The sequence below is a fragment of the Schistocerca piceifrons genome, chromosome 1, assembly GCF_021461385.2.
Source record: "Schistocerca piceifrons isolate TAMUIC-IGC-003096 chromosome 1, iqSchPice1.1, whole genome shotgun sequence".
NCBI classification, from domain to species: domain Eukaryota; kingdom Metazoa; phylum Arthropoda; class Insecta; order Orthoptera; family Acrididae; genus Schistocerca; species Schistocerca piceifrons.
The window spans coordinates 857,002,602-857,074,690 of NC_060138.1; the positions used below are offsets into that span (position 1 = coordinate 857,002,602).

Sequence of the window (72,089 nt, forward strand, 5' to 3'; positions counted from 1 at the left end):
ACGACTTGTATATTTTCACAAGCATAGGCAGATACCTGAAAGCGAAAAATTATTTGGGTTTTATGTAACAGATCAGAGCTGACACCAGCACTGTAAATGAAAAAGATCATAAGTTAAATGCAGTTGTTTATGACATTATTAGCTACGTAAGAAGCAAAACATAATGGATCAGGTAAATATGTTCTGTTTATTTCTTTATAAAATTTTTTGACATGTTTGTATGTTTGAATTTCCACTAGCAAATAAATACTTAGAAATGTTGTTTAACTTCTCAGTAGTTTGTCACACAAAATTGATCAAAAACTTACATTATGAAGTTTGCTTTAGCCGTTAATATACTTTATAGCTGCTAGTTCCTCAATTCCGATATTCCGATATTATTGTAGCATGGAAGGAACTGATATGTTGAATAGATATATAATGAACATATCATCAATGTTTACTAACGTGAATGAAATTGATGTCAATCTGTTTTTGTAAAGATGTAAGTAGACTAATCATGGGCTACACTTGAACCAAATAGGCAAGTTCATCCTGTGCTAAAACATTGCAACAACAACAGCAAACACATGGAAACATGGTGAAGAAATAAAAACCCTAATAACTTGCTGAGGATGCTGCTCCATACCTAGCTCTCAGGGAAACAAACATGAGTACAATGGATACATGTACATTCGTCTCAGACTAACACTGTTAGACCCAAAGAAAACAGCTTCTTTCTTGGATGCATGGTAAAGCCTTCTTCAACATCTCACAATAGAGAAATAATTTCATCAAAAATATCATCTACAAAAACATTAATCTCTACAATGTGACATCCAAAGAACCTCAAGAGCAAAGTATTTCTGCTGCTGAGTGTGCAAGTGAAAAACCTGCACCATGAATTTCAATGCAGAATTTTTTTGGATACAGGGAACTTCAATATTAATTGCATAACTGATAACTATAAGACTAGCCTATAACATTTAATGAATTCTTGCAACACTAGAGTTATAGAAAATCGCATAGCCGGCCAGAGTGGCTGAGCGGTTCTAGGTGCTACAGTCTGGAACCGTGCGACAGCTACAGTCACAGGTTCGAATCCTGCCTCGGGCATGAATGTCTGTGATGTCCTTACATTAGTTAGGTTTAAGTAGTTCTAAGTTCTAGGGGACTGATGACCTCAGAAGTTAAGTCCTATAGTGCTCAGAGCCATTTTTTGAAAATCGCAAAAGTTGTGTAGGCATTATTTTCATTCACAAGAATGGAATCAACCGTGTAAGTATAACCCAGGCGTTAAATGCCGGGGACTGATGACCTCAGAAGTTAAGTCCCATAGTGCTCAGAGCCATTAAATGCCCTGATCATGATTCCTAACTGCTTAAGGTCAACAACAATTGGTGTAACAAGGGTTCCCTAATCTATCAGCCCTTCAGATATGTAAACACTAAAACTCTTCCTGATTTAATTACCATTTGTGACACATTTCTTGCAGTCCAGTGTATAGGATAATTAATGTAAATGATAAATTTAATATTTTCCGGAATGACTTGTCGAAACAAAACTGTCAAGAGGAACAATGAGGTTTCTTCCAGTAAACCATGGATTATGGAAAGAATTAAAATTCCTTCCAGGTCTAATAGAGAATTACATCGCTCATTAAAAGCGTAAATAAAACCTTTGAAAAATCTTATTAGAAAGTGTGCTGTAGAGTTTTAAAAAGGATAATAAACAAACCAAGAAGCTTATGTATTTAATCTGAAACTGATAATTCTAAGTTCAAAATAAAATCAATTTGGATCATCGCAAATAAAGAGTGTGGCAAGAGAAGTAGGAATGATAATACCATAGAGATAAGCTGTGATGATAAGATGGCAGTACAACTTCTGTAAAAACGTCTAACACATTTAACAGTCACTTTGCAACTCCAGTCGACCATATAGGTTGTAAGGGCTTGTTAAACACAGCCATGAATTTATTACAATGAGCTGCCCACAACATGCATGATCCAGTTTCTATAGTTCCAGTTGCTGTTGAAAAGTTAAGAATATAATCAAGGCCTTAAAAAACGAAAATACCGCACATATTGACAACATTTCAATAACTTATAAAGCACTGTAGTATTATAAAGTCATGTGTCACATTTTCGATGAATCTTTGCAGGGACATGCTGTCCCATAGAGATTGACATTTGCTATTGTGAAAGCGCTTTTTAAGAAAGGTGACAGTTTAATTTATCCAACTACTGGCCAGTACCTCAGCTATGTTGTTTCTCGAATATGTCAGAGAAACTGGTGTCTAAAAGAACTGTAGACCACCTCACAATTCAAAGTTTCCTCAACCAAAACCATATTGGTTAAAAAAGATAAAAAATAAAATCAACAGAGGAGGAAATGAAATTCTTCAGTCCTTGAGTCAGTAAATAACAAAATACCACCTACTAGAATTTTCTATGACTTCTTAAAGGTCTTTGACTGTGTAAATCACTACAGTCTCTTAAGAAAACCCATTTTTTTATCTGAATTGGAGCACTAATGGGTGGATTGAATCATATTTACACAATGGAAACAGGTAGCACTAGTGGGTGGATTGAATCATATATATACACAATGGAAAGCAGAAGGTAATGCTTAATGGCACTGATGGCTGACTGGAGCACATTAAAGTGAGAATGCCACAAGGGTCCATTTTGGGGCCTTTACTGTTTCTTATATTCATCAATGATCTCCCAGTTTGTATGAAAACTGAGAGCAAATGTACTCTTCTTGCTGATGACATATTGAAATGCGAACATTTAATAAACTAAAAAATAAATGTAACACTTTGCTTGTAAACAAATTACCCTGGTTTGAGTATATTGGATTAACATTAAGTATCGAAAAAACTCAAATGTTCAATTTCCTGCATTTCAACAAACAAATGTACTAATCCACTTCAGCTGTGATAACCAAAATATATTACTTGCGAATCTTCTAAGAACCTGGGCATTCTAACAGATGGCAAGTTAAATTGGTCTGTGCATATTCTAGACCTAAAACAAAAGACTGATGCCCGGTCCGTAATTACCCTGCTGGTGATATAAATTCTATTAAAGCTGCTTATTTTGGCTACTTTTCACCCTATCATGCCATATGGCATAGTTTTTGGAGGCAATCAAACTTAAATCAAAAAAATTTTTACAGAACAATAGAGACCAGTTATAATCATGCCTGGCGTTCATCTGAGATATTCTTGCAGAAACATATTCTGTAAGTCTCAGTTATTAATCAGCACACACTTACTTTCTTCGATGATTTTTGCCTTGAATAACTATTCTCTTTTTTTCTCTTACAGTGCATACCATGATCACAACGAAAGGTCAAAAAAATAATTTTTATATGGACCTGAAACCGCTAAGTTTTGTACAGAGAGGTGTTCACTAATCTGCGACAAACATTTTCAATTCTCTTCCCTCAGATATCAAGAGCCCAAACTAATGATCCATCTACATTCAAATCTAAATAAAGAAAATACCTTGTGGATAAATCATTACACTCTCCTGATAACTACACACAGATTAATTGATAATTGTTCTTCTAAGTTTGTTTTGTCGATTATATTTACGTTTTGAGACTTTATTTTTATAATGTGTCAATCATTCTTCGACTTCAATTTTTAAGATGGTCCATGAGTAAATATTCTTTTTTCATTATCGTAAGCTACTCCCAGTAATTTATATCATGTTTATTTGAACTGTATGTTATTGATTTTATTCCAGCTTTTAAATTTACTCAGAAATTTGCTACATTTTTGTTATTGTACATTTCTTTATTGTATCACTTTATTGATGTATACCTGATTCATTCCACATTCTTGCAGTTAATCACAGTATGGAGTCACGAAATTTTTAATAAGTATATAAAACAAATAACCTCACTTTCGTCATTCACTACTGGGGTAAGCGAATTGACATGAAGTGACTTAGCATAATAATCAGTGTGAATTGGTCTTAATGAGATGTCTCGAATACAAAAAGTCCTCCAAGCCATCAGTAATGTGAAACCAAACTCGTGGTTTCTCACATGACATCCTGAAAGCCATGGATCAAGTCAGAGTTTCTTGACTTCCAAAAGTATTTACCTCAAAATCACACATATGTTTATCATCAAAAGTACTGTCATGTTGCGTATCACGAGAGCTTTGTGACTGGATTGAGAATTTCTTGACAAGACCTCTTAGAAAATTTCTAGAACCAACTTTAAGTGATGAATCTAGGGGAAAGCCACATCCCCCTACATATCGCTCCCATGGGGATTGTGAAGACAAGGTAAGTCTAATAACAGCACACAAGGAGACTTTTAAGCAATTATTCTTCTCACGCTCCATACGTGAATGGAACGATGAAACGCCATAATAACTGTACCCTCTAACTTGGACTTCACAGTGGTTCGCAGAGTATAGTTCAAGATGAAACCCCACACCAACGCCGATGTCAAAACTTTTTTCCCCGAAAAACCTTGACTTTAAATTCCCATTGTGTTGCGTCGATGGCGTGTGCGAATACCGCCATTAAAAGCTATTTCACAATAGATGACAACGGAACAGAACAGAACGAAACGAAACGGAAAGTCAGGCGGCATCGTCATCATATAGTGGTATGTTCGCACTAGGTGGGACAGCAACTGGACGTCAATTCAATTAGCCCAGTACCGAAGAGCGAAAGTAAGGTTATCAGACACCACCGGTGAGATAAAAAAAGTCAGAAGTAAGAAACTAGCAATGATAAATTTTATCAACGGCCATAAAAAACTTCATAACGAATTTCCTTGATCAACTTTTTGTAACTGTTGAAAACAGAACGAACAGTTCAAAACAGCGATGTTTGTATACTGACGAATATATATAAACGTAATCAAGTCGAATAACACTTGTGAGGGAATATAAACAGGCCGTTTACCTCATCCATGGTGGTTTTTCACTAAATAGTAAATAACGTCAGAAGCAACAGTATTTTTCTGCTCCAGTAGAGCTGACTTTTTCGATATCAAATTGCTTCATTAATTTATGTTCTTATTTGTATAAAATTTAATTGTCAGCTCTTTTCACTAATTGTATAAACCTACAGTCTTCCGTTTTCATATATCAGGCCTCTCGTGTGTAAGAGCTCGCAATGTAAAGAAGTCCAGGTCGTCATAAAACAAGTGCAATGTGTCTCGGAAACATACATAAAGACTAAGATGACGGAAAAGTGCCAAATACAGCACTGTAAAACTTGTAAGCGAAAAGAAAATACGTCAACTTACGATGTTAGCGGCGACGATGCAATTTCCCTTAGCAACGTCAACGTCAAATTTTTCATACTGAGAAACTTTGAGGTTGACGTGGCGCCCCTTCCTGCCTCGTTTCGTTCCTTTGACAGGCAGTGTAAATGTGGCCCTTTGAGATGTATTGTGGAAGGTATTGACATTCTGTTCCGCTCCGTTCTGTTCCGTCGAGTGTGAATCGAATCTTAATGGCGAAGTTGTAGAGTTTATCTTTGCTAAATGAAAGACTACTGTCTGTCATCTAATAATCTTTGGAGGCGGCAACTTTTCCCGCGTAAATTGGTCATTGTTTGTGATATTGCTGTGTGTGGTGTAGTTTGTTTTGACGAAGTAGTGGGAAGTATTGTTTTTGTTTTACCATGGTAAGTCACCACATCCTGAACTATGCAATTTTTTATTACATTATGTCCGTTACATACGTGCTGTGATAAAAATTAATTTCTCTGCGTGACGACTAAAGTGAACACTCGTGGAAATCGCAGGAGTTTCGCATTGGATTTATTGCGTATCAATACTGATATTACTGCCGACGTATTAGTTGTTAGTAGTTTTTTAACCTGTGATTCGTCAGGAACAACATTCGTTAGCATTGAATTCATTGATCGTTATGTATCAGTTGTATAGTTCTTAAAACGACTCGTGGTATTGAAATTTTTTTTTGAAGTAATAGAGGTTTAGGACAGTAACTTGTGCCATTTGATGCGAAACTGGATTAGTGGTAGAGTTACGCAGTTGCTACATGAAATTACATTTTCAGTTTGTTAGTTAATTGCCAGCCAAATATGTCATTGAAGACAAGTGAGGAGCAAACATTGGTGATGAATTGCATTGGAAGGGCATTTGTTCCACGGTACCCTCATATACGAGTTTTTCCAGCCCACTCTGGCAGCTCACGTGTTCTTTGAGTAGTAAACTTAGCGCATTACATGCGAGTTCGCAGTGAAGTGGAAATTTCTGTGTGTAATCGCGGCAGAGAATTTGCAAAAATCATTTATTGTGGAATGTTGTTACTATTACCTTTATTTAATATGAAAAGGCATCTAAAGTTGTAGTTAGTCAGTAGCTGAGTCACTTACTTTATATATAAGTATGGGTTGTTCATAAATTATTATGTTTCTTTCCCCAGAGTAATCCACCATCGGTTGTTCCACCATCACCTGGTGGCTCAGAAGATGGCTCAGACATTGAAGGCCCATTTCGGATGCGCCCTTCTCGAGATGACGATATCCAGTCTCCCTTCACCCCACATGACGCAAGTCGAGGGTAAGATCCACTTTATGCCATGTAAAATAAATTATTTGATGCCAAAAGTTGCTAACCACACTCACTTGTCAGAATCCAGTGTACCCCTCTGTGTATGAACTAACTTCTGTCATGTCACTCAACTTTGCCGTGAGCGTTTTTAACTTGATTGCTGACTGGTTAACTACAGATAAATGGTTCCTAGGAGAAGATAAAAATGAACCAATGTTGTTGGAGACTTCTTTGAGGAATTAGCAAATATTATCTTGAGCAAAGAACCATGTAGATTCAGTACCGCTGTGTCACTGTTTTTCGTACACCCCAAGAAGTTAGTGAGCATGCCACTGAAAGTCTTCATATTCCACAAGTGTTTATCGAATGTCATTAACTGATACTTTAATTGTGGGGGATCGTGGGATATGGTTCAGATGTAGTGAGAACTTTGCCCTCCTGCACTGTTGCTCATCAGTGGAGGGAGATGAGTGCTTTGTCTACTTGCATTGATAGTATGAACTGTATTACTTGTTAGTGAAATTTGTTTTGGTTGTACACAGATCAGGGCAATATGGAAATGTCCAATTTCAACCGTCTGCTTTGTCACGTGACGTCATGAAGATGTCGGACATACCTATTTCCACCATATGGAATATTGTGACCTTAATGCCCTTAAGGGGCTCCGGAACGCCCTATACTTGCAATGTTAAAATAACTCTTATAAATTACATCTTTCCTCACAAAGTATTTGAGGTAGGAAGTTGAACTTTTTACAGATTATTTATTGGAATATGGGCTACAACTTAACACAGGGATTTTACAAAATTTTAGTTCAGTTATTAAAGATGATTTTTTTTTTTCAGTTGTAATGAAAATTCACAACATTTTTTTGCAATTTTTTATTTATATATTCAAAAATATACAGTTTTTTGGAAAAAGGCTGTGTTAAATTATGCAGAAGGTACAGTGTAACATTTACTGAAAGTTTGAAACAAATATGTTTGGAAGATCCTTAGAAAACATGTAATTTGTATGAGAAAATAAAAGTTTTGGGAATCGAGCGACAAAGATTGGATTAACTTTTTAGTGCATTCCAGGTCCATAGGATGGATTATCTTCATCCTCTGCAAACTCCTCCTCCAACTTCCTCTTGTTCCTCCTCCTGTTTACTCTTGCTTGTATTTCTAGACTCTTTACAGCCCTGTCTGCAGCCCGAAGGCGTTCCTTGTCTAAAGCAAGCATCGCTCGTACCATGTTAGAACCTATCTTCATTCCCATATTTCTAAATACCTTGCACCTTACAATGTTGCCATCATTGAAAGTCGCAACAGCATCATACACACCAAAGTGAAGTGTTTCTATTCCAACAAAAACAGTCTTGGTGATTCTCGACCATATAACACTATTTACACTTTCATTGGGGTTTTGAGTTTTTCCGTGAATACACTTTTTCAACAGTTCAGGTGCTGCTAAGTCTCTGAAAATAGGTTTTATCACCTCCATTATTGCATGAGGCAGACTATGCTTATGAGTGTACACTTCACCAGTTAGCAATCCTTTGTTATATTTACACCATCTGTCTTCTTCTTTGGGACACAAGCTATGTTGGGGATTTTCATCGGTTGAAGAAGTATGAAAAAAAAGAGCCCAAACAGTCTTCTTCATTTCGTCGACACTTTGTGTATTTTGCCTAATAGCCATTCCAAAATAGTTCTGTATTTTGTCAATTACACTGTCAGTTAACCTTCCCTTCCCATCCAACCCTTTACCATCACTGAGTTTTTGTTTTTTGTACGAAGCTTTCAGTCGCCGAAGTCTTGTTCCCATTCGCTTCTGTACGTGTCCAATACACTCAAATTTCTGCACTACAACATCACCACCATAGGGCTTCAGTCCTTGAACATGTTTGAAATTTTTAGAATCACCGTCACCAAGGTAATTAACATATCGCACTTTATCACACGCCTCAGAACGCTGGAATATACTGGCAACACCAGCCACTTCCATTCCTCCACTACTGCCACTATAGTTAGCTTTGCAATTATTTTCATGTGTACCTTTATATTTTTGTGTACATCTACAATACTTTGATATTACTGCTACATCCAAAACTTTCCCTGTATACATACTGGTGGCAGATACTACACCATGAAGAGATGTGTGTCCCCGTTTATGCCAGGTACCATCGAACGCTGCAGTCAAATCTCTGTTACCATTATTTTCCATTACTGCCTCTTCCACAGCGTTCTTCATAGATTCTATAAGACATCTTCTACTTTAGACCCTATTAATTAATTATAGGTTGTAAACTTGGTTGGGGGATTTGGAAGATTCATGATGCCACAGAAAATTGCACCTGCAGTAGCACCCTTACCAACTGAACGCAAGGGATAAACAAATCTAATGTTGTGTTCGTAGATTTTGCTACCATTTTCTTCAGTTGCAGTTACTGCAACACTGTTCCAAAAGGTGGTCATGTATGAACACTTATCACATTTCAGTTGTATTTCACTAGCAAGTCCTACGTGCTTTATTATGGAGAGTTCCAGACCAACTTCACTACAATGAATACATCTTACACTGTTTGAAAAAATTCCTTTGAGAACCGACATATCAAATATTTCATTCACATCCGATTCGCCCATAAAACATTCATAGTTTTCACTCATTGAACCACGCTTTTCTTTCCCACTTTGACTGCTATGGGCAGGTGTACTTGAGAGGTTAGGTTCACTCACTTGGTTATCGTCTTTATTGTTTACGGTAATAACACATACCTTTGCCTTTCCAACATTTCTCCTTTTCTTAAAAGCCTTCAGAGGATTTCTAATAACTTTACTTTTACTCATTATTATACTTCAACAAAACAGAGACTCAAGAAACGGAATTAATTACGAATATTTTCGAGATAATGACAGAGTAAATAAACATGAAACAATCGACAATCACACCAGCGATATATATTGAACCATCACAGGTTAGCCACAACACATACTTTATCTCACATCACTAAAATGTACCTGATGATCACGGACGTTAATAATAACACCATTTGACAGCAGTTTAACAGCGCTACAGTGGGTCACACCCATGTAGAACACATTTAAAAAAAAATTTAAAAATAGTTGTAGTCTTCGGAATTGAATAAATTATATATCTATTAAAAGGTAATAGTCTGCAGATTCAGAAAATGCAAAAAAGTAAAAATTGAACTTTTCATGATTTTGAGCCTTTCCGGAGCCGCTTAAAAGCTCCTGCAAACAAAGCTGTCTATGACTCTAAATATTTCAGTCCAGCAATAAAATGAAACTTTATGGGAAAACCACATGAAGTAGAGGGTATGGTGGGGGCACGCTAAATACACAACAGTAAGATGACTGCCGTATGGTACACACAAAACCAAAAAATAACTCTCATGAAATCCTTGAGAATAAAATGAAAATACACACACACAAAAGCACACATAATTGGAATTGATTGATTTGATCTAAATAGCTCAACCGAAGGCAGCGATACCAAAACCCCCTTGCCTCCAAAAAAAAAAAAATAAGTCTTGCAAAGTTTACACCAAACAAAGCCATTTGTTGCAGTAACCTACAACTAGTGGTGCTATAGCTTAGGGATTATTAATGAATAATATTATATCGTCAGTGATAAAATTGTGTATTTTAATTGGCATGTTTTGGAGCTACAGCACCCTGTATAGCCATAAAGTCCTCGAAAATGGAGTTGTAGCTCCAAATTGTGTTGTCAGCAATTGAAAAATTAAAATGTTTGATTGATGGTGAAATATTATTAATTAATGTTCTTGTGAACACATGCAAACAAAATCTTAACAATACATCATACTTTCACATACTTCAAAATGGTACAGTGTTGGAGATCTCTAACAGCAGGTAATTTCAGTTAAATGTGATGCATGATGCTGCGCTCACACTTTTAAATGTAATCAATTGCCTGTTTGGTGTAGCCTAATTGAGGAAAGCAGAGAACTAGTCTTATACACTGCAGTGCTAGAGGAACTGGTATAGGCATGCATATTCAAATAAAGAGGTATGTAACAGGCAGAATACGGTGCTGCGGTTGGCAACACCTGTATAAGACAACAAGTGTATGGTGCAGTTGTTAGATTGGTTACTGCTGCTAAAACGGCAGGTTATCGAGATTTAAGTGAGTTTCAGTGTGGTGTTATATTCGGTGCGTGAGTGATGGGACACAGCATCTCCGAGGTAACGATGAAGTGGAATTTCCTCACACGACCATTTCACAAGTGTGCTGTGAATATCAGGAATCCTGTAAAACATCAAATGTTTGACGTCGCTGTGGCCAGGAAAAGATCCTGCAAAGACGGGACCAGTGACAACCGAAGAGAATCATTCAGCGTAACATGTGCAACCCTTCTGCAAATTGCTGCAGATTTCAGTTGTGGGCCATCAACTAGTGTCAGCATGCGAGCCATTCAACAAAACATCATCGATATGAGCTTTTGGAGCCAAAGGCCCACTTGTGTACCCTTGATGACTGTTTGACACAAGCTTTACGCCTCCCCTAGGCCCGTCAACGCAGACATTGGACTGTTGGTGACTGGAAACTCATCCAAGTCTCGTTTCAAATTGTATCGAGCAGATGGATGTGTACGGGTTGTTGCTATGGAGTGGCTTCGGGAACACTCTTCCGAGTTTAAACACTTCTGCTGGCCACCAAACTGCCCAGACATGAACATTATTGAGTATATTTGGGATGCCTTGCAACATGCTTTTCAGAAGAGTTCTCCATCCCCACGTACTTTTATGGACAGGGCTGCAGGATTTATGGTGTCAATTCCCTCCAGCACTGTTTCAGACTTTGCTCGAGTCTGTGCCACATCATGTTGTTGTGTGATCGCGGGGGCCCTACATGATATTAGGCAGATGTACCATTTTCTTTGGCTCTTCAGTGTAGCTATGCGTTATTTCTACTTTTTTGTAGCAAAATAATAAGGAAATTGGATGTTAATCGAGGCGAGGAAACTTAGCTGTTTTAAAGAAAGAAGAGTTGTAACAATAAAATACACTACTTCAGTATTACAACAATTATAATGCAGATGTTGAGAGAGAGTTAATTTGTGAAATGCATGGTTTTGAGCCCATACAATTGTATTGGTTAGTAGTGGTAGTGACAGGTTTCTATAGCAATATGCATGCATGGTTTTGCCACCTTGTTGATTTTGTGTATGAGGACTGTGGCATATGGACAAGTATCAGATCCATAAGCACTATTTTTTAAATTTCTTATTCACTTTATGTCTTGACACTGAAGCCAATCATCTTCTTTTGCTTTCCACGGTATGTGTCTTGTCAGCAAGAGAATGGTTGGGTGTCTTATCAACAAGAGAATAGTTGGGAGTATTATCAAGAACAGTTGTTGTTGGTGTAGCTACATAACAAGCAAACAGTTGTCGTAGACTGATCGTACAGGGGAGTCCCTTGGCTAAGAGAACTAGGACCATCATTTCCACCGAATAACATTTGATGAACTTTCTTTCTGGTGTCATTCGGCATTACGCTACAGTAGTTTCTTTATAGTTGAGGGAGGACTAAAAGCCATGAAGGAATTAGAGGCTGAGGCTCGTGAGATAAAGTATGAACCCTGCAGCTATAATGACTGAAAAGCAAAATTTCATTTTGCTCTGAGAGATAACACTCGACAACAAATTGCCTGAAACTACAGCATAGTACAAACAGGAAGTGTCATGGTGAGAAATGATGGGTGGTTGCTGGGACTGCAGGTTTCCTAAGAATGGTTGAATGTGCTCTGTGCCTTCCTTCACCCCCCACTAATTCCTTCACAGCTTTCAGGGTCTCTTGCATGTTATATTGTTGCTCCCTCAACAATAAAGAAACTACGTATTGCCAATGTAGGAAAAGACAAATTGCTACTTACTGTAAAGAAGATACACCAAGTTGCAGGCAGGCACAATTAAATATGTACCTGTCTGCAACTTGGCATTTCTTCTTTACAATAAGCAACAATTTGTCTTTTCCTACACTGATGATATTCCTACCTGGAATTTCCATTGTTTGAGACTGTGTATTGATTACTTACAAGTAATCCAAACAAATTGTTAAGTGATATGTTGTAAAGCAGTAGATATGATGGTTCTTCTGCAAAGCTGGACCAAACAGCAACCTTGGTTGATTAACAAGCCTCATACAACTATTCACATAATGCTAACAGAGTGTTGCAAATTGTACATAGCATGATGTATTTCATTATTTTTTAAGAATGAACCGTAACTGTTCATTGGTACAAATCGTCTTTTGCAAGCATATTGTCCATCCCCTTAGCCGAGTGATTAGCACATCTGACTGCCATGCAGTCAGTTACAAGCTGGACTGGAGATTTCTCCTCTTGGGGACTGTGTATTGGGTTGTTCTCATTGTCATTTCATCATCATTGGCATGCAAGTCGCCTAATGTGGTGTCAACAGAAGAGACTTGCAACTAGGTGGCTGAACTTCCACAGGTGTAGGCTCCCGGCCATCAATGCCACCACAAGCATCTTAACATATTGCTGGCATTTGATTCATGGGTATAAAGCATAATTCTCTGCCTAATGTTTGTCTTCCACTCCTGGAGATTTCATAAGAGGCATTAATACTGAAATCTTAGGTAGATAATTATGCCTTGGATCATGTCCTTACACCCATAAATCTATTATTATCAATATTGCAAACATGGGCATGAAAGCCTGCATTGCATGATCATAGTAATGCAGTTGGTTTTTCAAAAAAAGTTCTTAGAATATATGTCCAAGAGAATTTACTGCCTGCTATTTCACAAATGATCCTTACAGTTCTGAAACAGATGAGATGTGATTCTACACTTAAGTTGCATGTTCGTAACAGAGAAGGTAGTCTCAGGCAAACTTTTTTCCACCAGGAGCAGGGTGAGAAGTATTGTGCAGGAAGGATACTATGACACATGAGAAGCCACAGTGATGACATAAAAAATGCAGAAGCCAACCAGCTCTGTGTGGACAGTGGTGGCCGAATGCAGCCAGTGATGCAATTCTTGAGAAGAATGTCTATGGGGAGATTGGAAAGACATTGTTTGGAAGTAAAGAGGAAAAAATATTTGATTGACCAAACCAGCTAACTGATTGTATCATACTTTCACTCAATCACACAGTAACAATGCTTTCATCAGTATATCACACCCTCACAATGACACGTGTTATGGTCTTTGTTTTTGTCTCATTGGTACATAATGCACAAGCCACTGTGTTCTCTGTTCTGATAATGAGAACTTTTATAAATGTCTTGGTGTTAAGAAAACCATTATATTGCTCTAGTGGGATGCTGTGAGAGTGAGAATATTTGTGGTGTATTATACTAACAAAGTGTTTTCATTTTGAATTTATCACTTTTTCTCATTAGGGGCAAGTGAAGCCAGTCTCTGCGGCATACTACTGAGTGAGGTGGCATAGTAGTAAGACGCTGGGCCTGTATTTCTGAAGGGGCACATGCCAAACAGTTCTTTTGAAGGACTGTGAGCAATTTCTTTCCATATGCTTGTACAAACCTAGCATCCACCTTGTCTGCAATAATTTCGTTGTCAATGGGGCATTTAATTTCCCTTTCATCCTAGACAGTACAATGCGTTGGTGGGTGAATATGCAAGCAGTAGGAACCAATAGTTCAGAAATAATGTGATTATTGTTGTATTCATGTCATTTGTATGGGTGTGGGTGGATGTTTTCTTTTTTTTTTTAAATCCCCTTTTTAGAAATATCCACCCATATCAAAATCATCTGTAGTTTAATAATTCTCCAATGATATTTATCTGTTAAATGTATTTGCATGGGATGGGACAGAATATTTGTCTACTCTTTTATATTTCATTGCTTTTCAGGTCAGGGGCAAGTGATGAAGAAAGTGATGGAGAGGAGCTCTTTGGAGACAATATGGAGAAGTAAGTTTTTAGACTTTTTTAAATTATACTTCAGTTTTGAGAAAATACCTCTTTTGCTGATCTTCTTGCAACATTTTTAAGTAGAAGCTTTGTTTTGGGACAAGCGACATTGAAATGGTTTTGCTTGCAGTGATTATCGTGCAATACCAAAGCTGGATCGATACGCGGATGAAGGCCTGGATGATTTTGACTACGATCCAATATCAATGGCAGATCGTTTGGCGGCTGAAATTACAATGAAAAGACGTGAAAGAGAAGCAGATGCTCGCCGAGATGACTTTCATCTTATTTATGGTATGTCGGTGCCTCTTTGTTGTGAAAGTTTGTCAAGTGGCCTGGCACGCAAATGTGTTATTCTGTTTGTTATCTCTACTTTAGTGTGCTCTACACTTACCTGTTACTTAACCTGCCTACAATACTAATAATCTAATGTAATCCTGAGTCCTACATAACGTTCCCTACAATATTACAGTGATGCTTGACTTGGAATAAAGAACTTTGGGGCCAGTTCTCACGTAGAACATATTTTGACAGCTACTTGTCAGGAGTAGAGATTAAAACTGATATTCCTTACTGTGTTTCATACAGAATCAGATATGTTACCCCTCATAGACCATACCGTAGATTTTTTTTACTTTGGAAACATTGAACTTATAGTACCACTTGAATGCTTACAACAGTTGTGTCATCAAATGCGTGAACAGAAATCACCCAGTGAAATCCAATATGCGCTAGAACAACAATTATATTTATTCTCATGATGTCACACCCTAACTTCCACCTTTCAGCCTAACGTATATGTCGAGCTGTGCTGCACATTATTGTGTCACACCAACCTAAATTCCAGAAAATGTAGGAACCATATAAATACTGTCGGTGTTTTACTTATGTTTGTGCTCATGTGACATTTCATATTATCTTACGGGTGCCAAAGCTGGTATCCATTATCAGTCTATTAAGCCAACCTGTAAATTATACATTTGAATTAATGATAAATCAGCCTGCCACATGTTTAAGGGACTAAAGGTAAAGGATACATTAGAAATAAATCTGTAGGAAACACTGCTCAGACTGTGAAGGGTATATACAGGGTGTTTCAAAAATGACCGGTATATTTGAAACGGCAATAAAAACTAAACGAGCAGCAATAGAAATACACCGTTTGTTGCAATAAGCTTGGGACAACAGTACATTTTCAGGCGGACAAACTTTCGAAATTACAGTAGTTACAATTTTCAACAACAGGTGGCGCTGCAAGTGATGTGAAAGATATAGAAGACAATGCAGTCTGTGGGTGCGCCATTCTGTACGTTGTCTTTCTGCTGTAAGCGTGTGCTGTTCACAACGTGCAAGTGTGCTGTAGACAACATGGTTTATTCCTTAGAACAGAGGATTTTTCTGGTGTTGGAATTCCACCGCTTAGAACACAGTGTTGTTGCAACAAGACGAAGTTTTCAACGGAGGTTTAATGTAACCAAAGGACCGAAAAGCGATACAATAAAGGATCTGTTTGAAAAATTTCAACGGACTGGGAACGTGACGGATGAACGTGCTGGAAAGGTAAGGCGACTGCGTACGGCAACGACAGAGGGCAACGCGCAGCTAGTGCAGCAGGTGATCCAACAGCGGCCTCGGGTTTCCGTTCGCCGTGTTGCAGCTGTGGTCCAAATGACGCCAACGTCCACGTATCGTCTCATGCGCCAGAGTTTACACCTCTATCCATACAAAATTCAAACGCGGCAACCCCTCAGCGCCGCTACCATTGCTGCACGAGAGACATTCGCTAACGATATAGTGCACAGGATTGATGACGGCAATATGCATGTGGGCAGCATTTGGTTTACTGACGAAGCTTATTTTTACCTGGACGGCTTCGTCAATAAACAGAACTGGCGCATATGGGGTACCGAAAAGCCCCATGTTGCAGTCCCATCGTCCCTGCATCCTCAAAAAGTACTGGTCTGGGCCACCATTTCTTCCAAAGGAATCATTGGCCCATTTTTCAGATCTGAAACGATTACTGCATCATGCTATCTGGACATTCTTCGTGAATTTGTGGCGGTACAAACTGCCTTAGACGACACTGCGAACACCTCGTGGTTTATGCAAGATGGTGCCCGGCCACATCGCACGGCCGACGTCTTTAATTTCCTGAATGAATATTTCGATGATCGTGTGATTGCTTTGGGCTATCCGAAACATACAGGAGGCGGCGTGGATTGGCCTCCCTATTCGCCAGACATGAACCCCTGTGACTTCTTTCTGTGGGGACACTTGAAAGACCAGGTGTACCGCCAGAATCCAGAAACAATTGAACAGCTGAAGCAGTACATCTCATCTGCATGTGAAGCCATTCCGCCAGACATGTTGTCAAAGGTTTCGGGTAATTTCATTCAGAGACTACGCCATATTATTGCTATGCATGGTGGATATGTGGAAAATATCGTACTATAGAGTTTCCCAGACCGCAGTGCCATCTGTTGTTGAAAATTGTAACTACTGTAATTTCGAAAGTTTGTCTGCCTGAAAATGTACTGTTGTCCCAAGCATATTGCAACAAACGGTGTATTTCTATCGCTGCTCGTTTAGTTTTTATTGCCATTTCAAATATACCGGTCATTTTTGAAACACCCTGTAGTAGTGAGAGATGTCTTGTTGGAAGTGTATTATATTGCCATTTATTATAATTCCGTGAGATGTTAAGATGTACACTGTGGATTAATTGCCATAAGGTTCAAGAACAATGAATTTATAGTTGTGGTACAAAGCACAACTATTGTAACTGCAAACCTGGTTGTTATTTTCCTGTTTGTGATTGAAAGAAAAGATTATGATGGTTTTCAATTGTGAGATATTGTAAGTCACCAACTGGAAAATCTCAGGTGTGTTAGAATGCTGGAATTACCAGTTTGTAAGGATATTGTTTCAAAAATTTTTCAGGATTTTTGGAAATAAATATTCTGGTGCCTGTGGATGCAGCATTGATGTTAGTGTGAAAACTAGTCTTCATCTGATAGAACAAAAACTCAGGCAATTACTGTTAACAGTATTTCGCTGTTTGTATTTGATAATGTGTTACACTCTTTGGAAAGCATTAATTATATAACAATAACAATGTGCAGCTCTAACAGAACTGAAGTAAAACCTGTTCCGATTGTTGTAAGATATGTCAGTGTAGAGGAAGAAATCAAAGTTAAACTTTTAAATTTCGATGAAGTGCCTGGTGAAATTGCTCAGTGGAAAAATAACACACTTGAAGAAAGGTTGGTTTGTTATGCTACTAATAATACTAATTTTAATGGTGTGAAGGGTAAGGGGAATGAAAACAAGTTTAGAAAAGTTATTTGGAGGATTCTGTGAATTTGTGGTAACAGATAACAAACAAGTATTAGCTTAGTAACACAAGGTTCTTTAGTTAGTTACCTGCAATAGAATCATTTCCATTTTTGATTGCCTAAAATCTTGTGAAAAATACCAAAATTATAATTTGATTTTTGAAATTCTATGAATTTGGATACCGTGGTCTACAATTAGTTACTAAGGTAGTTCTGAAACTGGAAGCTAATTGTATCGCACCAACAGCAGCATTTCAGACATATTCTGAATTAGTTTATTGGTTTTAAGGGGTAAAAACCACAACCTTGTAGCACCTTCTGCCAAAGAATTAGTATTTATCCTAAAAGAAAGTAATTATTTCTGGGAACGGAAATCAGGCTATAACAGTACTGCAGCAGTAAAACAAATGAGAGAAAATAAATACATAAAACTTAAGTTGCAAGGGAAATCTGCTATTTACAGCAACAAAATGCTCTGCAAACAAAGCTCTGTCAGCAACAAAATTTGTCAAAGGCTTTAGGACAACGTCTATGTAACACATCATAACAACAAACTTGCTTTAAATTAGTGTGACGTCACAACTATTTACATTATGTACGTATGAGCAGTTGGTAGCAGGCTCCTGTGCATGCACAATTGAGTCGCGTATGAGCAGTACCTTCTCCCGCTTCTGGTCACTGAAGTGTGGCTGTTAGTTGAGGTGGCAGTAGCATCAAGCAGCCAAATGCTGCCTGGAAAATTTTTTATGGCATACCCAAGCTGCAAGATTCGTGCATGCGCAGAGCAGTCTGGGTTGTAGTGGGAGGGGTTACTCTCTACATGACCCATGTTTACATATAGTGATTTTGCTGTTTCCTCTTCATTTACAGCTTTCGTGGCAAATAAAAACAAAATGAATTTCTGTGGCTGGGAGTAATCAAGTGAATTAAAGTACATCCACCTAGTTACAGAAGGCTAAAATATGTTATTAATTTCAGTTTTGTGACCTTATTTTATTTCCACATTTTTGGCAGTCAGGCAGTAATTGCCTTTCAGAACAATCAAGTTTTTATTTGGTTTGCTAAAGAAATTTGGCTTTTATTAATTTTTTCTGCTGAGGCAGTCAATTTACTTGAAAACAAGTGTTTCGTCCATTATAATTATCCGGGCTGTTATGCCGTGCTCGGTTAATGAATTCTGTGTCGATTCCCAACGTTTCGTCTGAGACGTGGTCGGTTAATGAATTCTGTGTCGATTCCCAACGTTTCGTCTGAGACGAAACGTTGGGAATCGACACAGAATTCATCAACCGACCATGGCATAACAGCCCGAATAATTATAATGGACATCATATTTCCGGCCGTGAAAGTCTACATTTTAGTAACAAGTGTTTCATTCCACACTATTGACTCTTTTCAACTGTTCACTGAATTTCAAGTTAATGTTTTCCTGGCACATATGGCAGTATGCCGTAATAAAGAACCATACATGAGATAATACATTACTGTACTCCAAGGAAGTTCTGAAAAGCTTAGTATCAGGTTGCAGCCTACTTCATTGTGAATCTGGACATACGAGTGTACACTTTAAGCCAAATTATGCATTGCAGTATGGTTTATGAAATTCTGTTACTCTTTGAGTATCATCTGATGTCCTATTTCCTTTATGACATAATGTAAGATCTTTTAATGCTTTATACATATGACTGTATGATTTTCTACGACGTCATAGCTGCGCACTTGCAGTGTCTTCTAGTGCTCACTAGCAACTGCTGAAACGAACCTATTTCTAACACATTGTGGGAAAATATTGCTAACGATGACTTGAAAAGCATAACTTTCAAAGTAAATTCCCTTTTACACAAGATGAATTATATTACTTATGAGAATGTGCGATGATTTCCATAAACCACAGAGCGTTTGACTCTCATTTGAAAGCTAACTCTTTGAGGACCAGCCACTAAGAAGAATTTCAAGCCCAGAAGACCGGAAATTTATGTCATTCCTTAAAATTTTATTGGCACATTTGTGTTACGCATTTTAAAGTGTAACACACACAAAAGACCAATATTATATGTGAAAGCTAGTTTTTCTTGTAGCTACACTATGTGTATTAATTTAAACCAGTAACTTCTTCTATTTGCGTGTTTGCACTGCTTGACAGTGATACTGCTACTGGCTGACATCATCACTTGTCGTATGCTCTGAATATCTGCTGTTATTGGCTGGTGAGATCATGTCACGTGAGCCGTGATTGACTTTCAAAAATGTAACGCAAATCTCGATTTCAATGCTTTGGAAACTAATCTGCTGTGTTTGGTGGAATTCAAATTTGTACTTCCGTAATACGAAAATATCCAGTGTGCATGATGGTGCGCATCAAAGATCTTTTGTATATTTCTGTTTTCTAAAGCACCATGAAGTTCTACGTCGGCGTATAAAACCTTAACCATTCGAAGGATTGATTCTGAGAGCAAGTATGCTGCATTTAACAAGGAAAAAGTGTATTTTTAACCTGGAAAAATCCAGGAAACTTTTTTCTTGTCTGTGTATACACCCTGAGAAATTCTTCTCAAGCGTAAGCAATTATAACCCTAGTATCCAATAATTAGACTTGTGGAGAACTAGTTTTAAAGAAGTTCGTAAATTTCAGTAGATTAATTTATGAACTGAAATCGCATAGTATGACTTAGAAGAGAGTGAAAAAGTTGTTAATGAAATTATAGAAGATCCCATAAATACTGATGAACTATTTGATGAATGTTCATTGTTGAACAAAGTAATTTAGAACAAAGGGATAGGTTGTGGTTAAAGTTCTGAAAAAGAACCAGGTACTATTGATGAGAGGTGGAGAGCAGTTTTCAGGTGTTTCAAAAGACCGAATTTTCATATTGCAGTATTTCAAAAATGGTTCAATATGCAGTGTATATGTCTGAGACATCAGCTCCAGTTGAAGGATTCCATGAATTATGGGGAACATTTGGTCTGCGGAGAGGAGTGGACTTACCGTAGTGGTAAACATCTGGTAAAAGTTAAAATTAATCAGGAGCTTCCCGGTTGTTTAATGAAAACAAACCATTTCTGACAAAGTCTTATCTAGGGAAAAATAGACCTGAAGAAATAAAGTATAATGTTTCAGTAAACTCTAAAGACTTTCAAGAAATTTGAAAAATATACTCTGCATTGGACCCAAAAAAATATGGTAAGCCTATTATTTTCATTTATACTTTAAACAGACGTTTCATTAGTACTTGCGCTCATGAACATTCGTTGCACAATTTTGTGCTACAGTCTGGTTCATAATAGATGAATTTGGTGGTGGTGGTGGTGGTGGTGGTGTGTGTGTGTGTGTGTGTGTGTGTGTGTGTGTGTGTGTGTGGGCTGGTGATGAGCTATAACTGGTATAGGTCAGTGTCAATTTTTAGTTTGCTGATTTCTCTGTATGCCAACACCATTTGATATTTCTGAACATCTATTTTTTTTACATTGTGTTCATTATTCAACGATTTGGATAACATACATGAGTGGCTTCAACCGTGTATCATAAATAATGACAACACTTTATCGCTGTTGTTTTATAAAGTCCAAAGTAACTTTTAAACCCTTAACATAAGACCCTGAGTTATCTTGTTTGTATTATTTTGGCAGAAACTTAAAATCCCAAGTACACTCAGGCTGCTTAAGAACAGACCTTAAACCTTCTTATATCTGCTTCTGCACTAATAGTTAAATGTTAAGCCAATACAGAATATATTATACTAGATTTGTAGCCTGGATGTCATGTTTTGGTTGAGATAGTTGTTACGAGATATTGTCTTCACTGTGTGCAGCTTTGGATACTTGACAACAAAACAAGCACTTTCAGACTCTCCTGTATTGTTTAGCCAATGCTTTCAAAAAAAGGTGGCTATATAGAGACTGAAAGTGACGACAGTTTGTCAGTTGATTGACAAGTGCTTGTAAGTGGTATAAGATAAATATATCCACTTTGAAACTTCGTGGCAGATTAAAACTGTGTACCCGACCGAGACTCGAACTCGGGACCTTTGCCTTTCGTGGGCAAGTGCTCTACCACCTGAGCTACCGAAGCACGACTCATGTCCGGTCCTCACAGCTTTACTTCTGCCAGTATCTCGTCTCCTACCTTCCAAACTTTACAGAAGCTCTCCTGCGAACCTTGCAGAACTAGCACTCCTGAAAGAAAGGATATTGCAGAGACATGGCTTAGCCACAGCCTGGGGGATGTTTCCAGAATGAGATTTTCACTCTGCAGCGGAGCACTTGCCCGTGAAAGGCAAAGGTCCCGAGTTCGAGTCTCGGTCGGGCACACAGTTTTAATCTGCCAGGAAGTTTCATATCAGCGCACACTCCGCTGCAGAGTGAAAATCTCATTCTTTGTTCCAGGCAGTTCCTCCAAGATTTTGGGATTTTGTTATTGGTGATCTTCAAAATTTTGTAATTAATTATTTTGAGCTTTAAAAGCTTTTTTTTGTATCTGTGTGTCATTCATTCATTCTAAGATGTTTTTCATTAATAAACAAAATCTTACCTTCTGGAACTTTATTTGAAAAATTTATGACATAAACTAGTAACCTGAATAATCAGTATAAATTGGTAACAAGTGAGCACTTGATTTAATGTAAGTAGTGATCTTACAAAATTGTATATCTGTTTATAGTGTAAAAATGATGCTAATAACATTAATTCTGAACATTTGTTTGAAAAACTCTTAATATGAAAAAGATTTCGTTTTTGTAAAGAAAGTTGAAGCACATAATTGTTTTTGGTTACTTTAAAACTCTCAGCAAGAGTAATTCAATATATCCCATTTATGCCTTTTCAGATCCAAGTGATGATGAAGATGCGCCTACAAAGAGGAAAAGGAGATTGGCAGAGAAGTCTGCTGCTGGGGAGCTTGGAGAAGATGAAGTAAGAATCAGCATCTTAAGCAACCCAATGTTGGGTACTTTCTTGCCTCGGATGGAACTTTAAATTTTTGTTATAAAACTTATAATTCCTTTCAGATGATTGAATCCTTGGAAAACCTTGAGGATACTAAAGGACATCCAATTAGAGAATGGGTCTGTATGTTAGGTCCACGAACTGAAATAATGAACCGTTTCAGGCATTTCTTGCGGACATATACTAACAAAAAAGGTCAAGCAGTGTATAAAGACCGAATTCGTCGCATGTGTGAATACAATCAGTCCAGCTTTGTTGTTGACTTCCCACATCTAGCATTCAAAGAACAAGTGCTGGCGTTTTTCCTTCCTGATGCTCCGATAGAAATGCTGAAAATATTTGATGAAGTAGCTACAGAGTTGGTGTTTAACATATTTCCAAGTTACGGGAGAGTTACAAGTGAAATTCATGTCAGAATTGCGGAACTTCCACTTAAAGAAGAGATACGTTCATTGAGGTAAATATTAAATCACAATTAAATTATACTTAGTTGTGAACTGTTATTGTTTTTACAAATAGGCCAATTTTTGTCACAGGAAAGTACATCTAAATCAGCTGGTCCGTACTAGAGGTGTGGTTTCAACAACTACTGGTGTTCTGCCACAGTTATCACTTGTCAAATATGACTGTAACAAGTGTGGCTGTGTGTTGGGTCCATTTGTACAGAATCAAAGCGAAGATCTTAAACCTGGATCATGTCCGGAATGTCAAAGCAGAGGGCCTTTCATGGTGAGCATTGATTTTAATTATTAACCATACTACAAGAAATTTGGATGCATTTTTATAATATTGGGTTATTTGAAATAACTATTGAGCAGATTTGACTTGAAGATAAAGCATTCTCACTAATTCAGTTTTGACCAAAATTTTGTATTTCTTCAAATGTAATTGAACTGTTTATCATAACAGTAATATGATATCTATCGAATTGGGTGATTGCAATATATTTAGTTTGGTCAGAAATGTGGCCGTTTGTATATTGCTACCCTTTCTATACAGCGCCTTACTTCATTCACAGCATCTTACTTTATTTAATTAATCTTCCTATTATGTTTACTGGAAATGTGACTGTCCTCTTATAACATTGTCGTTTGTGTCTTCTGTATAAGGTGTTGCATTGATAACAACTCGAAACACAGCCCAACGTATCAAAAGTGACCATCTACATCGATACTTCGCAAGGCACTGTATGGTGTGTAGCGGAGGGTACCCAATACCACTGTTAGTCGTTTACTTTCGTGCTTCACTTGCAAATAGAGCAAGGGAAAAACGACTGTCTATATGCCTCTTACGGGCCCTAATTTCTCATATCTTATCTTCGGCGTCCTTATGCGCAATGTATGTTGGCGGCAGTAGGATCGTTTGACAGTCAGCTTCAAATGCCAGTTCTCTGAAATTTCTTAATAGTGTTTCTCGAAAAGAATGTCGTCTCCCCTCCAGGAATTCCCATTTGAGTTCCCGAAACATCTCTGTAACACTTGTGTTGTTCAAACCTACCTATAACAAATCTAGCGGCTCACCTCTGAATAGCTTCAATGTCTTACTTCAATTTGACCTGGTATGAATCACAAACGCTCAAGTACTACTCATGAATAGGTCACACCAGCATCCTATATGCTGTCTCCTTTACAGGTTAACCACTCTTTCCTAAAATTCTCCCAATAAACTGTAGTCAACCATTCGCATTCCCTACCACAGTTCTCACATGCTTGTTACATTTCATATTGCTTTGCAATGTTACACCTTTATTTAAACGTCTTGACTGTGTCAAGCTGGTCACTAGTAGTACTGTGTCCTAACATTACAGGTTCGTTCTTCCTATTCATCCACATTAACTTAACATTTTTGCTCATTTAGAGCTATCTGCCATTCATGAAACCAACCCGAAATTTTGTCTAAGTCTGCTTCTTGCTTGTTGCTCAAAATTGGCACCTTACCATACACCACATCATCAGCAAACAACCACAGATTGGTGCCCAGTCTGTCCGCAAAATCATTAATGTGTATAGAGAATAGCAGCAGCCCTATTACACTGGGGCACTCCTGAGGATACCGTTGTCTGATGAACACTCGCTGTCCAGGGCAGTATATTGGGTTCTGTAACTTAAGAAGTCTTCAAGCCACTTGCTTGTCTTTGAACTTACTCCGTATGGTCATACCTTTGTTAACAGCCTGTGATGAGGCACCATGTCAAATGCTTTCCAGAAATCTAGGAATATGGAATGTGCCTGTTCCCCTTCATCCATTGTTCGCAGTATATCGTGTGAGAATAGGCAAGCTGTGTTTTGCATGGGCAATGCTTTCTAAAACCATGCTTATTTATGGACATATGCCTCTCAGTCTCAAGAAAGTTTATTATATTCAAACTGAGAATATGTTCAAGAATTCTGCAACAAACCAAAGTTAGGAATATTGGTCTGTAATTTTGCGGGTCCATTCTTTCACCCTTCTTATTCACTGGTGTCACCTTTTTTCCAGTTGCTTGGGACTTTGTGCTGAGCAAGAGACTTATGATAAATGCAGGTTAGATAAGGAGTCATTGCTGTAGAGTATTCTTCATGAGATTACATCCAGACCTTGTGATTTATTTGCTTTCTCTCTTCACCAGGGATGTTTATTGGTATGTCATCTGTATGGGAGTCTGTCTGATGGTCAAGTGACGGTATGTTAGTATAATTCACATAGTCATTGCACTTTAGTTATGACCTTGTGACTCATCAAGTGGATTGCTTAATCTGTCAGGAGGGATACCAAATGCACACTAAAGCAATGAGCCCTTCAGTTTAGCAGCTGAACTATGAGATCAACCAGCCATGAATATTGTATTAGTTTTTAATTTCATTTTGATTTTCTTCAGTTTACGATGCTTGTCCAGAAAGTAATGCACAGCATTTGTTTTTTCTGAGCCGGAAACAATGCTACAAATGCGAAACGTTAGTTATTTATTATTTGACGTCGCCTGAGAGACTGCACCAAGTTTCTGTCGCTTCCAACACATAGCGTAGTTGCAGGACAAGTGTTTCCCTTCCATGTCTCCTTGAGTTCCAGTATATGCTTAACTTCTTCTCCTTCTTTATTGATCATCTTGAGATTATCCGTTGTGCCTCTCTTAACCATTCTGTAGTGCATCTTCTTACTCACCTCCCTGTCTTCTTCTATGATTTTTAGTCCATTCTTCCATCCATTTCCTCTTCTCATTTTATGGTGAATTTCAGTATTATGTTTTGCCATTGTTGGTGTTGCTTTACCTATTGTGTATTTTTCATATTTGTTCTTTATATCTGTCTACTTAATTGTTTTCCGGATTGTGTTCAAAATGAAAATATACCTCTCAGATACATTATATTTGTTAGAAATTAAACATCAAATTTATTTCAATATTTCACTGGAAAAGAAATTTTGCCAACATATATTTAAGTTTGTTTTTTTGTCTTATTTCATTCTAACTCAGTACTTTGTTGAGAACGAAAATGTACCTCTCAATTACATTGTATTGATTAGATTTAGGAGAATGAAAATGTACCTCTCAATTATATTGTATTTATTAGATTTTAGGCATCAAATTTATGTGCATTATTGTACAGAAAGAACATTTATGTGAAACCAGTTGATTTTCCAAAGTATAATTAACACTTAAGTGTACACCACGGACAGTTTTTCATATGAGATCATTATCATTAGTTCAATGTTCTCTTCCGAGAGATTGAATCACCAGTCTGTTACTACTTCATTCTATTGAGTATATGTTTGAACATGGAATCCCAATTGCCTTCAGTGCAATTGCAGCAAATAGTGGGTTGTCAGGTTAAGTTGCCTGCTGGCATTTGACAGTGTTCACATTTCCTGCTGAAAGCTACTATTCAATTAAATTCTGAAGAGATTCGTATCCCTTCAGAATATGTGTATTGCTGAGAGCTGCCATGCCAGGTATACACGAGACACTTTTACATGTCAGCAGTAACAAGGTTTGTGGTTGCTGTCCTGTGTTGAAACACAATCCTAGGCCTCGGAACAGACACTTGAGTGGATCTGTAACCATGAGCATTGTCAGCTTTGTTTGGAGATGCAATGTCTGGTGTGTTAACACATTTCTCTCTTCTCTGCCTGAAGAATATGCCTCTACACTGTGGCTTTGTGGTTTCCTTGCCATAAATTCTATCTGCCACAATATAGCTATTAAATTTGGGTATAAGTACATGCTGATATCATCAAATCATTTGTATGTTCCTTAATGAATGTGGCCTCCACAAGAATTGAATTTACATCATCATTAGATAGTGAATTAACATAATCAGTTCTTGTATTGGATAATTCCTGCATATTATCACTGCAGAATAATTCCACCAGGTCTTCAAAATATTCTGCCACGTACCTGGTTGCAGAAAGCCAAGAGCTCTAGTTTGTCAACAATGGAAGAAGAAATGGCTTTGGATCCCTCTTCTTCTCCTTTAAAAATTGTGGATGTAAATTGATTCCTGGTATTCAGGAAAACACTGTTTAAGTTAGTAATAGCTAAGTTCAATTTCAAAAGTTCCATGGAAAAAAATATATGGTGTCTCTTAAGTCACTATCCATTTCAATGAAGGAAGACAGTGACTGAAAAACAGTTTTATTGTGAAGTTCTGCGCTTCTACATGACTGCCATCTAGGTCAAAACACATACTCCCATCTTTCAGTTGTGAAACAAAATGTAGACCTCAACATTTCAACTGTTAATTGGCCTGTTGCTTCCCTGATATGATTCTGTAGATTAGGCAGATCATTCACTTGCTAGTTTACACATTGGACTGCATGTGCCCCCATACAAAAAAGTCAAAAGGAGTATGGTCTGGTGAATGGGAAGCCCCCAGTCAAGGTGATCCTCTGCCTCTCCACCTCCTGGAAGGGTTCTGTTCAGGTAATCACGGATGATGTGTACAGACTGTTGAGGCACACCTATGCTGTCATCCTGAAGCTGCAGCTCAAGGAACAGTTCTAACATGTTGAGGTAGTTGTTACCTATTATTGATCTCGCAGCAAATAAAGCTTTTGTCACATTGGCCTTTGGTGTATGACATTGCCTCTCTGATACTTTATGTGGTTCCTCTTATGCCCGTATTTGGCTGTTGTGTCTGTGAACTGTCCCACAAATGTGGAATATGGCTTCATAGGAGAATAAAATGTTGTCCATTAAATTCTCATTCTCTACAGATTCCAGGCGGTCATAACACATTGCCTGACACGAGGCGAAATCCTCATCCTCAAGATCGTGCAGAACCTGAATGTGATAAGGACATATTTGGAGAGTGAAACATAGGATTTTCCACACTGTTGTGAGGGACATTCAATTCCACTGTACTATTTCTGATGATACGTGTAATTGTCCACGACTTACCTCATCACACATACCTACTGGTATGCTTAAATTTGTTCACAAGCAGATGAATTTGTTCCCTTGATGGGGATGGTTTGTGGAATACATGGGTAAATTCTGCCCATGTGTCTTCGTATGACAATCCGCGTACCTGTGCACAAACAGTGGCAACCTGTTCGTCTTTGCAAAATATCGTGCACGAAGGTACCAGTATCTACAGAGAAAAGAAAAACGAATAGTTTTCGTGGAAATGGGTAGTGACTTTAGAGACGCCCTTTATTTGTGACCAGATTGAGCTTGTGTGACCAATACTGAACATTGCTTAAATAGTCTCCTATAATTGTTTTCAATGAATTGACACATATATTCATAAACCTAGTACTGCCACTTAAGATAACATTAACGTTATCATATTGAATATTATAGTCTTGTAAAGCACAAGCACACTGTGAAGAGTACGCTGTGTCAAGAACTTGCATGCCCGCAGCAAAAAATTTTTTGTTTGTTCCATGGCTCAACAGTCTTCAGCATCACGGCCAAAACACAAAATGACCCTTCTTTTCAAGTGGTCTTAACTGCTAAAGCTACAACGTCCTTGCCAGCTAGTTGCTGCATCACCGTATCCTTTTGTTGTTTTTGTGTTGAAGATAAACAGTTTCCCTTATTTTGTTGATGCACAGACTGTCACCAGTATATTATACAAAAATAACCCCACTGTTAGCATTCAATTTAAGTATAACTTAATTTGAATCTGTGCCGACAAAATTTATTACTTTATTAAATATACGTGGCAAGCTGAAAACTACAATTTGATTATCATGCTGTTTACTGTCAGCAACCTCTTCTTATTTTCGATGAATTCATTCATCTATTCCTGAAAATCTTTATTTTCCAGTTTGTGAAGCAAAATGTTCACTTTCAGAAGTGTTTCGACGGTCCTTCAAGCCAGATAATCGCAGTCATTTTTCTTTTTCTTGGCGACTTCAAAGCTACCACTAATGGAAGCTTACTGCTTTATTTGCACATTGAACATCTTGGATCTATTTCCTTTGTGCTTCTCACTCAACACACATTTCAATATAGTATCTTTTTTGTCCCATGATATCCTACGGTTGCAGTATTTACAGAATAATGTAGATTTATCGGGAGCATACAGACTATTAGCTTCAAACTCCTGTGCTCTTTTTTTCGGCATTTTTTACGGTTACGAAAACTACTACTGTGAATGAGGTAAAGTAAACAGCGAGAAATCACAAGAAAACGTGGACACTACTGTGCTATTTGGACAAAGATGTGAACCATAACAACCACTCTGCAAGGTCAAAGATCTGGGAGTGAGGCGAATTTTGGCTCGACAAGTGCAGTTACAAATAATTCAGTTTTGACAAAGAAACAGTTCAAACTATTTTGATGGTCATGTCCACACAATCCAGTTGCTATTAAATGACATTTCCATTGGTTAATATAAACATTATAATCTGAGTTTGCAATGTGATAGAAACAGAGTTTTTCATGCTCCAGGTAATCTCAGAGAGATATACTCTGTCTTTGGTCTTGCATCAGATGCTTTAAGTGAATTGTAGGACAGGAATTGCTTTCATGAGAAATGGTCATTTGCAAGGTTATATGCAAATGTCAACCTTAAGATCCAATTTTAACATTAAGTAACTATTAGTTACCAATATTAATAAACCACTGACCTTTCTAATATACAAATTGGAAAAATGCCAAATTTTGTGACAGTTTGTTAAAAATAGCCAGTTTCGTGATGTGTTAATAAAAACTGCCAATTTGCTGCTATTTTTCACATTATCACTAACACAAAATTTTCCTGTCCCTGTATATTGGAAAGCCTCATTTTTCTTTGCAACGTCTTCCCTTATTCTATAATTTCATCAGGGTGTATGTCTCCAGCTTTTCTTATCACTGGCTTTTTCTCACATTTTTTCTGCTGCTTCCACCATTGTTGTTTTGAACGTCCCCCATCCCTCCACTACTGACTGTATGAAGTTTTCCTTACATTTCTCTTCTTTCATATTCCACACTCTTGTCCTTCTTTCCTCCCTGTCCTTTTTTCCTCTTTAATCCCTCCAATCATCACTACTAAAAGACTGTGATCGCTATCTAGGGCTTTGGAAGGGATTACATTATGTCCATACCATGTTATCTTAAGGCTTTAACCCATGTGTTGCTGACACCTGGTCCAGTCCTTTTACGAAAGTCTAACAATTTTCATCCTGTCACTTCCTTTCAGATTAAAATTATGCGCTGGTCAGAGATTCGAATCTGAGACTTTTGCCTTTCACTGGCAACTGTTCTACTAACTGAGCTATTTAAGAATGGCATATGACCCACCCTCAAAACTTTGCTTCTACTAGTACTTCATCTCCTACTAGTCTCCTGCCTCATTTCTGGTCCTTTTTCCATGTTTGAAAGCATGTTTTTATCCACTACTGGCTTTCTGAGCCTGTTGTAGCTGAATTTGGTATGAGATTTCTCTCTGACTTTTTGGTCTGTGGGATGTATTTTAATTTCCGTCCTACCCTTCAATACCTGGGAGCTACTAACCAGCTTTTTCAAAATATCGCAGTGTTCTGAGGGCAGAGCGATTGTTTCATAATTTATTATTTCCTTTTCAGTAAGACCAGAAACCGTGTAGGGAGACAAAGAGTGATGCCCACATAGTGGGAAATAATGCTGAATTCTTGAAATACATTTGCACTTTTGGTGTAAAAACATTACCATTATTGTGGAGTCTTTGTTTTGAGAGCCACGAGAATCACAAAATAATCTGAATCTACTTTTTTCTGCACCTTCTTTCGTTAGATCTTGCTTAAAGAATTTAAGTAGTCTGTCACAGGAGAGACAATTTACCTGTCCCCATTCTGAGTCAGTCTCAAGCCATATGTAGTTAGGTACTTTGTGTGATTTCTTTTATAAATATTTCAAGATCATACAATTATACAACCAGATCTGTGTGGAGTAAAATGCTTCTTCAGCAGACAATTTGGATAAGGGTTGATTCAGCTGGCAGTCAAAACAAGCTGTCACAGTATTGTTTTTATTTTCGTTTAAAATATTAAAAAAATCTTTTTGTCCAGCTTGTAATCTGTTCTTGTAGTAGCCACCAGAAAGATCGCGGGAGGCGCACATTGGCACGGCGCGTCACGGACGGTAGTTGCCGCAAGTAGAGTCCCGTCCACGAGAGGGCACGCGAGAATTCGGACGCGACCTCTGCCGGCTTGACAACAACAACAACAACAACAACAACTCCGGCAGCACGGGCCATGCCCAGTCAGTTAACATCGGGCATGCCTAGGACACAGTCCCGGTCTACGCTAAGTGAAGTGCGACGTAAACATGAACAGTGTTACTACACAATTGGCGACGAGTAGGGTCGTTCTTTCGCGTGTTGCGTCGTCGTTCCGGTTTCGCCGCTTCTCCACGGCATAGAGGATTTGGTGCGAGTTTTGGTTGCGCAGCAGACGGAACTCATGGCCACCATGAAACAAGTGCTTCCGGCGTTGCTCTCCACGCCGTCTGCTCCAGCGCCGTTCCCTCCTCCCTTTCCCCCGTATGACGAGACGGCGGAGCATTGGGACGCATATGAACATCGCCTTCGGCAGCATTTCCAGGCATTTCATGTTGCCGATGCGGAGGTATGTCGTGCTCTCTTCTTGTCTTGGATCTCCCCCTCGCTGTATCAGGTTTTGCGGCACCCTCGTCCTTGTCTTTTGACGCATTGTGTTCATTGCTGCCTTCACATTATCGCCGCCGCACGCATGTTGTGGCGGCTAGGGTCGAGTTCTATCAGTGCAAGAAACAGCCCCTTCAGTCTTACCGGGCGTGGGCCGCTACCCTGCACGGTCTTAGTCGCAAGTGTCATTTAATCACGGAGCAGTCGCGAGAGTCGTACGCCCACGTTATGGTACGCGACGTCATTGTTCGTTCGGCCCCTGATAGGGAGCTCCGGCAACGGGCCCTGCAGTTAGAAAACCCTTCCCTCGAGGAAGTCCTGTCCATTGCTCAGTCGTATGAAGTCTCTCACGCAGCAGGTCAACAACTGGAAGCGTGGTGCGACGTCGCGGAGGTTCAGGGCTGCGCGGCCGCGTCCACTGTGTCAGGGGTGGACGACGTGCGAGCGGTACAATCCAGCCGTTCCGGCCGCTCCCGTATGGCGCGTAAACAGAATTCCGGCCGCCGGCCCCTGTTGCCGTCCTGTGCGTCGTGCTATATACATCATGATCGGTCAGAGTGCCCCCAGCGTTGGACCGTTTGTCGCAAATGTAATAGAAAAGGTCACATTGCTAAAGTTTGCCGCTCAGCCTCAAAAGAATCGAAGGAAGCAGGTACGGAGGACATGGACATTGACATTCAGGAAGTTTCATCGGGCCAGGCTCCCAACGCATCGCCACGCAAACTCTTTATCGAGGTGTTGGTTCGGTCGCGCCGGTTACAACTGCAAGTCGATACGGGCGCGGCAGTTTCGTTGTTGAATGCACAAACTTATTCCGACCTTGGATCGCCCCCGTCGGCGCCAGTTTACCAGCGTCTATGCGGTTATGGTAAACAGTTCATTCCCCTACCGGGTCAATTCACTGCCGACGTGACTTACAAATCAGTCACTCGGCCTATTACTTTTATTGTTGTCAGTGATGCGAGCTCAGCTAACCTTTTTGGCCTGGATGCCTTTCAAGCTTGCGGTTTTTCTATCGCTGACACCATACAGTTGGTCTCCGAAGATGTTCCCTATCAATCATTGGAATCTTTGATCTCCGACTTTTCCGGGTATTTTTGAGGAGGGCCTGGGGTGTGTTTCAGATTTTGAAGCTCACTTAACGTTGAAGGCGTCGGCTCGCCCGCGTTTTCTACGCGCGCGGCAGATCCCCTTGGCTCTCCGCCCTTAGGTAAAGGAAGAGCTAGACCGGCTGACAGCCCTAGGGGTCGTTCTTCCCATTTCTTCCAGTGAGTGGGCTTCGCCCCTCATTATTGTAAGGAAGCCCTCGGGAAAATTACGTCTTTGTGGCGATTTCAAGGCCACCATTAATTCCCAATTGGTGGTGGACACCTATCCTTTGCCTCGTGCTGATGAATTGTTCTCCTCCGTGGCGGGAGGCCAATATTTTTCGAAAATCGATCTGTCGGAGGCTTATCATCAGATACCACTTGATGAGGACTCCAAACAGTTGGCGGTCGTCAACACCCCGTTTGGCCTTTACCAATACCAGTGGTTGGCCTTTGGAATATCCAGTGCCCCGGTGATATTCCAGCGTTATCTTGAGCATGTCATGTCGACAATTCCTCATTGTATTAATTACCTGGATGACATAATTGTCACAGGCCGCAGCACGAAGGAACACTTGCACAACCTTCGCACCCTCTTTCTCAAATTCAGGTCTGTTGGCTTGCGTTGCAACCTGCATAAGTCAACCTTCTTTCAACCATCCATTGAGTATGTGGGCTACACCATCTCTCGGCACGGTATCCAGCCACTAGGAAGTTTGGTCCAAGGTATCCTCAACGTTCCTCGGCCCTCTTCGCTGAAAGAGTTACAAGCTTTTTTAGGCAAGATAGCCTATTACCGCCGGTTCATTCCCAGGGCTTCCACCATAGCCCACCCCCTGTACCGCCTTCTGCACAAGGGTGTTCCTTTTGATTGGTCGCCTGCATGCGAGCGAGCGTTCACCTCGTTGAAGGGCCTCCTCACGTCAGCCCCTTGTTTGGCTACTTTTGATCCCCATAAGCCATTGGTCCTGGCTACAGATGCTTCGCAGTATGGGGTGGGGGCGGTCCTGGCCCATCGCAACGCAGATGGTTCCGAGCAACCACTGGCGTTTGCGTCTAAAACGCTTAGTCCCGCGCAGGCCAATTACTCCCAGGTGGAAAAAGAGGCTTTGGCCATTGTCTACGCTGTTACCAAGTTTCACCCTTTCTTGTATGACACAAAGTTTCAGTTAATCACTGACCATAAGCCGTTAATATCGTTATTTGACCCCGCCTCCCAGATTCCGGATAGGGCGGCCCACAGACTACAGCGCTGGGCCGTGTTCCTCTCTAAGTACCATTATGACATTCATTTTCGCCCTACAGGACAGCATGCCAACGCCGACGCTCTTTCCCGTCTTCCGGTGGGCCCGGATCCTACGTTCGATCGAGAGGAGATTATGTGTTTTCATTTGGATGTGGCGTCCCGCCAAGCGGTTGATGGCTTCCCGATCACTAGTTCTCGAGTCGCCAGGGAAACGGCAGCTGACCCGGTTCTCCGGCAAGTAGTTCGCCTCATTCAGCAGGGGTGGTCATCCCGCCCTCCGGGCCGGGCCTCGGACCCTCTTCGTAATTATTTTCTTCTACGGGACCGCCTCTCGGTCTTGGAAGGCGTTCTCCTTCTGGCTACCGATGATACAGCTCCTCACGTGGTTGTTCCTGCAAGTTTACGACGGGAGGTCCTCATGTTATTACATGCGGGGCACTGGGGTGTTTCCCGTACTAAAACCTTGACTCGCAGACATGTGTACTGGCCCGGTATTGACAGAGAAATTGAGCACTTGGTGGCCGCCTGGTCCCAGTGTGCGAGCCAACAAGCATCTCCCAGGGCAGCGTTCTCTTCATGGCCGCCAGCAACCCAAGCATGGGAACGTGTTCACGTTGATTTTGTGGGCCCGTTTCTCAACGGTTTTTGGCTTATTGTCATTGATGCTTATTCCCGATTCCCATATGTGGTTCGCTGCTCCTCAACCACTTCAGAAGTTGCAATCCAGGCACTAGCAATAATCTTTTCTGTGGAAGGTCTGCCAATCACCCTGGTCTCGGACAATGGACCGCAGTTTATTTCGCAGACTTTCCAGGATTTTTGTTGGCGCTTCGGTATTCGGCACGTTTGCTCTCCCCCCTTCCATCCACAATCGAATGGGGAAGCCAAGCGCATGGTGCACACATTTAAGACGCAGATGAAAAAGTATGTGCACGAATTTCCTGCCGAGGAAGCATTGACGTTTTTCTTGACGGCATACTGGACCACACCAATGGGAGAACGCAGCCCCGCAGAGCTCCTCCATGGGCGTGAACCTAGGACTCTGCTGCACCTCCTCCGGCCTGGTCCTCGCCAGTCTTCACAAAACGGAGTACCTGGCTTTCCACTGGGTATGTCGGTCTGGGCCCGTGGGTTTGGTCGCAATCCACGTTGGATACCAGCGGTGGTCCTGCGCTGAAATGGCCGCCGGCTCTATACCTTGCAGGCGGGACCGTGTGGTACGTCATCACCAAAATCAGCTACGTCCGCGTTCAGGGCACCCACCCTCCGCCCTCTCGGACGCCGGCTTCCCCATTGCCGGCACCTGTGTTGGTTTCACAGGGGACGTTGCCTCCTCTCCCCGCTGTGCCTCTGCCCCACTGCAATGGTTCTCAGCCTTGGCAGCCTCCAGTAGCTCCAGCACCGGCATCGCCATCGTTCGAGATGCCCCAGCAAGAGCCGGCCCCCCTAGCAGGCCCGGTTTCTCAGGAGGTTGGTTCACCTGTGGTCGTCCCTGCCCCTTCGTCCCTGCCACTGGGTCTTGCCCCTCCCGGGGTCGAACAGGATCCGGAGTTCGACAGCTTGTCGCCCGTTCTGTCCCGGGCTCCAGTTGTGGGCCGATGGGGGCCTCTTCGTGTGGGTCACTTCCAGCCGTATTCGAAGGTTCCGGCTCGAGGGTTGGCAGATCCCCTCGACTCCGGCCATCCAATGGATGTGGAGGTCATCGCTCCTGCCCGACGCTCCGCCTTCCGACGCAGTGGCTCACAGTGGCTTCACCCCCCCGAAGGAGGAGGAGTGTAGTAGCCACCAGAAAGTTCGCGGGAGGCGCACATTGGCACGGCGCGTTACGGACGGTAGTTGCCGCAAGTATAGTCCCGTCCACCAGAGGGCACGCGAGAATTCGGACGCGACCTCTGCCGGCATGACAACAACAACAACAACAACAACAACAACAACAATAACAACATCAACAACTCCGGCAGCATGGGCCGTGCCCAGTCAGTTAACATCGGGCATGCCTAGGACAAAGTCCCGGTCTACGCTAAGTGAAGTGCGACGTAAATGTGAACAGTGTTACTACAGTTCTTATATTATTTTTTAAGTCCAAGTCTTGAGCTGACTTTAACTCTATGACAAAGTGTGCCCAAGGTAAGAAACTATCAGTATGAGGATTTACAAATATTGAGAAATGGTATTTCAGTGATACATTCTTTGTTTTGTCTGACAGAGCTCTGTGGGAAGAAGCACTATTGGGTGGTTAAGGCACTAAACTCTTATTCAGATTTGTGTGTTTCATTGTTTTCTTAAATTGTGTATGACAGTGCCAGAATGGTTCCCTTGAAAAGGATGCAAATAGTTTACTGCCTTATCCTTGCCCATACAGGCTCATGCTCAGTCTCTAATGGCCTCATCTTTGACAAGTTACCTTCACAGTGTTCTTCCCCTGTCTGCCAAACATAAGTAGGTGCACAAGAAAATTATTTTCCATGACACCTATTATGCCTTGCAATGATAATTCTGGTTTCTTTTGACATGCCTGTGGAAGAGAAAATATGTGCTTTGAAGGGCTAAGCAGTATATGAGTGTTTTGAGAGCTGTTGCAGTTCTTTGCATGTGTAAAGCACTAAATACGATTTCCTCTGTCTTTCTTCAGTTTCTTATTTGAACATCCATTTTAGATTGTCAGAAATGTAGTGCTCTATTTTTTTCTAAAAATTTTTGTCCAATTTATTCCAGGTGAATATGGAGGAGACCGTTTATCGTAACTTCCAAAAGATTACAATTCAGGAGTCACCAGGGCGTATTCCCGCTGGTCGTATTCCACGATCAAAGGAATGTATACTATTGGGTGATCTTTGTGACAGGTGTAAGCCAGGTGATGAGATAGATCTCACAGGAGTATACACAAATAACTACGAGGGCTCCTTAAATACAGAACAGGGATTCCCTGTTTTCAACACTGTTATCTTAGCAAATTATATTGTTGTAAAAGACTGCAAGCATATTGTTGAGTCATTATCAGATGATGATGTACACGCCATCATGAAGTTGTCCAAGGATCCACAGATTGCTGACAGAATAATTTTTAGCATTGCACCATCCATCTATGGCCATGCTTTTATTAAAAGGGGTCTTGCGCTTGCGTTATTTGGAGGAGAACCAAAAAATCCTGGTAAGATACAAATATTTATGTTTTGTGTGTGTGTGTGTGTGTGTGTGTGTGTGTGTGTGTGTGTGTGAGAGAGAGAGAGAGAGAGAGAGAGAGAGAGAGAGAGAGAGAGAGATTCAGAGTATAGAGACTTAAGTGAATATTACTATTTTTCATGTAAGATGTTATTGTGAAATGGAAATAGCTTCTAGAATAATTATGTTCAAAAAATATATTTTGTGGTGGTGTTTTATCCTTTTAAAAAAGTCACTTGAAGTGAAAACAGTACTTGTTCTTTCTTGTGAGGTTCTTTCCTATGGAATGAAAATTAAACTGTGGCAGGACACTCACCCCCCCCCCCCCCCCCCCCCCCCCCCCCACAGCCAGTTGCTTGTGTGAGGTTGGATCTGGTGTTATTTTAGTTGTATATCTTTTATAGTTTTTTACTATAATTCTCTTGTAAGTGACATGTCAAGCAGGTTGACCATGAAGTTCTTGGTAGAATGCTAAACGATCATCAATGTTTACTTCTTGCACACTAGAAGCTGTGTGTAGAGATAGTAGTTTTTTGTTTGTCCATTTTGACAGTATACAGTTCTTTTCCTTTCCTATTATCCTCCCTTGCTCTAGCTTGCAGGTTTATAATGCTGTGTCGTCATTCTTTTTTGCTCAAGTAGCTGATTTCATCAAGTGTCCGCTACCACTTCATTTAGTGGCACTATCGGATCTGTCACCATTCACACGTCATTTCCAAGCAGATAAGGCTGATGACTAACATATTCCAGCCAGTTAAGAATTATGTATTAAAAACACACTGAAAGAAGCCACAGTATTGTAAAATTGCTCGCTGAATCAACGGTAGATGTGGTTTTACCTGTCAAGTATGTTGTGCTATAATTGAGCAGTAGACTTACTCATTTTCTTTTCAATGAATGTGCTGTTACCTCAGTGCTATTACATTGTATTAGATTGTGCCCAATCTCTGTAATTCTTGATTCTGCTGAGAACTGTCGAAAATACTGCCAGTTCAGTGGATTTTGAAGCAGGTGACCTAGACCTCCTTTGTAATAGTGATTGTTACTGAAATTTAAAGATACAGTTGTATTGCATATATGGGCAAGAGGCTTGTTTTTGCAAAATTTGCGTGTTTTGTAGCAGGTGTAGGATCATTATTATCTTTCTTTCTCAGGGCAAAAACACAAGGTGAGAGGTGATATCAACATGCTGATATGTGGAGATCCAGGTACAGCAAAGTCACAGTTTCTTAAGTATACAGAGAAGGTAGCTCCCCGAGCAATATTCACAACAGGCCAGGGGGCATCTGCTGTTGGTCTGACTGCGTATGTGAATCGAAACCCCATGACACGCCAGTGGACGCTGGAGGCTGGAGCACTTGTCTTGGCCGACAGAGGTGTCTGTCTCATTGATGAATTTGACAAGGTATTGTAATTGTAAATATTGTTCATTGCATTTATTTTGTGTATGTGTGTGCGCATTATTCTTTGTTGTAGAGTAAGATGAGAGGAAACTGAGGCTTTCGTGATAAATAACATTGACAAAATCTTCTCAGGGTATCGCTCAAGAAACAACTTTTCCCTAAATTATTTAGAATCGCTCTTGAATCTGAATTGAAGGTATCCTTTGTCAAGGAGCTATCAAGCATAGAAATTGTGCATGCTTAGATGTGAAGGTTGTAGCTAGTGTTGGAGTGTCTAGCCAATGTGTCCCTGTTGCTGTCATTCTGTAATATCCATATCTGCAAGTACCACCCTCAGTCTCAAATGTTCTTCAAAATCTCTTGTTCCAGCAGCATCTGATGCAGAACTTAATGGAAACTGTTGTTATGGGTGACTAGATCATTATCAGTGTGTTTCCCATACTACTGCTGTAGACTTCTCCTTGTGGTGTGGCAAATGCCTCCAAGGTCTTTCACCCACTGCTGAAAGATAGAACATTGGATATGGCCATAGTGGGTGATTACACTCACACCTAGAGCTGCAAAGAGCAAGTCATTTGTAGTACCAATGAGCTTGTGTATAGCTCTGGTTGGCTTTGATGGAGCCCAGGTTACGTTTAATATAGGTATGTGTATCTTTGATGGAGCCCGGGAAGTTCTTGATTTAGATGTCTGGTCCAGGAGCAGAGAGGTGTTGAGAATGGGTAGTATTGGAAGTTGTTGTAAAACTAAGCACATGTTCTTTAATAATTTATTATTCATATTTGTCTGAAGATGGGTAGGTATGCCCCCATGTCTTGTGATGAGATGACCCAACTCTGCACACTGTTAGATGGAACTTCAAACATGTGCCATGGAATGCTAGTGTGTGCTATCCAAAATCTTTATCGTAACGTTTCAAAAAGATAGGTATCAAATTTCTTCTGCCTCCTTTGTGAACTTCATGTTATACATCGTGTGAAATTGGAACTGCAATTTAGTAAATTTTCCTCACTGTGGGACGAAAGTGGGCCAAATTTTTCCAAAATGATGGCTTCATACATGACCAGAATACCTCACCAGTAGGTGGAGAGGAGAAACACATTGAGATTGGTGAACAACAGAAATCAGTTACTGGGCTAATAACCTGAAATGATTTTGTCAGTAAAATGGAAGTTTATCTTGAAGTTTTGTGGAATAAGTAATAAACAGGAGGTAAAAAAGCTAAACTAATGTTGTCTTGAATCATTTTCTGTTGTTTTATAGCAAAAGTTTGTAAAAATCTTTATGTATCTGTTTTTTCTATGAAATGATTCAACATAATTGAAAATAATTGTATAATTTGTTTTGTCATTGAAAGATGAATGACCAGGACCGAACATCCATTCACGAAGCCATGGAACAACAAACCATATCTATTTCCAAGGCTGGCATTGTCACCTCGCTACAAGCACGATGTTCTGTTATTGCTGCAGCCAATCCAATTGGTGGAAGATATGATGCGAGCATGACCTTCAGTGAAAATGTGAGTTAGGTAGAACTACTTCTGTAGTCAGTAGTACGCCATTATAGTAGTACCATGTCTGAGAAGTAACAAAGCTTTGAACTTTGTTGCTCTTTCAGTTCATATGTGCAGATAGTTTACGTCTTAATGTTAAAAGTAAGATATGGTGCAGTGTTTCCACTGTATTTGAAGGTGTTGTAGTGGTATATTATAGTTTTCAGATTTATTTGAGAGCACAGTGCTTTGGAAGCCAGTATAGTGGCTGACTAGTAGTGCCTGTTCATTTTAGGAAGCTACAAAATTGTCATGTGTATGTAAGGGAGAGTGAGTTAGTGTTTGTTTGTTAATTGGTGGTGCCCTTTGATCAGGCAGATTCAGTAGCTGGTGCCTGGAAGGCCAACAAAACATCCACATGTAGCTGACATTACTTTGTTATTATATGCAAAACATTCCAGCCTGAAATTACTTTAGACCTGGAAATAGGTGAAAGTCAAGAGGGATCAGATCTGACAGACAGGCTGGATGTCCATACAATTTGTACTTCAGATCAGTCCCTGCTTTCTCCTTGCTAAAGTAGCTTTTGTGCACGAGTGCCTTATCCTGAACAAAAGTCTTTACTCCTGTATTTATTTTATCCCATTGACAAGAAATTTTTGTGGAGCAAGGGTGATAAGAAAAGTTCTTGGCCTTGCCATTATACTGTATTTACCTGAATATAAGATAACTCTTCCCCTATTTTTAGAGTATACCTCAGAAAATTTTATTGTTAACATAAATTACAAGCTGGTTTACTGACATTAAGTGTCTGCCTAAAATTTTAGCATTATGCCTATTTTAAACTTAAGCCATTGATGGGTTGTCTACATTTTGATAATACAAGAATAAATAAAAAGAAAAGTTTTACATTAACTTTTATTTTCACTTCCTTTTTTGCTTACTAAGCCTGTCAGCTGTGGTATCAACGTAGATCCTAATAGCAAGTTGAAATGTATATCTTTGTTGTCACAAATATTTTTCTGTTCCTTCTGAATACGTTATGATAGCTGAGGTTGTGGTTACAGTGGAACTTGAGAATGCAGCTATTTCATACCAAATGCTTATGAGATTTTGATCAGTTGGATGACTTTATTTCCTCATCCAACTTAATGTGGGTTCACTTACGTTGTTAAAGATTTGTTGCATACATGTTCATTGCAAAAATGTGTCTCCTCAAAGATACATAGTCTGGAGACATTTAACATCAATAGTAATATATGTTTAAATTTGTCTTTTTAGTATTCAGTTGCTCTGTTACCCACACTCTTTGATTTCACTGTTATTATGACTCAAGGACATGTGTACATCTTTTAAGTACCAAAGTAAACTTGTTTTTATTAAATATGACGTGCTGCCATTAGTATTTACTAATCTTTTTACAAGATAGGATGTTACATCTGGCATTTTGTTGGGAGCAAATGATTTTTTAATTTATGTCCAATTTTGAGCTTGATGCCCTGCAGTGCGTGTAAATGACATAAACTGTAAGTTCATATTTCATAATTACACACTAATTTACATTCATTGTTTAAGACTTGTACATCTCTCGACATTTTATGTGGTTGTACTGTATGCAATTTTTGCTTTTAGCAGTCACTTGAAAATGGTACAAAAGGCTGACACCTGGGTTGTAATTAAATAAAGAACAATACAGTCAAGTGGCGGTGCGTTCATTTATAAATTATTGTATGACTATTGCTCAGCAACGTCAAAAACTGTTTAAAGAATTATTGTGCTTCTCCTATTTCCAAATTAACAGCCTGTTTTTAAACACTAGACGTAGTCACCATTGGTATGATCTTAAAGTTGTGCTGATTAAAGACAGGTAACCTTCCAGTTCTGAACTTAAGAAAGAAGCATCTGGAAATTCATTTTAATGATAAGTCCTACTACAGCATTTTCAGATGGCAATCCAATGAAACTGCAGCTACCAAAGCTTACTCATTAACCAGTAGGACTAGTTTATTGGACTTTCGTTATCAAAGCCGTGTTTTAAATAGTCTATCTCTTAGTTTCTAAATGGGATTTTCCATAGGAAGTAAATATCTTTAAATATACACGCATCATAAAAAGTTTTGCATCACCTCGGTTTTGAGAGTTCCAGAACCTGTACAGAAAATTGGAATAGAGATCAACATATCATTTCCACCCGTTTTATTGCTCATGAAAACTACACATTGCATGTTGTACAACCATACAGCAGATCTTCAGAGATTTCCAGATTGCTGTACACACTGGTACCTCTGATATCCAGTAGCACGTCCTCTTGCATTGATGCATGCCTGTATTCGTTGTGGCATACTATCCACAAATTCATCAAGGCACTGTTGGTCCAGATTCACCCGCTCCTCAACGGCGATTCGGCGGAGATCCATCAGAGTGGTTGGGGGGGGGGGGGGGGTCACATCGTCCAGCAACAGCCCTTTTCAATCTATCCCAGGCATTTTCGATAGGGTTTTGTCCGGAGAACATGCTGGCCAATCTAGGTGAGTGATGCCGTTATCCTGAAAGAAGTTATTCACAAGATGTGCATGATGGGGGTGCAAATTGTCATTCAAGAAGACGAATGCCTTGCCAATATTCTGCCGATATGGCTGCACTACCAGTCGGAGGATGGCATTCACATATTGTACAGCCATTACAGTGCCTTCCATGACCACCAGCGGCGTGTCAGCCCCACATAATGCCACCCCAAAACAGTAGAAAACCTCTACCTTGCTACACTCACTGGACAGTGTCAGTGTGTCTAAGGCATTCAGCCTGACCGGGTTGCCTCCAAACAAGTCTCCGATAATTGTCTGGTTGAAGGCATACATGACACTCATCGGTGAATAGAACGCGATGCCAATCCTGAGCGAGCCATCAATTCAGCATGATGGGGCCCATCTGCACCGCGCTGCGTGGTGTCATGGTTGCAAAGATGGACCTCGCCAAGGGTGTCGGGAGTGAAGTTGCGCATCATGCAGCATATTGCACACAGTTTGACTCATAACACAATGTCCTGTGGTTACACGAAAAGCATTGTTTAACATGGTGGCATTGCTGTTAGGGTTCCTCTGAGCCGTAGTCTGTAGGCAGAGGTCATCCACTGCAGTAGTAGCCCTTGGGTCGCCTAAGGGAGGCATGTCATCGACAGTTCCTGTCTCTCTGTATCTCTCCCATGTGCCAACATCACTTTGGTTCACTCGCCTAGACACTTGTTGAGAGCCCTTCCTGGCACAAAGTAAAAATGCAGACGTGATCAAACCGCAGTATTGACCGCTTAGGCATGGTTGAACTACAGACAGCATGAGCTGTGTACATCCTTCCTGGTGGAATGACTGGAACTGTTAGGCTGTTGGATCCCCTCCGTCTAATAGGTGCTGCTCATGCGTGGTTGTTCATATCATTTGGACGGATTTAGTGACATCTTTGAACAGTCAAAGGCACTATGTGATAGAATATCCGCAGTTACTGTCTATCTTCCCGAGTTCGGGGAACCGGGGTGATGAAAAACTTTTTTTGATGTGTGTATGTTTCCTGAAAGAATACTCAAGTGTGTGCATGACTTGAATATTTGCATTTTTGATCCGTTGGCATGCTCTTGGTCAGACTCAGTGTTTCCCAGTGGCATTCTTCTTGTGTACCCCCAGCCGTTCTGCAATCGCAGGGCCATTGTTGAAGTGAGCTGATGAGAAACTTATGATGTCCATTAAGCTTGGAGGAATTGCCATCTGTGTGGAGACAAAGTACACAGTGCAACAGTAAAGTATTTCAGTTCTGTTTACTTCATTGATTCTGGTCTTGCAGTTGGTCTAGGTTGAAATGGCAATAATATACTATCAGGGTGGGTTACATTTATGATTACAGAAGTATTAGCAAAATGCTTCATGCTGTTTTCTTCTTATAATGCTCTTTTTTTTCCCCCAGAATTTTTGATTACTTACTTTTTGAATCCTTTAGTATAATGTGTATATAAAAGTGCCTTTCCAGTTTCTGTGATTTATTTCTGTTAATCTCTTGACACCCGGACATCTGTTTTTATTTATTTAATTTTTCCAACCTGTTAGTTTGAATGAAATATTGATCCATTTTAGTCCTCATTCATAGTGATTTTCCTGTGTGTGTGTGTGTGTGTGTGTGTGTGTGTGTGTGTGTGTTTTGGCCAATGTTACATTTCTAAAGCTAATGGTTTTCTCACATCTAAAGTACTTTTCAGCTTAAGGATTTCTTGTTGTTGATTAAAAGTAGTGATGCTGTGATTAATATTTTTTAATGTTAATTGTTATTTTTACATTCCTTTGCACTATGTTCATTGTTTAATGTATAAGGCTTGAATGACTTAAGATTTTCTCGGATTGATTTTCAGGTTAATCTCTCGGAACCAATTTTGTCAAGATTTGATATTTTATGTGTTGTGAGAGATGAAGTTGATGTGATGCAAGATGAACAGCTCGCTCGATTTGTCGTGAAGTCTCATAGGAAGGTTCATGCAATGTACAGACCATGCAACTACGCAGACGAGCCACTCCCAGATCCAGGTCTGAAACAAGTCGATGTCATACCTCAGGATCTGCTTAAAAAATACCTACTTTATGCACGTCAAAATGTCCACCCAACACTCAAAAACATTGACCAGGATAAAATCGCAAATATGTACAGCAAATTACGTCAAGAGTCTCTTGTAAGTAACCAGGAACATTTGCATTTCCCTTATTTTACATAACCATGAAACTGAGATGTATGTTTTCTTAATTGATAAGACTATGTTAATTTATTGAAATCTACTGCCTTTTAAAAGAAATTTTTATTGTATATTTCATGTTTTGTGTGTTCCTTTGCATTGTCAGAATTGACATACGAGAAGAACAAACAAGTCCAAAGTGGTCTAAATTTCTTTATATTGCGAAAATATACACTAGTCAATAATGATTTACATACGTAAATCAAATTAACTTCATTCACGGTCTTTAATTTGGAATATCAAGCAGTCTCCTAAGACTAAAGAGTGCTTAACATTTCACATTATGTAACTATGTGAGAGTTGTTACAATTGATACAAAATGCTGCCCTTAACCTGAAGGTTGATTTGAACACCACAATGTTTTTTACTAGACATGGCAGTACTGGATGTAGTATGCTCCTGCTTTTCTTAGAACTGTGAACTCATTTACCGAGCTAGTTTAATATGGATAGAAGCCTTGTTGGGATGAACAATGTGAAAACAAAAGTTGAATGACAAGTATCTTAAATTAAACAGTATTATGAAAAAAGGAAACTGCTACTCACCATATATTGGAGGTATGCTGCATCACAGATAGGCATAGCAGAAAGACTTCTAAACAAATAAGCTTGTGGCCAAAAGGCCTTCTTTCGAATTAGACAGTGCAATTTGCTCCATCCAAAAGAAAGCATTGTCATAACTTCAATCTTCTTGTCTGAGATATTATGCCAGCTGTCCACCAACACTTTTGACGATTCTACATTTCCTGTCAGGATGGAAAGTTACCTTTTCACTGAATTATAATTATCATCATAGTTAAGACATACCACCCCAAGTATACACATAACATTCTGTGTCTTGTCAGCATTAATGGAGTTAATTACCATCATCCTATGGATGGAACAAAAACTTAGGACTGTGAACATAGACTTGAACAGATTTATGGCCATAAGACTTGTTTGCCTAGCATGGAGGTGCAATCAGTAATTTCAGAGCTTGCTCACCTCTGCTGGAAGTCTTTGTCTGTTAATGTTTTTTAAGGCTTAATAGGAATTTTGAAAAGATCTTTAAAGTGGTGCATCAATTAAACTGCCTATTCTGTGCTGTGATTGGCTGATAGAAGTGAACCGAACAGATATGATGTTGATTTATGAGTTTGCACAGAAAAAAATGTCATATTTGGGGGGTTTTCATATTTATACACACTTACCATCAAAGTGTGCAGTTTAATTGGTGCATAGCATTGGAGATTCTCTCTGCTAAATTGTTGAGAAAGGTAACGTTAGCAATTAAAACTGTTCCGGGAATGAAGTTTCTAGGACTACAGTTCTTAACAAGAGAAATGTACTCTATTGTGTACCTCAGCCTCCAGCAAAAAGGCAAAACCTAATTTCAACACTGAATAACCATCAGATGCTACCTGATGCATATTACAACATTTTTACGTGAGAATGGGGAAAATGGTGAATTTCATTATATTTCATAGAAAGTGTCAATTTGTAGCTTTTTTGAGTGTGTTCTCAACTACACGAAATTTTCCTGTCCCTTGTTATTCATTCTGTACTGCAATATGAAAATAAACTTCATAACTTACATTGTATCAATATGTTTGTGAGACTGATGCATGAAATTTCTGTCTTCTGCATTCACATTTGCTGCATTATTATTATTAGTATTGTTGTTTTTGCAACATTTTCTGGTTATTATCAGATAAATGGCACAATATCTGATTGATTGATTGAGTGATTGATTTATGAATTCAGAATAAATAGTCGGAAGGTCTCAGTGGAAAAGACATAAAGTATCTCAATTTTTACAAAAAATTGCTGAGTGGAGCTTTTACTTCCATCTGTATTTTTACTGTCTGAAGAATCTAAGAGTTATCAATCCTGAAATAATAACTTTTAAATCACAGGTGACTGGAAGTCTTCCAATTACTGCAAGACATATAGAAAGTATAATTAGAATGTCTGAAGCTCATGCAAGGATGCACTTGCGTGAATATGTACAAGAATCAGATGTCAACATGGCTATATGCATGATGTTGCAGAGCTTTATCCAGACACAGAAATACAGTGTCATGAATGCCATGAAAACGGTAAGCTCTGAATAAAAATTTATTAATCATGGTTTTATTATTTGATTGTGTATGTTTCATTTTGGTGGTTTACTTTTCTTGTTCCTCCAAGCTATTATATTCTTGCATGAATATTATATTCCTTCTACACTTAATTTTAATATCTGTATTTCTTTGTTGTATCTTGATATGCACAAGAGGCATTGCATTTTCTTTTCCAGACATTCCAGAAATACCTTTCATATGACAAAGACAATAATGAATTGCTGTACTACATCCTACAGTCCATGACAAAGGATCAGTTGATTTTCATGAGAAGTTTACATGGAACAAAAGTTCGTATGCTGAAGCTGAGAGAGAAAGACTTCTTAGATAAGGTGTGTAGTAGATTGTGAAAATTAATTTAATAATTAAATGTAGGATTATTTTTGTCCTATTTATAAAAAAGGCTCTACTTGGTGTGTTCAGATAAACATTTGAAGTATGTTCAGATAAACATTTTAAGTAGATCTAGATTAGAGTTCACAGTTGATTGATTAACTTATAAATTTTTGCTCATTTCATTAAAAAATTGAAAATCCTATGGTTATTTATAATGTTACATTTTTATCGTAGTTGTAGTTACTTGTGTGGTTATGAACAAACAACTGCCTGTTGGTTTCTGGCTTGGATTCTTCAACCAACATTTGTTTGATGATCTATCAGATGTTTTGCCAGTATGAGTGTGTGGCATGATCAAAGTTTCACCCTCCATTTCCAACAGGCAATGTCTCAACATTTGACCATGAAAGCCATACCAATTTTGTGCCTTTGAGCACCAGTTTGAAAAAAGTCAGTCCTTCTCTTACTTCCCTGGTTCAAAACTACTGTAACTTGTAATAGGACTTTTCAGATAAGTTCAAGATTCATTAGTTATGTCTACAACTCATACAGACTGCAGTTATAAAAATAGTAAGGACATGAAAGGGAAGCAGTAGTTCAGAAGGGAGTGAGATGATTGTAGCCTGTTCCTGATGTTCACTGTGTACAGCGAGCAAGCTGTGGAGGGAACTGAGTACTGGAGTGTAGTTGAATTACATTGGGCAGTGCTAAGGGAATTAGATTAAGAACTGAGATACTAAACACAGTACATGAGTTCTGTTGTGGCAGCTACATGAATAATGATGGCTGAAGTAGAAATGCAGATTGGCAATAGCAAGAAAAGCATTTCTGAAAAAGTGAAAATTGTTAACATTGAATATAAGTTTAAATGTTAGTAGGTCATTTCTGAATATATTTGTCAGCAGTATAATGAAACGTGTATGATAAACAGTTCAGAAGCTTCTGAATGTGCTTCTATGGCAGAATGCTGAAGATTAAATTGTCGCAAAGTTGTACGTATGTGTGCCCTTTCTTGTTGCAAGAAGACTTTGCCAGAACATTCAGTTAGAGATGTGTTTCATGTGATAAGTTTGAGAAGCGTGATACAGTGGATTCATATTCCAGTGCACAAATCACTGTAAGGATAGTCACGTTACTGCGTAGAGGTTTGGTATTTCAACCAACAACAGGATGTAGTCTGGTCGTAAAGAATGTATAATACCACCCCTCTTCTCATTGCCAGACAAATGCTGGTGGTGAAAATTTCTTCTATCATAAGGATTTGGGCCAGCTATGTTGTAGTTGAGTAATTCTTTATTTCCAGGCATTAGTGAACTGTGCTGCTGGGATAAGTTAAGTCACCTTTATGGAATCTAATTATTTTGCCCAGCAGTATGCATGCACAACTAAAAATGTGATTGAAATGATCAAATGTGTGATAATGCAGTCTCACAGTGACACTCAAAAAAGTGCAGCCTTGCCTGTGGCCACCATTGTTGTAAAACTAAAATTGTAGGTGATGACATGACAGATGACAACCTCTCATGTTATGGAAGAGATAGTAAGCAGTGCACAGGTTCCTAAACTGCTATACAAACTGTGTATAGTCACACTTTTTGCTACTATACACACAATATAACTTGACACTGGGAGTTGCTGGAAGCACAAACACGTGATCACTGTCCAGCACCCCCTTACAGATCTTGGGGTTAGAACAGGCCTGCAGTATTCTTGCCTGTCATAAGAGTTGGCTAAAAGGTATCTCACACTTTTCGACCCTATAAGCTCAGGTCCAATTTTATGGTTTGACCTGCCACTTTCCAAATTCTACAGAAGTGTGGGCCATATGGGAACGGTGCACAAGTTATTCGTAATGCCCTTAGATTCGATCTCCTGAACCTCTTGTCATCATAGCTCTGCACCTCCACCTGCAATTCAACTATTTGGGTGAGGACACTTTCTGGGGTGTGTTATCTTCTTCTGCTGTCTCCTGTCCTCTTTTGCCCCCATGACATTATTAGATTTCTCTGCGCCCAATATTCAGCACGGTAGCCAGTCCGTTACAGTGGGACTGTCCTGTACCCATTTGGTGGTAGCCCCCTGACAACACAGGGATCGTACTGCTGATTGCTGAGCTGTAAACTCCCCACATATGCCAAGGAGTAGATGCGTCTTCCTGGGGCACCAGGACTCCCGGCAACGGCCGTCATGACAGGGCGGATGACCCACAATGAAGCGATCTAAGTCATCTCTTGCTGGTGACCGTACGGCGCCAGCAGTCTCTAAGAAGGGTAAGATCGAGCACAATGCTGACAGGTATGACCCTAAATCATTTCTCTCCCTCACTACACCATAGGGCTACAGAAAGAAGAGAGCTATATTCACCTTGGTATTTAGTCTGTAGCAGAATGGATGGGGATTCCTTTCTAGCTACGAAGCCTCAATTTTTTGTTGGCACCTTGAGGATAATTTTGGGGAAGTGACAGCACTGTCCAAGATGAGAAACAGTGCAGTCTTGATTCAGGCAGCATCCCCCAGCCCAATCTTGGACATTACTCGCCTGTAACCAGCTGGGTGATACTTCTGTTTCAGTCACTCCCCTTGACAACCTAATAGATTTTAAATGACTCCATGCCTGTGTTCGCCAACTTATAAAAAGATGGAAACAGGAGTGTTGGGAGAGATGGGTCTTGACTATTGGGTGCCATAAATCATCTTCCCAAGTCTGGACGCATATCAGACGTGTTTTTTGGTACCAGACCCCAACAGGTGTCCCTGGCATTAACATCAATGGCATGTTATTTTCTGACACAAACACAGTTGCTGAGCACTTTGCTAAGCACTATGCTTGAGCCTCTGCGTCGGAGAATTACCCCGCAGCCTTTCGCACTCTCAAATTGCGGATGGAAAGGAAAGTCCTCTCATTCACTGAATGTCACAGTGACCCTATACTGCTCCTTTTACAGAACGGGAGCTCCTCAGCGCCGTTGCCCACTGTCCCGCACAGCTCCTGGGCCAGATCGGATCCACAGTCAGATGATCAAACATCTCTCGTCCGACTACAAGTGACATCTCCTCGTCATCTTCAACCACATCTGGTGCAATGACGTCTTACCATCGCAATGGCATGAGAGCACCATCATTCCAGTGCTCAAACCTCGCAAATACCCACTTGCTGTGGATAGCTATCGGCTCATGAGCCTCACCAATGTTCTTTGTAAGCTGCTGGAACATATGGTATGTCGGTGGTTGAGTTGGGTCCTGGAGTCATGTGGCTTGCCGGTTCCATGTCAGGGCGGCTTCAGCCAGGGTCGCTCTACCACTGATAATCTTGTGTCCATCGAGTCTGCCATTCGAACAGCCTTTTCCAGACGGCAACACCTAATGTCCAAAAGAACAGACACCATATCCATATAAGTATATAGTTCTGACAACACCGGCCATGACCTTCTTCTTCTGTGCGGATGCACACGTTCCCCGAGCACAACGGTACTTCGTAAGAATGTCTTCCACGAGTAATGAGTGTGTTGGGGTGGGACACTACGAATGTAGTGTGTGGACGTACAAGGTGAGAATGTGGGTCTCGTGGGAGGCATGTGCGAGATAGTCCCTGCAGTCGCTATCCTCTGTGCCCTCGGTGGCTCAGATCGATAGAGCGCCTGTCATGTAAGCAGGAGATCCCGGGTTCGAGTCATGGTCGGGGCACACATTTCCACCTGTCCCCGTTGATATATATCAACGCCCATTAGCAGCTGAAGGTATTAATGTAATTCTAATTTCGTTCTAGACAGCTGTAGGTCTTCAATGGCGTCTGTTCCTCTGGAATTGTCCGAAAGAACAGACACCATATCCGTATAAGTAGATTAAAGATACTTCTTACTATTTGACACACATTTTTTCTTCTAGATATATGCAGCATTGGTGTTTTGCATAAAATAATTGCATTTTTCTTTTGTTTCAGGCCAGAGTCATTGGTATTACTGATGTATCAACATTTTTCAAGTCTCATATTTTCACTGGTAATGGTTTCAAGTATGAAGCTGACAGACATCTGATAATCAAGAAAATAATACACCCAGATAATGAATGAACCTTCAGGGTATATGTTCCAAAACAGTTGTTTTAAACAATCCCAGTGATCTGTTGGAGATGAGATTGGCTTTCCTTGTGAGCTCATCTCATTCACATCTGATGTGTATACATATTGTATAAATTGCAGTTTTCTGCCAAAGTGCTTTCTGTCAGGTGTGTGTGTGTGTGTGTGTGTGTGTGTGTGTGTGTGTGTGTGTGTGTGTGTACATGAACAATATACAAAGACAATATTTTGAATGCTTAAAAGAAAGATTTTAGTTTTTTTGTGCCAGTGGCAGTGAAGAGTGTGATGGATATCATGGATCTGCAACAAGACTGTTTTCATCAAGTGGTTAACCGTAGTGATATAAAAAAAATACAGCCTGTTGTATTGTTCAAATGATCAGTCTCTCTTGTCTTCTTTTGTCAATGTATTGTATTCTCACTTTTCTCAAGGCATTGCATTTTCACTAATGAACATGTGTGTGCACGTGTGTGTGTGTAGTTACTTGAGTCTGTCTTCCTGTTCTTGTCTATAGAAGTTAATTTTTAACATTGACTTGGTTGCATACCATGTTTATTGAAACATCACAGTTATTTTGTCCATTTGAAATATGTGGGTTATATGTGAATTCCCTCAAACACAGTTGCTCTATTTTGGTATATGAACAAAAGTGCAACAAACTTTAGATTTATGGATTTTCTAAGGAACATCGATTGTAAGAACTGAACCTGTAAGATAATGATGAAAGCATACAATATTTTGCTGACTATTAATTTTATAGAAACAACTTAAATTTTATACCAATATCACAATTAAATTTTATGCCAATACCACTATTATGGATTGTTGTATTTCTTTGCTGTGTGATGTCTCAAGAAGTAAAGTATTTTTATAATCTTATAAAGAGGATATTAGTAAAAATTCACAGACATACAAATTCTGGATACTGCTAAGTTTAAAATGCTAACTTTTGGATAAAATTGTATATAAGAAATAAAATTAAGTTACAATTAAGTAAGTTTCAAAATTTGAGATCTACTGTCACCAATGATATATTTTTAATCTAAGTGTTCCCTTCGCCAACATAGTACGTATTCTATAGCACTGAACGAAATGGCACAGAAGTGAGACACTGGACTTGGATTTCGTAGGATAGAGATCCAAATCCTAGTCCAGCCATCCATATTTAGATTTTCCATTGTTTCACTGTGTTATTTATGGCAAATGTCATGACAGTCCCTTTGAAAAAGGCATAGATAATTTCCTTCCTGAAATATAAATCTACATCTGTACTGTACAAACCACTAAGAAGTGCTTAGTGGTGAGGACGTCCCATTGTAACATGTATTAGGGTTTTTTCTCATTCCATTTCCATATAGAGGATGGAAGAATGACTGCTTAAATTCCTCTGAGTGTACCTGTCATCCTACTTCATTACCTGCTTTTCTTGGGTCAGTCTTATTTTATGTTGTAAATGAGGTACTCTCATTTCGTGCTGCTGCAAAGTTAAGTTGCTAATTGGATTTGAACTGTTAGCTCTGTAAGTTTGTTCTAGTTCAAATTGCTGCAGTTTCAAATTTTCAGTTGTACTGTTTATTAAAAGGGAAATTTTCATAAGAAGAGAAATTGTGTGTTTTTAAATTGGATATTGATTGGCGCGGGATTAACTTATCTGGATTTAATTTTTAATGTCTTTCTTTCATTAGACAGGCTGAGTATCAGACTGATCAGAGCTTATCTACAAAAAATAACAGTTATATTTTGTCTAAGCTTTTATAAGGCTATTCAGTGTTGGAAGTTACTACTGGCAACCGTAATTTGTTCGTGTATTATCTGTTAGTACAAACAGAACTGCAACATGCTACTAATATGTAGACACATGCAGATCTGTGTAATTATTTCTAATATAGGAACATAAATGAAGGATGTGCATGTTGCTGCAAGTTGGTGAATAATAGTTTGGGCTGATTTTTGGGATGGTAAGTTGCGGTTTCATTGGGACAGCTGCAGCAGATCAGATGAAGGTTCTCCTATAGATATGTAGGGTATGTTTAAAAGATCTGTAGATGGCAAAATAAGAAGCTAAGATTTGTGCCCAACACGCACAGGCTTAGGCAGCAAAAATTTTATTATAAAATATGGAGGTGGGGAGGAAATTGGCAAAAAGGGACGTTTGGGAAATCTTGTTACCACTGAGGTCAAGGACAAATTTAGCTTTTTGTCTTCTTGAGAGAGAAGCCTGTTTCAGGTGTAGAAGAAAGAAGTGCACAACAGAACATCAAGAATTCAAAAGTTACATTGGAAAGTGAGTAGAACAGAAAGATACTGGTGCTAGGTAGCAGTTTTGGGAGGAAGATTTGAGATCAGCGTACCAGGTCTCAGGTACAGCTAACAGAACTGTAAAGAACAGGTTGCCTACTCACTAGAGGTTTGAGTGAAGCAGTTGAGGGAGCAGGTAACAGCCTGGCCAAGAACGGAGAACTCATTATCTGCCCTCCACTCTGACACAATACGGAGAATTTTCATAAAACGCCCATGTGAAACTCAGAAAACTCCTTCTTTGGCATGAACTCGGATGCCACACTGGCCTGAATGTAAGTATGTGATCAAAGAGTTGACCTCCATGTGAATTTCTGCACTTTGTTGTTTTGTGGTAGGTTCATTGTCTCATCACCAGTGATGATTCTTGAAAGACATGAATTGTCTGTGGTTTGCATTTCAAGCAATCCATGTCTATGATTTTATTTGGAAACACAATTTGTGACACAACATTGATACCCTATGGTCGCACATCAACTACTTAGCACTGCTTGCTCACAACTGACTGGTTAAATGCACTTCTGTTGTTTACAGTTCAAGCTGGCCCCATAGTTGCTGTGCTGACCTTGATTATAAGCCAGGAAAAGAATCTGTCTCCTATTTTTTTTAGGTCATGTGATGTACACATTGTGGTGGTGCATGTTGCTATTCAAGGTAGCAGCAAGGCCCATTTCCTTTCTACTGTGTAGTGAAAGATGGTTGCATAGAAATCTTAACTTATGGTAGTAGTGGTAGAAGAAAGACCACATTGTGTGCGCACATTTTTCATTTATGCACAGATACAAATCACCAAATTTTAGGCATTAGCTCTCACAACAGTCAACACAGTAAGCCTTCACTTAATAAGTGAGAGCAGCGGCATTTGTGTAGAGTTGTCAGTGCTAACAGACAGGCAACACTGAATGAAATACCTGCAGAAATCAATGTGGTACATATGATGAATTTACACGTTAGGACAGTGCGGTGAAATTTAGCATTAATGGGGTATGGCAGGAGATGGCCAACATGAGTGCCTTTGCTAACAGCATGACATTGGGTGCAGCACCTCTTCTAGGCTCGTGACCAAATTGATTGGTCTTTAGACGACTGGAAAACTGTGACCTGGTCAGAGGAGCCCCAATTTTGGTCAATAAGAGCCGATAATAGGGTTACAAGTGTGGCACAGACCCAACAAAGCCTTGGGCGCTAGTTGCCAACAAGGCACTTTGCAAACTGGTGGTGGCCTCCATAATGGTATGGGCTGTGTTTACATGGAATGGACTGGGTACTCTGATCCAACTAAACCGATCATTGACTGGAAATGGTTGTTTGGCTACTTGGAGACCATATGCATCCATTCATGAACTTCGTGCTCCCAAATGATGGAATTTTTATGGATAATAATGTGCCATGTCATCGGGCCACTGTTGTTCACAATTGGTTTGAAGAAAATTCTTGGCAATTTGAGTAAATGATTTGGCTACCCACATTGATGGACACGAATCTGATTGAATGTTTATGGGATGTGATTGAGAGGTCAGTTCTTGCACAGAATCCTGCACAGGCAACACTTTCGCAATTATGGATGGTTGTAGAGGCAGCACAGCCCAATATTTCCATATTGGACTTAACAATGACTTATGGTTGTCCATGCCACATCAAGTTGCCGCATACCATGATTTTTTGTCACCTCAGTTAATACATGATATTTGTTTATCCAGTAATGAATGGCCTGTGACCAAGATATGCAGCTGGTTGAAATGAAATAGATTAAAGGAAATAGAGTAGTTAATGAACAGCCAACAAAGTTTCAAAGCAGTCTTACACGATGCGGGCTGGAGGGATGTGTATAATGTGAGGGGTATGACTTCTAAATTTAATATTTATATAAATGGGCTTCTATCTATCCTTAACTGCGAATTTCACAAGAAAACTGAGCTTGGTAACAATAAGACAACAAGAACATAAGGACTGCAAAAAGAATCAGCATATTGTTTACAAGGGAACTGTTTGAACTGGTTTGCGCAAACTGAAATTGACTAATTACATGTTGTAATAAATATGGTTCTGCCTTGAAAAGTGATTAAAATGCTAAAGAAACCTTGTTATGTCTGAAATTAATTATCTGGATAGTAAAATTAAATTTATGTGGCCAGTATTTGAAGGGAAATGGAAATACGCTATGGAATGTGACAACTGTATTATTGTAGTCGGGCTGCCAACATATTTGATAATCATTTTTTTCGAAGTAGCACAGGAGGCTGGCATGAACAATTCAAGGTACAAAGCAATAGCATAAATGCAAGTTGCAATACATCAGGTAAATGGCGAATACTTCAAGCTCTGCATAAAAAATAAATAATGTAATGTAATGCATGCAGAAACAATAACTTTCATGATGTTGATGACATCACAACCACTAAAATCCTGTTCTTCACATACACTATTGGAAAAAAATACAACACCAGGAAGGAGTTGTGTGACATAAACGAAAGATTGTTGGTGTGATTGTTCATATGAAAGATGATGTCTATTCAAATTTCATGTAAGTGGACCAGTAGTGCCACAATGAGGATACAAATCAGGTTTGCTTTAAATAAATGCTGAAACAGTTATGAGTGTTAATTACCTTTGAGATTGGCCTTGGTGAATTGATGTTGGGAAAGAAAGCCTTTTAAGGTGACAGTGACTCCATTGTCAACACCTCACTGAGTTTGAACGAGGTCATGTAATAGGACTGAGAAGTCGGATGTTTCTTCTGTGATCTTCAGGAATATAGCTACTGTACAGGATGTTTGCATCAGTGGTTACGAGAATGTATAGTCACAAGATGACGGCTCTGGACAACCACGTGGTACTACTACGAGGGATGTCCATAATGTTTGGCGTATGGCTGTGGTGCATCATACTGCATCTGCAGCAGCAGTTGGCACCACAGAGACACTATGAACTGTTGCAAATCAGTTACTTAAAGGACAGCTCCGAGCCAGATTCCCTGTAGGATGCATTCCACTTACCTCAAACCACCACCATTTGTGACTTCATTGCTGTCAAGTGAAAGTTTGTTGGAGGGGAGGGTGGAGTACTGTTGTGTTTTCATGAATGCAGGTTCAGCCTCAATGACAGTGTGTTGGTTTAGGAGGACAGTTCAGAGCTTGCATCCAGCCCCCTACTTCAAATTTGTGCATCAGTCAGGTGATTCAACCTGTTGTACTGTCATTCATGAACAGAATTCCAACAGAATAACGTGTGCCTGCATACTGCTGTTGTAACCCAACATCCCCCACATTGTGTCAACATGTTGCCTCAGTCTGCACAATCTCTAGATCTGTCTCCAATTGAACGCATATGGGACATCGTCTGACGACAACTCCAGCCTCATACATAGCCAGCATTAATCGTCCCTGTATTGACGAACCAATTGCAACAGGTGTGGAACTCCATTCCACAAAGTTACATGTGGCTCCTGTACAACAGAATGAATGCATGCTTGCTTATTAAAGTACCAACTTTTCACATTTGCAGTAGTTTATCTTGCACTTAATTTAAACTGTGATCCTGCAATGTTGAATCACTCAGTATCTGTGGTACACAGAAATGAGTAAGGTATTTACCCATAAAAGTCTTTGACCATCTATCCCGAGAGATAAAAAGTTTAATCTGTGCAGCAAGACAATACATTGTTATGAAACATTCTTAACCGCTTGACTTCAAATTATTACTTGATATTCTAATTAACATTCAGATGGACATAGGCTGTATATTTTTTAAATAATAATGTTGAGGTTTTTTGTTAACACTGACAGCGAATATGAAAATGCTGTGCAGTGCTGTGAAAATATGTGGTGTAGTTTTGTTTCTCAGTTTTAACTATGATAGCAAGGCATTTAAACCATTAGACAAATTGTTTCCCCATATATATGCTTTCTCCTTATATATAATTTTAAACAAAATTTTTGTACATAACAATATTGAATTTAATTGATCAAAGGAGAAAATATAAAAATGCAGTAAATGAATCAGGCAAAAAGGAATACAAAAGTCTCAAAAATGAGATCGACAGGAAGTGCAAAATGGCTAAGCAGGGATGGCTAGAGGACAAATGTAAGGATGTAGAGGCTTATCTCACTAGGGGTAAGATAGATACTGCCTACAGGAAAATTAAAGAGACCTTTGGAGAAAAGAGAACCACTTGTATGAATATCAAGAGCTCAGATGGAAACCCAGTTCTAAGCAAAGAAGGGAAAGCAGAAAGGTGGAAGGAGTATATAGAGGGTCTATACAAGGGCGACGTACTTGAGAGCAATATTCTGGAAATGGAAGAGAATGTATATGAAGACGAAATGGGAGATACAATACTGCATGAAGAGTTTGACAGAGCACTAAAAGACCTGAGTCGAAACAAGGCCCTGGGAGTAGACAACATTCCATTAGAACTACTGACAGCCTTGGGAGAGCCAGTCCTGACAATACCATCTGGTGAGCAGGGTGTATGAGACAGGCGAAATACCCTCAGACTTCAGGAAGAATATAATAATTCCAACCCCAAAGAAAGCAGGTGTTGACAGATGTGAAGATTACCAATCAGTTTAATAAGCCACAGCTGCAAAATACTAACTCGAATTCTTTACAAAGGAATGTAAAAACTAGTAGAAGCCAACCTTGGGGAAGATCAGTTTTAGAAATATTGGAACACATGTGGCAATACTGAACTTACAACTTATCTTAGAAGAAAGATTAAGGAAAGGCAAACCTACGTTTCTAGCATTTGTAGACTTATAGTAAGCTTTTGACAATGTTGACTGGAATACTCTCTTTCAAATTCTGAAGGTGGCAGAGGTAAAATACAGGGAGCAAAAGGCTATTTCAATTTGTACAGAAACCAGATGGCAGGTACAAAGAGTCGAGGGTTATGAAAGGGAAGCAGTGGTTGGGAAGGGAGTGAGACGGGGTTGTAGCCTCTCCCCGATGTTACTCAATCTGTATATTGAACAAGTAGTAAAGGTAACAAAAGAAAAATTCGGAGTAGGTATTAAAATCCATGGAGAAAGCAGAAAGGTGGAAGGAGTATATAGAGGGTCTATACAAGGGCGACGTACTTGAGAGCAATATTCTGGAAACTTTGAGGTTCCCCAATGACATTGTAATTCTGTCAGAGACAGCAAAGGACTTGGAAGAGCAGTTGAATGGAATGGACAGTGTCTTGAAAGGAGGATATAAGATGAACATCAACAAAAGCAAAACGAAGATAATGGAATGTAGTCGAATTAAGTCAGGTGATGCTGAGGGAATTCGATTAGGAAATGAGACATTTAAAGTAGTAAAGGAGTTTTGCTATTTGGGGAGCAAAATAACTGATGACGGTCGAAGTAGAGAGGATATAAAATGTAGACTGGCAATGGCAAGAAAAGTGTTTCTGAAGAAGAGAAATTTGTTAGTATCGAGTATAGATTTAAGTGTCAGGAAGTTGTTTCTGAAAGTACACTCCTGGAAATGGAAAAAAGAACACATTGACACCGGTGTGTCAGACCCACCATACTTGCTCCGGACACTGCGAGAGGGCTGTACAAGCAATGATCACACGCACGGCACAGCGGACACACCAGGAACCGCGGTGTTGGCCGTCGAATGGCGCTAGCTGCACAGCATTTGTGCACCGCCGCCGTCTGTGTCAGCCAGTTTGCCGTGGCATACGGAGCTCCATCGCAGTCTTTAACACTGGTAGCATGCCGCGACAGCGTGGACGTGGACCGTATGTGCAGTTGACGGACTTTGAGCGAGGGCGTATAGTGGGCATGTGGGAGGCCGGGTGGACGTACCGCCGAATTGCTCAACATGCGGGGCGTGAGGTCTCCACAGTACATCAATGTTGTCGCCAGTGGTCGGCGGAAGATGCACGTGCCCGTCGACCTGGGACCGGACCGCAGCGACGCACGGATGCCCGCCAAGACCGTAGGATCCTACGCAGTGCCGTAGGGGACCGCACCGCCACTTCCCAGCAAATTAGGGACACTGTTGCTCCTGGGGTATCGGCGAGGACCATTCGCAACTGTCTCCATGAAGCTGGGCTACGGTCCCGCACACCGTTAGGCCGTCTTCCGCTCACGCCCCAACATCGTGCAGCCCGCCTCCAGTGGTGTCGCGACAGGCGTGAATGGAGGGACGAATGGAGACGTGTCGTCTTCAGCGATGAGAGTCGCTTCTGCCTTGGTGCCAATGATGGTCGTATGCGTGTTTGGCGCCGTGCAGGTGAGCGCCACAATCAGGAATGCATACGACCGAGGCACACAGGGCCAACACCCGGCATCATGGTGTGGGGAGCGATCTCCTACACTGGCTGTACACCACTGGTGATCGTCGAGTGGACAGTGAATAGTGCACGGTACATCCAAACCGTCATCGAACCCATCGTTCTACCATTCCTAGACCGGCAAGGGAACTTGCTGTTCCAACAGGACAATGCACGTCCGCATGTATCCCGTGCCACCCAACGTGCTCTAGAAGGTGTAAGTCAACTAACCTGGCCAGCAAGATCTCCGGATCTGTCCCCCATTGAGCATGTTTGGGACTGGATGAAGCGTCGTCTCACGCGGTCTGCACGTCCAGCACGAACGCTGGTCCAACTGAGGCGCCAGGTGGAAATGGCATGGCAAGCCGTTCCACAGGACTACATCCAGCATCTCTACGATCGTCTCCATGGGAGAATAGCAGCCTACATTGCTGCGAAAGGTGGATGTACACTGTACTAGTGCCGACATTGTGCATGCTCTGTTGCCTGTGTCTATGTGCCTGTGGTTCTGTCAGTGTGATCATGTGATGTATCTGACCCCAGGAATGTGTCAATAAAGTTTCCCCTTCCTGGGACAATGAATTCACGGTGTTCTTATTTCAATTTCCAGGAGTGTATTTGTATGGAGTGTAGCCATGTATGGAAGTGAAACATGGACGATAAATAGTTTGGACAAGAAGAGAATAGAAGCTTTCGAAATGTGGTGCTACAGAAGAATGCTGAAGATTAGATGGGTAGGTCACATAACTAATGAGGAGGTATTGAATAGAATTGGGGAGAAGAGGAGTTTGTGTCACAACTTGACAAGAAGAAGGGACCGGTTGGTAGGACATGTTCTGAGGCATCAAGGGATCACAAATTTAGCTTTGGAGGGCATTGTGGAGAGTAAAAATCATAGAGGGAGTCCAAGAGATGAAGACACTAAGCAGATTCAGAAGGATGTAGGTTGCAGTAAGTACTGGGGCATGAAGGAGCTTGCACAGGATAGAGTAGCATGGAGAGCTGCATTAAACCAGTCTCACAACTGAAGACCACAACAACAATAACGGTAAACACTTCCTTTTTTTAGTGACTGAAGACCACAACAACAACATCATCCCAAGTGATTTACGCACTCATTTTAAGTGACTTTGTTCCTGATCAAGATTTTGTTTGCAGTAACATTAGGAAGAGGTGATGGACAATGATGGGTGGGCAGAGGTGAAATGGACTATTTGGGGGGGGGGGGGGCAGGGGATTAAGACTTGTATCCAGGGTGTAACGGGTGTAAGTGCAGACATTTGTGTTGGTGGCAGAGGATGATGTATGGAACAACATTACATCAGTATTTACACCATTTGCAGACAAATAATTAGCTGTTATGAGTCGTATGGTTTTAGGTCTGGTTGTACTTGCAAGTACATATGACAAGAGCAAGGCATTAATAATTATTTTCCCTTGGGAAGCAGGCCAAGTGTTGTAGTGTGGATGCAAACGCTTACTCTGCACTGACAGGTGTAGTCCACATACTGTGCAGTTACAGCCATGCAGAAAAGATCAGGTTATAAGTTTGTGGCGTGTCTGTGGGAAGACTGACTGATGCAGAGGAAAAACAACCAACACACACCAACCAATCAACATAGTGATGTGTGTAGATATTCGGTCACTACGTATAAAAAGATCTACACTTGTACCTATTACACCCTGTGTAACTCCAATACATATTGCGAAGTGTTGCTGGGTACGTTAGTAGATAATAAAATTAACTTTCAACCAAACATGAATCATGTCTACACTATCTGATCAGAAGTAATTGGGCATTAACCACTACATGTAACAAGAGGCATATCATCAGTATAGAATGAGGTGGAAAGGGGTGGGGAGTATTATTTTGTCTTAGAGGAGCAGTAACAGTAGAGTGGGTCCGTCTGGGAAGCTCAGTGACTTAGAACATGGACTTGCCATTGGGTGCCGCCTGAGTAAGACATCAATCACAGACATTTCATTTCTTCTAAAGCTGCCCAAATCAACTGTTGGTGATGTGATGGTGAAGTGGAAGTGTGAAGGAACACTCACAGTTAAACCAAGACCAGGCAGACATTATGTAATGACATACAGCAACCACAGACTGTTGCAAAGGGTGGTTATAAAAAATCGGAGAAATCACTTAACCAAAGTGCTACCAGCAGTCCAGCTTGCACAATGAGAGTGTGTAGGTGGTTAAAAAGAATTGGATATAATAGACAAGCAGCTCCTCACAAGCCCCATACATTTCTGTAACCAATGCTAAGCGACACTTGAGGTTGGCTAAAGAGTGATGCTATTGGACAGTGGATTACTGGAAAGAGTGATTTGGAGTGATGAATCATTCTGTGTGCTGTGGAAGTCTGATGGAGGTGTTTGGGTTTGGCAAAAAATGCCTGGAGAATGTTACCCATCGTTATGTACAGCACCAACAATGAAGTACAGAGGAAGTGGTGTTAGGGAATGGGGATGATTTCTACGGTTTGTGTGTGGCCCCATTATTGCCATTAAGGACATGCAAATTATAGAAGTATATGAACACATGTTACAGCATTGTTCACCGTGTTCAGTGTACTCAATGAAACTGAATTTTCAAAATGGAGACTAATCATTACAGGTGTGCCACAGCATACAGGGTTCAGTTTGGGGGCTGTGGCTGATTGTATCAGCATGGCAAGGCATCCTGCCATAAAGCAGAACCCATGAAGCAATGTTTCGTGGACAATAAAATTTTTTCTGATACCTTTTAATAAACACTATGTAAAATCTCAGTAAACTGGTAGTCCTAATTAAATGGTTTTTCTAAAACATTGTTTTATCTGTAATGTATGACTTCATGAGAGTCTGCTACTCCTGTAATGATAATTTTTGTTTGTGATGTCTCCTGTGTAAAAAAATTCTGGAATCATTTATTTTATTTTTTTACTTCCAGTCTGAATATTTTTATATGAATAAATTGTAATGCTGTGTATTTTGATGATAACCTGTGAAAGAATAGAGCAGTTATTTCTTTATATGGTACACAACTACTTTCTTTAAACTGGGTGTATTCTTATGGAATGACCCATTTTTGACATTACATTATCTGACAATGTCTAAATACATATTACTCGCCCAGTTTCAGTGATAAAGCGCTGAATGGAAAATATGTCTTCAGTTTAGACTGGCTAGAAACTAAATTGTGTAAGGGTTAGCTCTTAGAACATGGCAAGAATAAACATAGAACAAATTGCATTGCGTGAAACAAAGGCTTGTCAGTTATATGAATGTGCATGTCCAAAAGAACAGTGACCACTCAGAATCCACGGCTGTGTTACATTATATGTAAATTGAAGGGAAGAAAGGAAAGGGAGAGGATCATTGCTATCAGATGCATCAGGACATTAAGCACATCGGATGGGAAAAACCGGTTTTTCTGAGGCCAAAAACCACACAGAGCAAAATGACATTGGGTTTTTAACTGTCCTGAGGCCAAAAACCATAATGCCATTGGTTTCTAACTGTCATGAGACTGGTGCAAGACATGTTGAATATGCTGTCCACTGTTTTCTGCCACAAATTGAAATCTAGGATCAGAATGTTCCACAACAGATCGGAGTGTCACGAGGTTCACATTCAGAAAGAACTGCACAGTTCATGCCTTCAGTTCAGCTAAGTTCGTAACTGCAGTACAGAACACAACATATTTCAGATAACTCCACAGCCGCAGGTCACATGGATTAAGCTTAGGTGATGTGGATGGCCAGGCGGTAGGAAATGACTGATGATAATTCTAGCATTTCCGACATGACTCCGCAGCAGCCGCTTCACTGGTTGTGCATTCTGCGCAGGAGCACCATCTTGCATAAAAATGATCCCACCCACGCTGTTGAAGGACTGGAATGATGTTGATGTGGAATACTCTCATAGCATTTATCAGTCTCAGTACAGGTAAGAGGACCTACAGGACTCATCTCCCTGAAAAAATACGGCCCTACAACATGGTCGACTGGCACCACACAGTCATATTTGCAGAATGAAGTAGTACCGGTTGACATGCATGTGGATTTTCCGTTGTCCATATTCTGAAGTGCCAACGACCTTGCCACAGTGGTAACACTGGTTCCCGTCAGATCAACAAAGTTAAGCACTGTTGGGCTGGGCTAGCACTTGGATGGGTGACCATCCGGTCTGCCGAGCGCTGTTGGCAAGTGGGGTGCATACAGCCCTTGTAAGGCAAACTGAGGAGCTATTTGATTGAGAAGTAGCAGTTCCGATCTTGTAAACCGACATATGGCCGGGAGAGTGGTGTGCTGACCCCGTACTCCTCCGTATTCGCATCCTGTGACACTGTGGGCTGATGATGACACGGCGGCCGGTCGGTACCGTCGGACCTTCCAAGGTCTGTTTGGACGGAGTAAAGTTTTATATTCTGAAGTTCTGCGTATTGACATGTCACTGGAGACGGAAAGGAGCTTTCTTGGTTCGCAGAATGTTCCATGGCCATTCACTGTCCACTTCCATGCGAACAAGAAATTCGATATCTGACGTTTGTCTTGCTGGCAGGTTAGCAGGAAGCAACTCCTGAATATAGATGATTTTATATGGATAGCAATGCACAGTGTTTCGTAGGATTTTATGCACCATGGTCATCGGCATGTCCAAAGTTCGGTCAGTTCACCATGCGCTGCATGCTTGCACACCTCCACTCGAACCCTCCAGCAGTGCTGTGGCCACATCTTTGACAATGTCGGATCAACTGCTTTCCTCCCTCTGCCATATTTCACTTAAAAAAAAACCTGTCTTTTCGAATTTTGTAATCATTTTCTCCAGACCCTTAGCAGACATTGGACTGATGCCATTTCTCATACGTTTGAGTGTACGGAACTTCTGCAGAGGTACTGGCGCGCTGTCATTGTTCTTACAAAAGAACTTTACGAAAGCATGCAGTCTTTCATAGAGACAGTCATGTTGGGCTTCTGGGACACAAAATGAGGAACAACCATGTGCGACGCATCTGTTGGTGTACACATTCTTACGCTTACACACCACCATAGGTAGATTTTCGTTTATTTCTTTTGTTCCATGATGTCTCCCCCTGTCTCATTAAAAATATGCTGTTCAGATCTGACATCATACTGAGCAGTGATTTTCTTTCTACAGCCTTTTGAAACTGGAATTTACATTGAAGGGCTTATTTCAATAGCGGTACAAGTCCATTTTTGTTCGTTCTGAGATACAGAGTCCTAAAGTTAAAATAGATACAGAGTCCTAAAGTTAAAGGAGCGCTGAAAAATCTGCAGTCGAGATACCAGAAATATTCAAGTATATGCAGGGTGTTTCAAAAATGACCGGTATATTTGAAACGGCAATAAAAACTAAACGAGCAGCGATAGAAATACACCGTTTGTTGCAATATGCTTGGGACAACAGTACATTTTCAGGCGGACAAACTTTCGAAATTACAGTAGTTACAATTTTCAACAACAGATGGCGCTGCAAGTGATGTGAAAGATATACACTCCTGGAAATTGAAATAAGAACACCGTGAATTCATTGTCCCAGGAAGGGGAAACTTTATTGACACATTCCTGGGGTCAGATACATCACATGATCACACTGACAGAACCACAGGCACATAGACACAGGCAACAGAGCATGCACAATGTCGGCACTAGTACAGTGTATATCCACCTTTCGCAGCAATGCAGGCTGCTATTCTCCCATGGAGACGATCGTAGAGATGCTGGATGTAGTCCTGTGGAACGGCTTGCCATGCCATTTCCACCTGGCGCCTCAGTTGGACCAGCGTTCGTGCTGGACGTGCAGACCGCGTGAAACGACGCTTCATCCAGTCCCAAACATGCTCAATGGGGGACAGATCCGGAGATCTTGCTGGCCAGGGTAGTTGACTTACACCTTCTAGAGCACGTTGGGTGGCACGGGATACATGCGGACGTGCATTATCCTGTTGGAACAGCAAGTTCCCTTGCCGGTCTAGGAATGGTAGAACGATGGGTTCGATGACGGTTTGGATGTACCGTGCACTATTCAGTGTCCCCTCGACGATCACCAGTGGTGTATGGCCAGTGTAAGAGATCGCTCCCCACACCATGATGCTGGGTGTTGGCCCTGTGTGCATCGGTCGTATGCAGTCCTGATTGTGGTGCTCACCTGCACGGCGCCAAACACGCATACGACCATCATTGGCACCAAGGCAGAAGCGACTCTCATCGCTGAAGACGACACGTCTCCATTCGTCCCTCCATTCACGCCTGTCGCGACACCACTAGAGGCGGGCTGCACGAAGTTGGGGCGTGAGCGGAAGACGGCCTAACGGTGTGCGGGACCGTAGCCCAGCTTCATGGAGACGGTTGCGAATGGTCTTCGCCGATACCCCAGGAGCAACAGTGTCCCTAATTTGCTGGGAAGTGGCGGTGTGGTCCCCTACAGCACTGCGTAGGATTCTACAGTCTTGGCGTGCATCCGTGCGTTGCTGCGGTCCGGTCCCAGGTCGACGGGCACGTGCACCTTCCGCCGACCACTGGCGACAACATCGATGTACTGTGGAGACCTCACGCCCCACGTGTTGAGTAATTCGGCGGTACATCCACCCGGCCTCCCGCATGCCCACTATACGCCCTCGCTCAAAGTCCGTCAACTGCAAATACGGTTCACGTCCACGCTGTCTCGGCATGCTACCAGTGTTAAAGACTACGCTGGAGCTCCGTATGCCACGGCAAACTGGCTGACACTGACGGCGGCGGTGCACAAATGCTGCGCAGCTAGCGCCATTCGACGGCCAACACCGCGGTTCCTGGTGTGTCCGCTGTGCCATGCGTGTGATCATTGCTTGTACAGCCCTCTCGCAGTGTCCGGAGCAAGTATGGTGGGTCTGACACACCGGTGTCAATGTGTCCTTTTTTCCATTTCCAGGAGTGTAGAAGACAATGCAGTCTGTGGGTGCGCCATTCTGTACGTTGTCTTTCTGCTGTAAGCGTGTGCTGTTCACAACGTGCAAGTGTGCTGTAGACAACATGGTTTATTCCTTAGAACAGAGGATTTTTCTGGTGTTGGAATTCCACCGCCTAGAACACAGTGTTGTTGCAACAAGACAAAGTTTTCAACGGAGGTTTAATGTAACCAAAGGACCGAAAAGCGATACAATAAAGGATCTGTTTGAAAAATTTCAACGGACTGGGAACGTGACGGATGAACGTGCTGGAAAGGTAGGGCGACCGCGTACGGCAACCACAGAGGGCAACGCGCAGCTAGTGCAGCAGGTGATCCAACAGCGGCCTCGGGTTTCCGTTCGCCGTGTTGCAGCTGTGGTCCAAATGACGCCAACGTCCACGTATCGTCTCATGCGCCAGAGTTTACACCTCTATCCATACAAAATTCAAACACGGCAACCCCTCAGTGCTGCTACCATTGCTGCACGAGAGACATTCGCTAACGATGTAGTGCACAGGATTGATGACGGCGATATGCATGTGGGCAGCATTTGATTTACTGACGAAGCTTATTTTTACCTGGACGGCTTCGTCAATAAACAGAACTGGCGCATATGGGGAACTGAAAAGCCCCATGTTGCAGTCCCATCGTCCCTGCATCCTCAAAAAGTACTGGTCTGGGCCGCCATTTCTTCCAAAGGAATCATTGGCCCATTTTTGAGATCCGGAACGATTACTGCATCACGCTATCTGGACATTCTTCGTGAATTTGTGGCGGTACAAACTGCCTTAGACGACACTGCGAACACCTCGTGGTTTATGCAAGATGGTGCCCAGCCACATCGCACGGCCGACGTCTTTAATTTCCTGAATGAATATTTCGATGATCGTGTGATTGCTTTGGGCTATCCGAAACATACAGGAGGCGGCGTGGATTGGCCTCCCTATTCGCCAGACATGAACCCCTGTGACTTCTTTCTGTGGGGACACTTGAAAGACCAGGTGTACCGCCAGAATCCAGAAACAATTGAACAGCTGAAGCAGTACATCTCATCTGCATGTGAAGCCATTCCGCCAGACACATTGTCAACGGTTTCGGGTAATTTCATTCAGAGACTACGCCATATTATTGCTACGCATGGTGGATATGTGGAAAATATCGTACTATAGAGTTTCCCAGACCGCAGCACCATCTGTTGTTGAAAATTGTAACTACTGTAATTTCGAAAGTTTGTCTGCCTGAAAATGTACTGTTGTCCCAAGCATATTGCAACAAACGGTGTATTTCTATCGCTGCTCGTTTAGTTTTTATTGCCGTTGCAAATATACCGGTCATTTTTGAAACACCCTGTGTATTGAAGTATATGTACTTGAATATTTTTGGTATCTTAACTGCAGGTATCTCAACTGTGCTGAAAAATCTGCAGTTGAGATACCAGAAATATTCAAGTATATATACTTGAATATTTTTGGTACAACTGCAGATTTTTCAGTGCTCTTTTAACTTTAGGACTCTGTATCTCAGAATGAACAAAAATGGACTTGTACCACTATTGAAATAAGCCCTTCAATTATGAACACCCTGTGGGTTAAGTAACAAAGTATTAGAAAATGCTTGAAATATTTGCAGTTACAGATAAAATTGGCAAATACGAGCAGAAACTGAAGGAATATATAAACAGAATGCAAGAAATTGGATGTCCCAAAGATGTTTTACAATACGTACCCAGAGGGGTGAAGGTAGTAGGTCGACCCAGGTGACGATGGAACTAGAAAGCTGAAGCTAGAACAGGGTCCCCAGTCCATGAATATAGATGATGATGATGATGATGGTGATGATAGTGATGATGAGCGGTCTTATCACTCTTCCCTCAAGCACTCTGGATGTTGCCCTTTTCTTACTCGCTACCCAGGAATACATATTGAGCTTTGTCACTTAAGACGAGTGCAGTTGAGTCTGCTGAGTGCTCCTGTCCCCCCCCCCCCCCTCCCCCCAAATCCGCTGCACTTCAGCAAGCAGCTGCGAGTGAGACGGCTGTACTGTGCTGAAGCTGCGCACACGGAATCTTAGGAAGACTTGTTGTAATACAGTGTAGCTACTTATAAGAGACGAATATTGCATCATACTTTTATAAGCAGGTGTTTCTCACATCTGTCTGTTTTCAACTTTTTATTTTTCTGTCAAAGCAATTACTTGTATTATTCGATTAAATACATTATGCAGTGCTAATATGGTGAGCAGGACTACAAAAAGCATTTCATACAGGCATTTAACATTATGTTGTGATGTTTAAGAACTCTTACACATTTCAATTTTAGATCATTTAATAATTCTGAAATATGGTTCATGATACAGTCAACTCATGGAGTTAAGCAGATTTAATCTATTAAACCTGAACACTGGCAGGACTTCATGAGTTTCATAACAGATGGAAAAAGGTTCACAAACATATCTAACCTACAAATTGCTGCGTTGAGTTATGGAACGTGTTTCATGTCATGAACCTGAAGCTGATTTTTCCAATGCATCAGTCTTGTCCACCACATCTGTTACCAATTGATTCTGCCCTTGTATTAGACACTTAAAAAATTCAAATAATTTATTATGTCAACAATAAAATATTTTGTCACCACTCTCCTTAACACTTAAGTCACTTTTATTCCCTAATGGCAGCCTTCAGTTCAGCCAGCATTCACCATTGTTTGTCAGGAAAAAAGTGCATCGTATTGTCTTTGTGGCTAGTGTTGTAATGGCATTCCTAAATGTTTTTGCACCTCATAACAGTGCAGTGGCACATTAAGCCCTTTGCTTGGCCTGTAAACAATACTAAAACTGAGGCAATTCCCATTCGACACTGAACACGTGGCTTCCCCTCCTCTTCTTCTTTTTTGGACGAGTGCGTAGACACAACGTAGATCTAATTTAACGCAGATAGTACCATCAGCAAACTGCTCGGCGGTTGATAAGTTGACTGTCCAGCTCTAGCGGCGTCCGGATGCAGCAGCCTTCATTGTCCTCTTCCTCCCCGACCCTCAGCCCCTCTCGACAGTGCGCTAGGGGCGCTCGCCCTCGGGGAGCACTGTTTGGCCAGGCCTGACTTAAGAAGTCTGCGAGTGACTCGCATATCTGAAAAGTTATACCATATGCTTCGAACTTCGTAAACAGTGTGCAGTAGTGCACCATATCAAACGTTTTGCAGAAATCTAGATATATGGAATTTGCCCGTTGCCCCTCATCCATGGTGCTCAGAATATCGTGTGAGAAAAGGGCAAGCTGACTTTTGCCTGACCGATGTGTACCAATTTGTGCTGATTTCTGGACAGAAGCTTTCATGTCTCAAGGAAATTTATTATATTCGAGCACAGAATATGCTCAAGACCCCTGCAGCAAACCGATGTTAAGAATTTTGGTCAGTAATTTTGTCTGTTCTTTTACCTTTCTTATATGAGACAGTCACTTGCGCTTTTTTCCAGTCGCTTGGGACTGTACGCTGGGCGCGAGATCCGCGATAAATGCAGGCTAAGTAACAGGCCATTGCTGAAGGGTACTCTCTGTAAAACCGAACCGGGATTCCCTATGAACCTGGCGACATATTTGTTTTCAGCTCTTTCAGTTGCTTCTCAACTCCAGGGATGCCTGTTTCCATATCTTCTACAGGGCAGTTTATGTTATGGTCAAACGATGGTTTGTCTGCTCGATGATCTTTTAAACGTGAAATTTACTCTTCAGTTTTCCATTTGCTTCCTTCCATTGCCACACCAGAGTTGTCGGTGCATGATTGACTGAATAGAAGCTTTCGATCCGCTTAGTGATTTTACGGAGACCAGAATTTTCTTGGGTTCTAAGATCTTTCGCTAACATATGACGGTGGTAGTTGTTGTACGATTTGCGATTTTTTTATAGGTGCCCAAATTACTACTAACTTTTGTCTGTCGACACTTCCATGTTCTTTTTTGAACCGAGAGTGCTACAATTTCTGTTTTCTCAGCATCTATCGAAATTTGTTATTAAACCACGGTGGGACTTTTCTGTCCTTAAGCCACTTACTCGGCACACCTTTTCCTGTGCGCGATTCGCACTTAGTTTAAACTTTACCCATAATTCCTCTACGTCCATCATACTGAAACTAAGTAGGATGCAGACAGCAGCTTATGTGCTCTTTCCAGCATAAAATCCCTCCTAAACTTCTTGCCGGATTTATTAACTTCGAAAACCATCATCTCTATGATACCGTGATCATTAATCCCTTTCTCTTTACTGACACTGTCGGTAAGGTCAGACTTCTTTCTAACTACAAGGTCTAAAATTTTTTGCATTGTGAGTGGGTTATCGAACAAGCTGGTCAAGAAAGTCTTAGGAAAATGTGTTCCGAACTACTTCAGAAGGCTGTCTGGCGTACTACCTGCAACGATTCATAGGCGTTCCAGTCTATGCTCGGTAGGTTAAACAGACATATTGCATGTAGTCGTTTTTTCCGTTTTCCGTCGTACCTTAGTTGCTTCAGAACTCACGGCGGTATAATGTATATATCCAGACTGAAGCGACGAATGAAAATTTGTACCAAGGCCGAGGTTCCAATCCGGTGCAAATTTTCATTTGTCGCTTATCTGCAATAGACCTTTGAGACTTGAGAAGGTCTCTAGAACTGTATAGTTTCACTTGATGATGGAGGTGTGTCTAGTCTTTGCAACTAAATGAAAGCCAGTTTGTTTCTTGCCATACGCGTTTGGCTTCTTTTATTTATGAAGCATCTTCAGTGGTTTGTCATATATGTTCCTTTTTACAAATAAATAATAAATGAATAATGTAATAGTTACAAGCATGTTATCTCGTGTAATTCTCTTGTGTTTCAGGTTAGAATCAGCCTTTTCAGCCCGAGTTTCGTGAGGTTAAATTATCTTTTGGCGCTAGTTACGATTTCCAATCTTGCTAGTCCATGTGTGCTGGGTACTTCTGCACTACTGAGCACAAACTTCCTTTGAATGATTCCACAACTGTTACGGCGGAATCAAGCGGCCAGTAGAAACATCCGATGATTAATTTAAGTTCTCTTAGGCGGGTTACTCGCATCCAGGAAACCTCACAGTCAGAAGCAATATTTTCGTTGACTGCAAATAACA

At 40.6% G+C, this 72,089-nt stretch overlaps 1 protein-coding gene and 1 pseudogene across 1 annotated transcript; both read left to right on the forward strand.

Moving 5' to 3' along the window:
• Positions 1-5,531: 5,531 nt before the first annotated feature.
• LOC124715773 (DNA replication licensing factor Mcm2) lies at positions 5,532-52,460 on the forward strand. The gene is made up of 14 exons (XM_047243121.1): positions 5,532-5,644; positions 6,409-6,545; positions 14,411-14,470; positions 14,601-14,764; positions 22,628-22,713; positions 22,809-23,203; positions 23,283-23,475; positions 36,846-37,281; positions 38,447-38,697; positions 40,053-40,217; positions 44,581-44,895; positions 46,850-47,032; positions 47,233-47,388; positions 51,333-52,460. The coding sequence occupies exons 1-14, from the start codon at positions 5,642-5,644 to the stop codon at positions 51,459-51,461; spliced, it is 2,673 nt and encodes an 890-aa protein (XP_047099077.1). The 5' UTR covers positions 5,532-5,641; the 3' UTR covers positions 51,462-52,460.
• Positions 52,461-64,107: 11,647 nt separating this feature from the next.
• On the forward strand, positions 64,108-64,225 carry LOC124727894 (annotated as a pseudogene).
• Positions 64,226-72,089: the final 7,864 nt, after the last annotated feature.

Excerpts from the sequence above, each read along its gene's own strand:
- LOC124715773 (XM_047243121.1), top strand. Across the intron at positions 23,204-23,282 it reads GAAGAGATACGTTCATTGAG|GAAAGTACATCTAAATCAGC; the intron begins GTAAATATTAAA and ends TTTTTGTCACAG. Across the intron at positions 38,698-40,052 it reads TCATTGATGAATTTGACAAG|ATGAATGACCAGGACCGAAC; the intron begins GTATTGTAATTG and ends TGTCATTGAAAG.